General features: G+C 35.2%; 2 protein-coding genes across 2 annotated transcripts; one reads left to right on the forward strand and one right to left on the reverse strand.

Annotated features, from left to right (window-relative positions):
- Positions 1 to 27,910: 27,910 nt before the first annotated feature.
- LOC139867784 (uncharacterized) lies at positions 27,911 to 29,071 on the reverse strand. The gene has a single exon (XM_071856138.1). It carries the CDS (start codon positions 29,069 to 29,071, stop codon positions 27,911 to 27,913), a length of 1,161 nt encoding a protein of 386 aa, XP_071712239.1.
- A 2,502-nt stretch (positions 29,072 to 31,573) lies between these two features.
- Positions 31,574 to 36,471, forward strand: LOC139867528 (uncharacterized). Its single transcript, XM_071855892.1, has 8 exons — positions 31,574 to 31,848; positions 32,140 to 32,482; positions 32,649 to 32,726; positions 32,899 to 32,973; positions 33,574 to 33,639; positions 34,274 to 34,339; positions 34,522 to 34,590; positions 36,115 to 36,471. The coding sequence occupies exons 1-8, from the start codon at positions 31,598 to 31,600 to the stop codon at positions 36,244 to 36,246; spliced, it is 1,080 nt and encodes a 359-aa protein (XP_071711993.1). The 5' UTR covers positions 31,574 to 31,597; the 3' UTR covers positions 36,247 to 36,471.
- Positions 36,472 to 72,089: the final 35,618 nt, after the last annotated feature.

The following is a 72,089-nucleotide window of genomic DNA, read 5'->3' on the forward strand; positions in this document are numbered from 1 at the left end:
CTCCCGAACAAGCTCTCGAACGGATGATAGCTACCGCCGTAGATGCGGCCATGGCCGGTCACTCATCCAACAACAATAATAATAACATCCACAACAACAACAACAACAACAACAACAATGGAGCCGGAAACTCAAACGAGTGATGCTCCTATAAAGCTTTCATGGGGTGCAAACCTCACACTTTTGATGGAACCGGGGGACCGGTCGTGCTCACCCGATGGTTTGAGCAAACGGAAGCCGTCTTTAGCATAAGCGGTTGTCGGGACCAAGACAAGGTCAAATACTCCACTCACACTTTCTCCGGAATTGCTCTAACATGGTGGAACACCTATGTTCAATCGGTGGGTACCGATGAAGCTCATGCCCTCTCTTGGGCCGATCTAAAGGAAAAGATGATTGTTGAATATTTTCCGCGCGAAGAAACCCGAAAGCTTGAGGAAGAACTAAGAGCTTTGAAAGCGGTCGGAAACGACCTTAAAGCTTATAATCAACGCTTCGCCGAACTATCCTTGATGTGTCCTAATCTTGTTAACCCCGAATCTCAAAGGATTGAGCTCTACATGCTCGGTCTTCCAAAAAGCATCAAACAAGGGGTGATGTCATCCAAACCCACTACTCATCAAGCCGCTATGAACATGGCTCGCCAACTAATCGAAACGGTTGACGAAATCGTAGTTCTGGCACCTAAAGCCGAGGATAAATCGAGCGGCAACAAAAGAAAGTGGGAACCCTCCCAATCAAGCAACAACAACTTTGCTAAGAAGCCTTACACCTCCGACGGCAAGAAAGGTTATGCCGGGAACCTACCTCTTTGCAACAAATGCAACAAACATCACTTTGGCGAATGTAGTAAGATAATTTGCCACCGGTGCCAAGGAGTTGGTCATAAGGCCAACGATTGTAAAAGTGCCACTCCCGCCGCTCGAAAGTGGCCCAATGCACCAAAGACGGGCACTTGTTACGAATGTGGCCAAACGGGTCATTATAGAAATGCATGCCCGAAAAGGAAAGATAACACCAATACGCGCGGCCGAGCTTTCAACATCAACACCGAGGAAGCCCGGGATGACACTGAACTAGTCACGGGTACGTTTCTTCTCAACAATTCTTATGTCTCTTGCTTATTCGATTCGGGTGCCGATAAATGCTTTGTATCCAAGACTTTGACTCATTCTTTTAGCACTCCACCTCTTCCATTAGATACCACTTATACCATTGAAGTAGCTAACGGAAAACTATTAAGTGCCGACACATATTACCGGGGGTGTACGTTAAACATTTTGGGTAAGGAATTTGAAATTGACTTGATACCCATGGAACTAGGAAGCTTTGATGTAATAATCGGTATGAATTGGTTAGTCAAAACGAAATCTCACATTCTTTGTGATCTTAACGCAATCCGAATTCCTATCGAGAATGGTGAACCTTTGATTGTTTACGGCGATAAGAGTTGCACCAGACTCAACCTCGTTTCGTGCCTTAAAGTTAGAAAACTACTCCGTAAGGGTTGTTTTGCGATCCTTGCCCACGTTAAGAAAGTCGAGTCCGATGAGAAGCACATCGATGATGTGCCAATTGTTAGTGACTATTCCGATGTATTTCCCGATGAATTGCCGGGTCTTCCGCCTCATCGACCGGTTGAATTCCAAATCGATCTTATTCCGGGAGCCGCACCCGTAGCGCGTGCACCATATAGACTCGCTCCATCTGAAATGCAAGAATTGCAAAGTCAAATCCAAGAACTACTTGATCGTGGTTTTATCCAACCTAGCCATTCACCTTGGGGCGCTCCGATTTTGTTTGTTAAAAAGAAAGACGGATCCCTACGAATGTGCATTGATTATCGCGAACTAAATAAATTGACGGTTAAGAACCGATATCCTCTTCCTCGCATCGATGACCTCTTTGATCAACTACAAGGGTCTTGTGTATATTCGAAAATCGATCTCCGCTCGGGTTATCACCAATTGAGGGTTAAGGGGGAAGATGTCTCCAAAACCGCTTTCCGAACTCGTTATGGTAGTTATGAATTCCTTGTCATGCCATTTGGTCTCACTAACGCACCGGCGGTGTTCATGGATCTTATGAACCGCGTGTGCAAACCGTATCTCGATAAATTCGTTATTGTGTTCATCGATGACATATTGATCTATTCTAAAAATGAAGAAGAGCACGAACAACATCTCCGACTTGTGCTTGAACTTTTAAGACAAGAACAACTCTATGCCAAATTCTCCAAGTGTGAATTTTGGTTAAAGGAGGTTCAATTTCTTGGTCATGTTGTAAGTGACCAAGGTATTAAAGTCGATCCATCGAAAATCGAAGCCATTAGCAAATGGGAGACTCCTACTACTCCTACTCACATTCGTCAATTTTTGGGTCTCGCCGGGTACTATCGTAGATTCATCGAAAATTTCTCTTTGGTTGCACGTCCTCTAACCGCCTTGACTCACAAGGGAAAGAAATTCATTTGGGCGACCGAACATGAATCCGCATTCCAAATCTTGAAAACGAAGCTAACCACCGCTCCTATCTTGTCACTTCCCGAAGGCAATGATGACTTTGTTGTATATTGCGATGCCTCAAAACATGGTTTTGGGTGTGTATTGATGCAACGAACGAAAGTCATTGCTTATGCTTCTCGACAACTTAAAATTCATGAACGAAACTATACGACACATGATCTCGAACTCGGAGCCGTTGTCTTTGCACTTAAAATGTGGAGACACTATCTTTATGGAACCAAGAGTACTATCTTTACCGACCACAAAAGTCTCCAACACATTTTCGATCAAAAGCAACTAAACATGAGACAACGACGGTGGATTGAAACTTTGAACGATTACGATTGCGAGCTTCGTTACCATCCCGGGAAGGCAAATGTAGTAGCCGATGCCTTAAGTCGAAAAGAAAGAGTGGTGCCTCTCCGTGTCCGAGCTTTAAACATCACCATCCACACAAACCTTAATAGCCAAATTCGGGTAGCCCAAGATGAGGCTCTCAAGGATGAAAACATCTCTCTCGAACACTTGAACGTCCTCACCTCTCGATTCGAAGTTAAAGAAACCGGACTCCGGTATTTCGCCGGAAGAATTTGGGTGCCTAGTTATGGGGACCTACGAAGCCTTATTTTAGATGAAGCCCATAAGTCACGATACTCGATTCACCCCGGTGCCAATAAGATGTACCACGACCTTAAACAGCTATATTGGTGGCCGAATATCAAAAGGGAAGTAGCTACTTATGTTTCCAAGTGTTTGACATGTTCCAAAGTCAAAGCCGAACACCAAAGACCGTCCGGACTACTTCGACAACCCGAGATCCCGCAATGGAAGTGGGAAGGGATAACGATGGATTTTATCACCAAACTACCAAAAACGACGGGCGGTTATGATACCATTTGGGTTATTGTTGACCGTCTCACCAAATCCGCACACTTCCTTGCCATGAAAGAAACGGACAAAATGGAGAAACTTGCACAACTTTACATTAAGGAGATCGTAGCCCGACACGGTGTACCTTTATCGATTATCTCCGACCGAGATGGCCGTTTCGTTTCTAGATTTTGGCGTACATTGCAAGAAGCGTTGGGAACGCGTTTAGACATGAGCACCGCATATCATCCTCAAACCGATGGACAAAGCGAACGTACAATTCAAACCTTAGAGGACATGTTACGAGCTTGCGTGGTTGACTTCGGAAAAGCTTGGGACAAGCACTTACCTCTCGCCGAGTTCTCTTACAACAATAGTTATCACGCGAGTATTAAAGCCGCACCTTTTGAAGCGCTATATGGCCGCAAATGTCGTTCACCTCTTTGTTGGGCCGAGGTAGGCGACGTGCAAATCACCGGACCCGAACTCATTCACGAAACCACCGAGAAAATCGTTCAAATCCGAGATAGGCTTAGGACGGCCCGAAGTCGTCAAAAGAGCTATACCGATAAACGACGCAACGATCTTGAATTTCAAGTCGGTGACCGAGTAATGTTAAAAGTCGCACCTTGGAAGGGTGTAATCCGTTTTGGGAAACGCGGGAAGCTAAATCCGCGGTATATTGGTCCTTTCGAAATCTTGGAGCGTATTGGAACCGTTGCTTATCGTTTGGATCTTCCGCCTCAATTGAGCTCCGTTCATCCTACTTTCCATGTATCTAACTTGAAAAAGTGTCTTGCCGAACCCGATATCGTCATTCCTCTCGAGGAGCTTACCATTGATGACAAACTTCATTTTGTGGAGGAACCGGTTGAAATTGTGGACACCTCCGTCAAGACATTGAAACAAAGCCGAATCCCGATTGTTAAAGTTCGTTGGAATGCCAAAAGAGGACCCGAGTTCACTTGGGAAAGACAAGATCAAATGCAAAGGAAGTATCCTCACCTATTCGTGAATTCGGAAACGCGAGATCTCGAGGAAGAAACAACGACTACTACGCCTACTTAAATTTCGGGACGAAATTTCTTTTAAGGAGTAGGTAATGTAACATCCCGCCTTTTTCCGTTTACTTTTCCGTTTAACTATTTTAAACTCCGTTATATGTTTTTAACATCTCCCGTTAATACGCGTTTTAAATTATCATGTCTAGGTAATTTAACGCACCCGCAACCGAACTCGAGGGACTAGTTCCGCCACAAAGCCAAAGAGGTGACTAGCTTTTGACTAGTCAACCCCCTTATCCTCCCCATTTTCATTTTCTTTCTTCTTTTCTTTTCATACTTCTCCATTTTTCTCAAATTCTCCAAAAAGCAAATCATCATCTAAAATCATTCAAGAAGGATTCATTCCAAACCGTTTACATATTTGAACTCCTCGTGATCTCCTCTTCGATTCCATACCAACCTCATCAAATTTGGGTAACTTTCTAAAATCACTAATCTTTGTGTTCTTGAGATTTTTAAGTTATAAGTTTGTTAATTAGTGTCTATGGCTCAAGTTTAGTTTGTTTATGTGATTTGTATGCTTGATTTCGATATTTTGAAGTAACTAGTTCATATGGAAAGTTAACATGTTTAATCTTGAATTTTAAGTGTTCATATGTTGTTAGATGCTAAGACTTCATGTTTTAATCTTGTTCCTAGTGTTACTAGCTTCATTATGATGTAAAGATTGACCAAGGAAACCCCTTAAACTTGATTATGAAATTTGGTGATTTTTGGTTGGGGTTTCATGAACTAAGAATGAATCTTTGATGCATTAAATGACATGAATGTTAATTGTAAGTGTTAGGTTGTGTTGTATGCTTAATCACCTACGAAACGGCATATCGTTCATGTAATTTGGTTACCGAATCATTAAATTTCAATATTGACTTGAATGCATTGATTATGGAACATTAAATGCGATTTTTGGTTGTTATAAGTGCAAGTTTGATTGATGATATGTGTTTAGTTGCTTTCCTCGTCAAATTACCTTTCCAACGATGTATGATAGGCGTTATAAGTGTTTGCGGGTCAAGAATTGTGTTAGAATTGGTTTTGGTTCGTGCATAATTAAAAAGCAGAAAAATAGCTGAAGCAGCAGGGTGGCGCGGCGCGCCATACCCCCCGCGCGGCGCGCCGATTGGGTCTGTCCAATTTGGTCAATTTTCGAATAATGTTTGGCATGCTACGCACCTCCGATTAACATGTAACTTGGCCAACATGCTCATATATGATTTCTAAGATTAGAAAAATAGTTCGGAACCCGACCCGAACGTGTTGACTTTCGTTGACTTTGACCGACCAAAGTTTGACTTTTTGTCAAACTTAACCAAATGATTATGCAACCTTCCTAACTTATTTATATACTTGTATCTTGCATGAAACTTGGCAATTTGATTTCACATGCTAAATAATCGAGTCGTAACGAGCCATAGGACTAATTGAACATCTTTGACCTATCGTGTTTACCGTTATTGATACAACCTATTGTTTAGGTCAAGACTAGCATTGTTCTTTGCACACGTTTACTTGTTGAAGTACTTTACTACTCTTGCACTCAAGGTGAGATAATAGTCCCACTTTTACTCTTTTTGAACTTATATTTGGGATGAGAAAACATAAACGATTCTTTTGAACTAAGTGAACACAAGTACAGGAAAACAAACATTCTACATACGAGTTTAGAACAAAATCCTCAATTCGATTATCATTAGTTACACTTGCCGGGTGTAAGCGAGAACTTATGTTGTATGGATCCATATGGGTTTGACAAACCCTCATTCAAACGGTTCGCTACCGTTTACGAATGAAATATATTTTCGAGAAACAGTGTATGTTCTAGCACTAAGTGACGGGGTTCAATGGAAGGAAACGTTAAGCATTGATAATTGGGTGCTCGTGAAACAAACTTTTGGAATGTATTACTATTATTTCATTGATGCAAAATCTTGTGGTTCACTTGTACTTATTTACTTAAACCTATGATTTCACCAACGTTTTCGTTGACAGATTTCTATGTTTTTCTCAGGTCCTTGAACGATACATGATACATGCTTCCGCTCATTATTTTGATACTTGCATTGGATGTCGAGTATACATGCATACATGGAGTGTCTTTTGGATACTTTTAAATTGTGTCGCATAAGTTTCATTTGTACTTAAACTTGGTATCGTAACTTGTGGTGGAACTATTCTTGTAAAACTTGAACAACCTTTACATTTGAAATGAATGCGACATATCTTTTGGTCAACGTTGTTTTAAAGACTTATGACCACGTAACGGGACCTAAGTAGACGGCGCCGTCAATGACGATTTGGTCGGGTCGCTACAGTCAGGGCCTCATACAACGTCTAAAAGTTGGGGTTCAGAAAAGGCTAGTTACAGTTTACCAAATCAGTTTCAGCATGCGCATCAGTTTTAGAACATCTCTCATTTAATATTGAAAATAGCTTTTGACAAACAGACAATTGGAAATGACTCAAAACACTCCAAAGTTTTAGTGATAAAATAATCAAAGACATTCATTTTGATAATTTGTACAGATTAGCCAATCTTTACAGACCCTTCAGTTTTAATCAACAAACAGACATATCATTTGGTCAAGCTTATAACTCATGGCAAATTACGTTTTTAGAAGTTAACATGAAAATGAAATACATCAAGGAACATATAAAATAAAATATTCCAGAAGAACAAAGCCTTAATCAATTTCTACTTCACTCTAGGTCGTTTCGTTTAACTTTGAAAACAGATTCAGCACACTACAAAGCGCGAATCTTCGTTTTGACATACCTAGAACATTACAAAATCTTTTGACGCAAATCTTAAGTCTAACATGCATGATTTTTCACAAAGATTACAATGGTACATATTTCAATATCTAAATCACAAAGTACACAACTCAGAAAATTCGGATATCATGTGAAACCCTAACGAAACTTCGATTAAGCATAACTTGAGCATACGATAACGAAATCAAGCGAAATCAAAGTCCAAACTTATTAATTTTTCGACACCTATTCATCTAGATAACATAAAAGATCAGTATATAAAACAATTTTATCAGATCCATGGCATACAAATTCGTGATACATGCAAACGATAACAATCGAGCAATTAAACGATAAACGACAACTCTAATCGCATTTAATTGAGCACCAGACTTGATTACACTATGAAATTGAAAGAAAAACTGATCTATAAAAATTAGGGTTGTAAATATACTAGAATCAAGATCGATTCCAAAATCGATTCCAAAAAAGTCCGGCCAGAGCCTCATACGACGTCTAAAAGTCGGGGTTCAGAAAAGGTCTAGTTATAGTTTACCAAATCAGTTTCAGCATGCGCATCAGTTTTAGAACATCTCTCATTTAATATTGAAAATAGCTTTTGATGAATGGACAATTGGAGATGACTCAAAACACTCCAAAGTTTAGTCATAAAATAATCAAAGACATTCATTTAGCTAATTTGTACAGATTAGCAATTCTTTACAGACCCTTCAGTTTTAGTCAACAAACAGATATATCATTTGGTCAAGCTTATAACTCATGGCAAATCACATTTTTAGAAGTTAACATGCAAATGAAATACATCAAGGAACATATAAACTAACATATTCCAGAAGATCAAAGCCTCAATCAATTTCTACTTCACTCTAGGTCATTTCATTTAACTTTGAAAACAGATTCAACACACTATAAGGAGTAAATCTTCGTTTTGACATACCGAGAGCATTACAAAAGCTTTTGACGCAAATCTTAAGTCTAACATGCATGATTTTTCACAAAGATTACAATGGTACATATTTAAATAGCTAAATCACAAAGTACAAACTCAGAAAATTCGGATATCATGTGAAACCCTAACGAAACTTCGATTAAGCATAACTTGAGCATACGATAGCGAAATCAAAGTCCAAACTTAATAATTTTTTGACACCTATTCATTTAGATAACATACAAGATCAGTATATAAACCAATTTGATCAGATCCATGGCATACAAATTTGTGATACATGCAAACGATAACAATCGAGCAATTAAACGATAAACGACAACTCTAATCGCATTTAATTGAGCACCAGAATTGATTACACTATGAAATTGAAAGAAAAACTGATCTAGAAAAATTAGGGTTTTCAAATATACCTCAAAAATAAATTAATCGATACTAGTGCGTGTAGAACGATCAAAACAACAACTTTTATCTTCAAGACTTGTTCCAATTTTGGGTTGTGATGAGGGTTGTGTGGTGGTGATGTCGACGGCCAAAGGGAGTAAGGGGGAGAGCAAAAAGTTGACTAGAATAATTGGGGGAATGGGGGTTTCAAGTCTAATGTTAAGGGGTCTATGGGGTGGGTTCGGCAGAATGGCCCTACAAGGGGTGTTCTGGGCTCGTTTTTTCTACTAGCTCGTGCGCGCGTGGTCCGTTTCGAGTGCCGTTAACCGTACTGGGTCTCCGGAACGTTAAATAGTCGTTGAAACGAAATCACCGGGTTAATTTACTAGATAAATAATAAATTAAATAAGTTTTTCTTAAGTCAATAATTATTAAAAATAATTATTCTATCGATCTTCTGAGTTCTGTAAACTGAAAAACTTTCTAGGCGATTAACTTAATCGTATCATTTTCTAGTTATTTCGTTATCCGAAACAAGTTCATAAATTAATATAACATATTAATTCAAGTAATCCAATAGGATCAAGTATGCATTTAAATCCCATTAAACACACAAAGTTCTAAGTGAACACCGTTAAATATTTAACGAACAAGTAACGATAGTAACGGAAAAAGTCGGGTTGTTACAATATCCGATTATAACCATATAAATTCTACATCCGGGCAAAAGATTTGGCAAGCCTTAAGGTGGATTTATGGATACACACTTTGGAAATTAAGAAACTTAAAACTCTTTGGCAACCATACTTGGAACCCATCATAAATCATCAAGGAAATACAACTTAATTCCTTTCAATGGATTTCGAGACATTTCAAGAAAATAACTATTGCTTGGCATCAATGGCTCATTAATCTAGAGCATTACATTCTTCCTTCTTCCATCAGATTGGGCTTCGGCTAATTATACCTTGCCATGGCTTCACCATTCAACCGCATACTTGTACTACTGTAGTCCGTATTTGATTTTCATCAACACCCCCACTATGTAATCTTCGTTGCAGCTCAGGTGTGTATGCTGCTACACCTGCCATACTTGTACAGTTTACAATCCTGTTATTAATAAGTGCAACTGTGTAACACCCCGTTTTTCTAAACTTGATGTTTGTGACGTCATACGGAGTCAAAGAATAGATAATTGATCCCTTGGACATATTCACTTGACCACATTTGACTTAGGGTGTTTTAAAAGTGGAAAATAGGTACCATCAGGTCATCTGTCGCGTTTAAAGGAGGTATATCGTGAGTTGGTATGTCGCGGTACGCGACAGAATATAATGGGACGCGATGGCCTGAAAAACCTGCCTCCTATCCCCTTTATCGCATTTTTTTTGGTATTATCGCATCTGAGTTGTCTCGAAACGCGACCTGGTGTCTCGAAACGCGACAGACATGCTGAAGTGACAAAAATAACCCGTTTTTAAAGGGATCTTTGAGGGTGTTTTGGTAATTTCGCATTGTGGACGGGTTTTATACCCCAAATCAGTTCCAAACATTATCTTATCTTCATTTTCACACACAAACACTCCCATCTTCAAACCCTAGAGAGAGATTGAGTTTTAGAGAGAGAGAGAACTCCATTTGGAGAAGAAGGAGGGTGTTTCGGGTCAAACCTCAAGTGTTAAAGTTGTCCTACTCGTCAACGGCATCATTTTGGTTGTATTGGTAAGTTCTAACTCCGAGTTTCATTGTTTGATTTGAGATTCAATGTTAGGGTTTTGAGCTTGATAGATGTAAAACCCGTTTAAATGATGAAGTGGGTTTATGGAAACTTGTTATTTTTGATACATGGCGGGTTTTGGGTTGGTTGATGATTTAACCATGTTTAAGGCTTGTAAGTGGTGTATAATCACTAGTGTTAGTGATTATAGAAGTGTTGGGACCACTTTGGGTGTATTTGGATTGACTAAATTTGAAATGGGTCAAAATTATAGTTTATGTGTCAATTTGGGCGAGATAAGTGTTTAACACTTATAATTGGGTTTGATTGGTGTATTAGGACCATTCTCACTTGTGTTAGTGATTATTGGTTAGTTTGGGCGCGGTTTATACTTGGAAGTGCTTTTGGGTCGAATTTGCACTAGTTGTCAATATGGGTTGGTTTGTAATCCACCCTAATTGTGTTGTTTGTTATGTGATAATGGAATAGGTACGTTCGATTAGTGATTGCGGATTTTGGTTTGGCATCCATCAAGATTTCAAGGTGAGTGTTAATATACTATGTGCATATGTATGTGTAGGATGGGTGCGGGTTGAGTGAAGTGATTCTCGGCTATAGAGCTCACTTCACATATAGGTGATGTGCGTAGAGGTGTATACGAAATAGTTATATTTTTACTACAAAATACTATTAAATACGATACAATTTTACAAAAGTTATTTATTTATTCATAGAGTGGATATACCTAAACCTTGCTACAACACTTATAGGCAGTGTACCTAATCGTACAATAGTGTAGTTTTTAGTAAGTCTGGTTCGTTCCACAGGGAGCTAGCCAAGTTTAACGCTATATTTTTAAAACTATATTTGCATAAATATAAATATAAATATAAGTAGTATTATTATTATAAAAGGGGGTTTTTACAGTTTAATGACCGGTTTGTCGATTTTAAAACTTTAGTCGCAGTTAAAACCTAATGTAAAATATTAAAAATATAAAAGACTTAATTTAAAGCGTAAAGTAAATGACAATAATTAAAGTGCGATAAATAAAAGTGCGATAAATAAAATGACAATAAATAAAATTGCGATAATTAAAAGTGCAATTAAATATGAAATAAAGGAGTTATGCTTATTTAAACTTCTGTAATCATGATGTTTGACGTGTTGATTTTAGTTTATTACAATGGGTTAATTGTCCTTTGTCATGGATTATTCAATATGTCCATCTGGTTTTTGTCCATAACAGTCCATCAGTCATAAATATAAAGTGCGAGTGTCCTCGTCAAATTATTCTTATATCCGAAGTCAAATATTCCAACTAATTGGGGACTTAAACTATAATTATACCAATTTTCCTTGTATATAATTCACCCTTGTTTTAATAAGTCCATAGACTATTAATCCATTCCCGTGTCCGGTTAAATGAACGATTATTAGTACTTATAAATATCCCGCCCATCGTGTCCGATCGAGTGTATATGGTTATTTATAGGTACGTCCAATTGTAAATCTTTATATAAAATTAACAAACTATCATTTAATTAAATAAATATAAAGCCCATTAATAGCCCATAGTCTAGTTTCCACAAGTGTCGTTCTTTTGTCCAAACTCCAATTATGGTACAAAACCCAATTACCCCGTCTTAATATTTTAGCCCAACATCATGATTACTTCAATTTAAATAAGCATAATAATAACTTAGCTACGAGACATTAATTTAAAAAGGTTGAACATAACTTACAATGATTAATAATAGCGTTACGTTACACGGACAAAATTTCGACTTACACCCTTACAGCATTCGCTAACATACTCTTATTATTATTAAAATTAAAATTAAAATTAAAATTAAAATTATAATATATATATATATATATATATATATATATATATATATATATATATATATATATATATATATTACGTTGAGATAGAGAGATAGAGAAAAGATGTGTTTAGTTCGACCAAAAAATGCGAAATTTATAGGATGTAGCCACCAACTTCTTTCCATGCGATCGCATGGAAATTGTTCTTCCTGGCCATGCGATCGCATGGCCCTCTTTTACAGCTCAGGAACCTTTGTTTTCTTGTTTGCTGACGGTTTTATATATAATATATATATATATATATATATATATATATATATATATATATATATATAATTTTTTTTTGAAAGGCAAGAAGTTTTATTAAAAAATAAAAGGTACATGAAACAACATCTAGCAAGAAGCTAGAAAAGACTCAAGACCACACACAACAATTATACGCACGAATAAAATAGAGACTCGAACAATGGAAACCACTAGCACAAATACACAACAAACAACGATTCGCGACTATCTAAATAAAACTACGATTCCGAATCCGAAGACGCGCAGGAGGAGCAACATGAGCAGCAAACATCGTCCTCTTCCGAGTCTTTCATCACATTCTCGATAAAAAATCTTTCGTGCCATCGAAAATTATCACGACGTCGGTTACGTTTCATATTTTTCCGACCCTAAACATGTTTAATGAAGTGACTTTTAATCAGAGGATGGACTTGTTTTTCTTTTGCACTAAAACGAGCAACCGCGGTATGGATTAAATTAGAGGCCACTTCGCAATCATTTTCAGATGGGCTAGGATCAATCTCGTCACAATATTCCAGGCCCGACTCAATTGAAGAAAGGCTATCCTTTTCAGAAGTAACTGAACACTCTGGCCAAATTGTTTGATCCGGCCCAACATGAATTTGAAAATGCAATGGAACTTGCAAGGGACAAGAAATAGAATCATGCGTGCCCTTGGAGTCCTCGGAACCATCATAGCCCACCTTGGGAGTTGTACCCTGATTACTCGACTTTTGGGCTTCATCCGACCTCTGATCGGAGACCACTTCCGGTAAGGATATCGGAACCAGAGGATTGCAGGACAAAGATCTATCATCGTTAGTTTCACACGGCCTGATCTCACCTTCTTCGACCTCGTCGTAACCCTCTGCAGGTACCCAGTTACTTTGTTCATCCAGTGGGGTTTCTTTGTTTTCCTCAACAGTGAATCGATTAAACTCATCCTTGTATACTGATTCTGATTTCTCACTTGTCGATTTTTTCCCTCACCCGAAAGTTTGTTATTACCCACGGATTTATCAATGGCCGGTTCCGATTGGAAACCTCCATCAGCGATGTCAACTTTAAGCTTGTTAACTTCAACCAGAGTCCAAGATAGCCGGTCCTTGTTGAAGCTAAAAACAAGGTTATGATTGCTTATCGAATCAGGTAAGTCGAAAACAATCCATTTACCTCCGACTTTTATCTCAATGTGATTAGGGTTAGTAATCTGCAAAACTTTGGGGGAATGGTTAGAACTTGCAAGTTGATCAATCCTTAATTAGCGATGTTACTTAATTACGGATTGAGTGCAATAAGATTATAATAGAGGATGGAATGTTTGATGATTATTTTGGGCCCCGATGATCGTCTTTCACTTTAACTATCAAGTGATCAACCACCCCGACCCGGTCTTGATTGTTAATTAGCATATTTCACCTTTACGTGGTGTAATAATCCCTTGGGCAAGATCACAAGTGGAAATTACAAAGGCTTGGGCAAAATGACAGAGAATCAACAACCTATAAATGAGAGACCAAGCTCCCTATTTATAGGATTCGAAATATCCGCGGTCTGCGAGTTACTTAACTATCCGCGAAAACTCAGCGGATTAAACCGCGGTCTTGTATTATTGCAAAAACATAACCGCTGTGCTTATTTTCAGCGAATATTGCATAGCTTTGCCTTATAATTCGCGTAGTTCTGCCTTTGGCTTTTTAGCAAATAAAATATACATATACAATGCCATGTATATGATCAAGTCCCCCCAGTTTATTATGATGCATTTTCGCGAAGTTAATGCATCAAGATAAACTCTAAAAATAAAGAAATGCTTCTTAAAATAGTTCGCAAACAATATTTTATATTTTTTACCGCCCATTTATTACCGTTGTTTTTATTAAGCTCAACGCGTAATTACAACAGTAACTTTCGCCAATCTGTCAAATCAGCACGCTGTAACGGCTAGAAAATTACCGTTTACACGTTGCGGTAATTTCAACCATTTAAATGCAATGATTATCTTTTCAACTTGCTCGCCCTAATTCCAATTATAAATAGCTGGTTATTCCGCATAAAAACTTTACGCCTTTCTCTCCCAATTTCGCATTCAATCGTATTCTGCCAATCACAATCTTACTTTGCAATTAGCCAATCCAACCTTCCATTTCATCAATTCAACCTCCGATTTAGCTTTTCTTATCATCAATGGATTCCTCTTCATCTATGCACACTCCGGGGGGTTATGTTTCCTATATGACGGAAACAAAACTCCAAACCTTACAAGAGTGGTATCCGCCACTTGCACAATTTGTACCCACCGTACCTTTACCAGAAGAGCGAGCTGACACTCCCCCTAAGGGGACGATCACTGTATACGAGGCTGCCATCTCTCAAGGCAACCTTCGATTTCCTCTTACCACATTTTTTCGTAGTGTCTGCGAACACTATAAGATTGCCATGGCGCAGCTCCATCCGAATGCAATTAATAAAATTGTGCTGTTCGAGATGTACTGCAATGCCATCAACATACAACCGTTGTTAAACGTGTTTCGCACGTGTAACAGTCTGATTTTATATGATGTGGGGTGGTTTTCATTCCGCAGCAAGTTGGGCACGATGGTTTCGCCTAAAGACTCAATAGGCAACTGGCGCGGTTCGTTCTTTTACATCAGCGACACCGCCTACGTGGACAGCGACATGTCAAAAACATGGTGTACAGAACTTGATCCCGATCTCAATGAGAAACCTGTACTTGATGATCTTGAGCATGATATTCTCAAGACACTCAAAAATGCAGGCCTAATTTTGTGGGCCTATTAGAATGTACCACTGTACATTGGCCGAGTTTTAATTCAATGGCCTTGGAGCGACTATGACGCGCTTTTGGTTGACCAGGCAAACAATGGTATTTCGCTTAAACTTATCGCATAATACTTTCTATAGTTTTCGCAGTATATTTTTGCTTCACATAACACTGTATGTGTATATTTTCGCAGTGGTTGCTCTTGACCTTATCATGAGGTTTGCCGATATCAGCAGGATTTGCCCTGCTCGTCGCCTAAAGAATGGCGACGGGGAGATTACTCTTATTGATGAGCCCATCATCAACACGCTTTATATTACCGGTGGCGAGGACCGCGGCAAGCGAAAAGTTGTGGAAGGGGCCCCCACTCCACGCAAAAGACGACTACGGTCTCTTTCTGAACAAGAAACAAGTAAGCGATTGTTAAGTTCGCAGTATTCGTTCATTATGTGCTTTGTTATTTTCGCATAGATTCACTACATTTGTTTGTCTGATTATAGTTGTTCTTTCAGTGTCATCCGCTGAAACCACACCGCTCTACAACATTAGGGGGAGCATCCCCACAGATGTTCTTGAAGAACCCGAGCGTGAAGATTTATCTCTTCCATCTGACGCATAAGCGTCTAATCAAGAAGGAGAAGGAGAAGCTGATGCAGAAGAAACTGCGGCCGCAGAACAGGCCAACAAATTATACCGCAGACTCTATAAATTTCTCCCCAAGGATACAAAGGATAAATATCGCAGTTTATCATACCCTGAAGCTGCAAGACAGCGATTGTACAATTGTTATAATGCTCTTTGTCTTACTGTTGACAGCATGGAGCGATTCACCGAAATGTCGAATGAATATGATGAGGCGGTGAAGGCTGCCAACGCCCAGGAGAAAAGAGCACAAAGAGCTGAAGCACAACTTAAAAAGGCTAAGGAAGAGATCGCCAGGCTTAATAGAAAGGCGAACACTGCAGAACATGAGTTCGCTCAGTTAGTCAAGTATTTACCCAAGTTCGCGGACAAAGTAATGGATTCAAAACCTGTTACTGAGAAATTTCAGGCGTATGCCCAAGCCGCAAAACTTGCAACACGCTGTGAATGGCATGATCTTTTATGCAAGCTTGGCGACCTTTCTCAACCTCTGCCTTCTGACATGGCGAATGAAATATGCGCCACAGACGATGCTCGCGAAGCACTTGAGATGGCGAAAAAGGAGGTTGAGAAGGTGAGCATTCCTGCCTTGGAGGAGCTCAGTCAGCGTGAAGGCGTTTCGTTCGCAGATATTGAAGCATTAGAGCTTTAAGTTTATTCTAGCTATTTTTTGATATATGCTCGCAATCTTAAATTGCGTTTTAATGTAATTATTCGCGACGCGTTCGCTCTTAATATCAATCACTTATTTACAATTCACAGTTGCAACTTCTTTTATTTATATAGCGCTTTACTTTAACATTTATCCATAATTCAGACTTGTCCATTGCAATTTCCGCATTCACTATTGTGCACATAACAAAGCGTACTTTATGCGAAACAATCTTTTAACATTATGAATCTTCTAAGTCCGACACATCGATCCTTAGGCAAATTTTAGCATTGCGAAGCATCTAAGTGGTGGCAAGATCAAACACTTAGGAAATTTTATCCTTTCGCAATTATTTTAAAATTAACACAAGTGGGCAATTTCATCACTTGGTTTTTAGCAAACTATTTCGCAATGCATTTTTGCATTTTCATAACACTTAAGCAGGCTATGCTTAGCGAAAATCATGCCACCTTACTTAAAGCATCCGCAGAGTAAACATTAACTTAGTATTGTAAAACACAAGTAATTGCATTATGCGAAATAAGCACTACGCGTGGCCACACACAGTGTTTTCGCTTTGTAAAGAAACAATTATTAACACTGAAATTAACTTTGCTTTATTCATTATTATTTCGCATTACAAGATTCAAAACATAAACACAACATATCACGCATTAATGAAATTTGCCATAATATCTCATTACAACTTTTTACTGCAAATTTTCGCACTATGCAGGGTGAATTGAATACCCCTCAATACCCATATTTGCACTTGCCATAACCATAGCGCAGAAAGGCTCCACTTCCGCAGAAATTAGCGTACCAATGCCCTTGTTGGCAGAAAATTTTAGCATACCATGTATGGTTGATGGTATAGCGCCAAACATGCGCAAAGCTGTGCGCCCAAGTATCATATTGAATTGCGATTGATTTCACATTATGTACAAATTCAATAAAGCTTGGCACCTTAACAACTCATCGCTTTCATCAACTAACTCCATTTGTAATTCCAACTGGCCAACGGGCCAGGATGACTCTCCTGAGAACCCGGCAAGTGAAACCGCAGTAGGTTTCATCAAAGCTTGAATGTTCGCGGGTAGCTTGCTAAAGCATTGTTCGTACATGACGTCGACACTGCTACCAGTGTCCACGTGTGCCTTCATTATCATTATACCAGTATTCACAATGCGACACGAAACCACTACATGTTTATCAACATCCGCGGTCAAGCTTGCAGGTGGAAATGTAATAGAGGGACATTTCCAACTAACAATCTGTTCTGAAATTTGCAGTACCGACATTTCACCCTGTACTTCTACCACGTTGATCACCTGGATTCCGCGCTGAGTTTCTTTTTTGCTCACCATTTTTACCCCCAGATTTTTTACTGCGGGAGCCTTTCGCTCAACCGCGTTTGACGCATTCGAGGTGTTAGCTTCTGTAGGCATTATAATCGCATTCGCGGTGTTTTGTGCGATTAAATGGTCCAGCTTGCCTTGCTCGTATGCTTCTGCAATGAATTCCGCCAAATCTCTGCAACGATTGGTGTCATGACCGTAATCATCATGGAAAACACAAAATTTTGATCCATCACGCCTGCTATTTTCTCCCAAAGGCTGCGGATCAGGAAAAGACTTAGCAACTCTCTCTTGCAACAAAATTTCCTTGGGCGTTTTTGTTAGCGACTGAATGATATTGAATGATTCATTGCTCCACTTTCGCGTAGAATAGCGATCACGGCGGCTATAACCATGGTTATCATTTTGGCCTTGAAACCTGTCATTTCGCGGGTATCCACCGCCGCCATTTCTCCGCGGAAAACCTGATCTGCGGTAATTATCACTGTTACCATCGCGAAAAGAGTCATTGTTATCTCGCCAACTTTTGTCTCTACCCCATCCACACGCATGGGTTATATTGCTATCCTCTCCACCGCGGAGATAATCATATGTTTCTTGTTGAACTTTTGCAAAAGTCAGCGGGACATCTCTTCGCAACCTCCGCACAAGAGTAGGATGTCGTTGTGGGTTAATAGCATGCAAAAAACCAGAAATTTTCTGATCTTCATTCAATCGTGGAATTTTTTGGCACTCGTAAATGTACCGCGTAAATAGTGCACTTAGAGTCTCCTTGTTGCCTTGCTTAATATCGTGACATTCTATGTGTGTTTTTTTCTGCGGTAATAGATTTTGAAACTGCAGCAAAAAATTTTCGCGCAAATCTACAAAGCCAATGATACTGCGAGATTGCAAACTATGAAACCATTCCCTTGCTGACCCTTGCAAGGCCATGGGGAACACTCTACACGCGACTGGTTCATCCCAGTTGTAAGTGCTTACTACGCCTTCGAAGCGTTGTAGAAAATCCAAAGGATCGGTTAGACCCGAATAGACTCCCAGAGTTGCCGGCACGATCGGTGGAGAAACAATTGGATAGTCAGAAATATGCTGGGAAAACTTGTCCGCAGCAGTAGTGATTTATGTTGCCTTCTTTGTGCGAGTATCTGCATTCTCCACACAAAACTTGGTAAGCATGTCTTGCAAAAAATTTGGCTGATCAAACTTATGTTGCATTGATTTTGGCGCAATGCTTCTGAAAGCATCCGCCAAAAAATTTTGGGCATTTTCTCTGCGAGCAGCATCAGATGCTTCACCCTCTTCCCCATAACGAGGGAAAGGTGTTGGTGGTCGCTCTCGATTAATATGTGAATTTTTAACAAACTCTTCCACGCTGTCCGAATCATCAGAAAATTCGCTCTCTTCTCTTGGTGTTTTTGCCATTTTTGATTTGTACGCAGAGTTCAAATGAATGCGATCTTCTGCATTATCACTATCGCTATCATTATGCTCAAGAACTAGACGATCAACTTGTGATCCTGAATCATTCAATGGCCATAAGTAAGTGCGCGGTATGCGAGATTCGCAATTACGCTTAGCATCTCTCTTAGCTTGCTCGATTGCAGTACTAACAATTTTGTCAGTTCGCAGACTAGATTTTCCAGATAAAGCTTTTGGTCGCTTCCCATCAACGATTGTTTCATTGCGATTTTGTAGCAAAGTTCTTCGCGCAATCATTTTTTCAGCAGTAACTTCTGGCTGCGAGTCACTAGTATTGTTTTCAGCAGATGTTTTAGCGATCGGTTCTTGAACCGATTTTTCCGCGTTATACTAGCATTTGTTTGTAACGGAAATATCACAACATTCTGCGAATCACCAGGCAATGCATCAGCATTCACAGAAATGCCAGTTTGCTTTGTATTTGTCATCATGATTGTCGAGTAGATCGACTGATTGCGTATTACAAAAGCACATGTAAATCATCACAATAAAAACGCGATTGGAATTAAACCAGAGAATTAATCGTTTGATAGCACGAAACAAAAAATTTCGGTTTAATTTGTAAAACGCGTCCCACGGATGGCGCCAATTGATTAATCCTTAATTAGCGATGTTACTTAATTACGGATTGAGTGCAATAAGATTATAATAGAGGATGGAATGTTTGATGATTATTTTGGGCCCCGATGATCGTCTTTCACTTTAACTATCAAGTGATCAACCACCCTGACCCGGTCTTGATTGTTAATTAGCATATTTCACCTTTGCGCGGTGTAAAAATCCCTTGGGCAAGATCACAAGTGGAAATTACAAAGGCTTGGGCAAAATGGCAGAGAATCAACAACCTATAAATGAGAGGCCAAGCTCCCTATTTATAGGATTCGAAATATCCGCGGTCTGCGAGTTACTTAACTATCCGCGGAAACTCAGCGGATTAAACCGCGGTCTTGTATTATTGCGAAAACATAACCGCTGTGCTTATTTTCAGCGAATATTGCATAGTTTTGCCTTATAATTCGCGTAGTTCTGCCTTTGGCTTTTTAGCAAATAAAATATACATATACAATGCCATGTATATGATCACAAGTGATTGTGCAAAGCTCTTCCCATCACATCTTGATATTTTCGAAGATCCCAGATTCCAGGGGGGCGGAGGGAAGTCTTCAAAACCGTCGATATTTAATTTGGAATCTTGAGTTTTACTCGATGAATGCTTAACATCATTCCTCTCCAACGCTTTGTAAGCACGAATCCATCTACCATTGACTTGAATAGTGTTTAACACTCTTGCAAAAGAATCAATATCCGAAATTTCAAAACGAACATACCCGAATCGTTGACCACTCGACAATCTCTTACGTGCAAAGTACACGTCTTTAAGTGTCCCGTATTTCTCGAAAATTCTCCGGCAATCATGACGAGACCATGTCTCCGAAAATTGAAGATCAAGAACGAAGTAACACGAATATCACTCAACTTTGAGAATGAAAAGCCGTTTGGCTTCGACATGGAGATTACATCATCGACCACCAGAAAATAGGGCGGAGGAGATGGGTGGTGAGTGGGTGTTGAAGGTGGTGGTTGAAGATAGAAATTAGAGCTAGTTTAAAATTTAAACAGAACGTTTATAATTGAACGAAATTAAATCGGGATTAGTGGCAGTGAACCGAAAGTATGATTCAGATTTGAAAAAATGTTTGTTGAGATTTCAGATCTAGAAAATAACAACCGGAGTTAAGACGCCATTAACTGCCGATTACAAATTTGCTCCGGCGACACCGTAGATCTGAACGACTTTATGAGAATATAATACTTCTAATCGAACGATTACTATTTTAAAAGTGATACGCATTCGAGTGGAGAACAGATCTGATTATACAAAACAAAGTAAATCACATAGATGCGAAGTGTATGTTTGAACCTGAGATATTGATTGAACGGTTGGATGGTTGATCGGAATTCAAAAATTTATGGTGTTCGGGTGTTTTATTCAGTAACTTTTATAAATTTTTGTTGATTGCTAGTCAATTAACTAAAACGATGCATGTGTGACATGCATGAACAAGACAAATTATTTGTTTTGTTCCTTTATCGATTGGTTTCGAGTGGTTAGGTACGCATTCAAAATATATATATAATTTTAAGAATTAATTATATATTATATTATATTCATGTGCATAGTTGACTTGTAATTTTTAGTCCGTTGCGTCGAGCGTTGAGAGTTGACTCTGGTCCTGGTTCCGGATTTTCGAACGTCCTTGCGTACTATTTAATATCTTGTACTTTGCGTTTTGCGACTCGTACTCTTGTAACTTTTAGACGTTTCTCATCAATAATTTGAACCACTTTGATTGTACTTTGTACTTTTTAGCTTTTTGGCCGTTTGCGTCTTCAAATCGTCGAATCTGTCTTTTGTCTTCACCTTTTATTATTTAAACGAATATCACTTGTAAATAGAAAAATTGCAACTAAAATCTTGTCTTTCTTGAGGGATAATGCTATGAAATATATGTTCGTTTTTAGCATTATCAATAGGTGGAATTGATGGACTTGTGTATAGGTCCAATGGGCACGGTTGTGCGTTTTGGTTGTCCACCTTTGGCGAGGTGCACACTTGGTGTGTACGTTATCACATGGACTTGTGATGTGGAGTTATATAAACTCGATGGGATTGGTATTGAGTTGCGGTTGTGTAACCCCGATGATGTGAGTTTTGATTTGAGTAGTGAATCACGTGTGGATGCGGATTCACGATGACGCGTGTAGTTTCGGTCATCTTATTGAGGTAGTGGTCTCGTGTGGTGCGGATTCACTAAGGCTCGTGTAGTTCGGCCAACCTCGATGCGTTGTTGGTGATGAAGATAGTAGTCATGTGTGGATGCGGATTTACTAAGGCTCGTGTAGTTCGGCAAATCTTCATTTTGGTATTTGAATTTTGGTATTGGGTTAAGGGGTTAACCTTGGGTGGTTTACGCTTTGTTATATGTATATATTGATGTATTGTGGTGATGTAGCTAACCCTCCGGGTGTAGCTTATTGGCGTTGTACACGTCGTCGTTGGTGTACTTATATTGTTGATGTTATTAGTTTGTTGTATAGCGATCGTACGGTATGCTTAGTTTAGCTTGCCTTTATGCTTGGATGCTCCGGTATGTGCTATTTGATTATTTGTGTGGCGTGTCCATTTTATGCATATATATATATATGTAGTATACTTTCATTCACTAAGCGTTAGCTTACCCTCTCGTTGTTTACATTTTTTTTTATAGATTCGCGTGGAGATGGTGGTTCAGGTAAGCGCGGGAACTAGTGGACTTGCGTAGGTTGCTTTAGAAGACGTGCTTTTAGAATTAGTAGGATTGGGTAGCGTATCCTCAATCGTCATGCTCTGTTTTGTTGGGAATTAAAATAGTCGGGTCGTGTATGCCCGTTCGGATATTTAACTCATGTATTAAATGTTTTAAAGTTTATTAAACTTAATATTGTATTAAAGATGTTTTTGAAAACATAATTGAGACCTAAATGTTAATGAAATTAATGTATTATAAAAAAAAATTATGGGCCGGTTTAAATACGGGTTGGGTTGTTTCAAACTGGCCCGAAAAAGTAACATAATTTACATGATTTGTCAATAAAGGTAATATGATTTTTGCTGATGTCCGAAAAGAATTACGTGTTTCAATTTTTGCCCAAAAAAGATTATAATTTGAAAAATGTGCAATTGAGGGTAATATCGACAAATTCATTAACCACCGTTAGTCAAATTTCGTTAAGTGCTCACAGCCTCACAGGTGTTTGGCATGTGAGGAACAAAATTACACGGTTGATCCCTAAACCTTATAAAAATAATAATAAATAATAAATAATAAAAACAAATAAGATAATATCTTCCCTCACATACCAAACACATATGAGCACTTAAACGAAATTTGACTAACGATCATTAATGAATTTGATGATATTAACCTCAATTGCACATATTTTCAAACCATAATCCTTTTTGAAAAAAATTGAAAAACGTAATCTTTTTCGGGAATCAATAAAACCCATATTATCTTTATTGTCATATCGTGTTATGTTATCTTTTCGGGCCATTTGCCCTATTAATAAAGGTTATTTTGCTTTCAAAAGAAAAAAAAAAAAATACTCAACGGTGTTTTGGTGTCAAAAAACTTGTGTCCTGTAATATAGCAGTGTGGAAGTTCGGCGTGACCCATATAGTTTATCCGAGTATCAAAAGGAGTAGGTTATTATCGGCTAATCGAAGTTGTTCTGGGTGCGTTTGAGCAACAATGACAGTTGAGGCGATTGTTGATTTTCGATTTCGATAAGGTGAGGTTGAAGAACTCTTTATCAAAATTCTGCCAGGTCAGTGGGTTGGAGTGTGTCCCAAGTGGTCTTGACATAGTTGGAATGGAGATCGATGTTCGTGTTTGTTTAAAATATTCTAGTGGGAGATTGTTGAGCTGGAGAGTTTAAACAAAAGGAAAGTCTGGAGCAGACATCACTTTGTGGATCGCGAAGGTGATCTCGTAGATCGAGAGGCTAAGTTGAACAACGAGCAGATTGATTGGAACGCGTATATACTCTCTTATATATCGTAATCTTAGTATCTTGTAACATTGTTCAAGAAACTGGTTTGTGACTGCATACCAAACCCTTCTCCATGCAATTGGAGTTGAGATATAACTATGTTGTGTCGTTTACATTTATTTATCGTTACGATTTAATTATACGTTTGTTGTTGTGGGTTAGTGGTTGTAATCAATCACTTATTTTATTTGGGGTTCGTAATTCCTAACATTTTATGTACATCATAATCGAAAACATTCTATATCTATCAATATATTATCTGTATATAAATGGATGATTGGCGTGTTTTTCTTTATCATATAACATAAATATAATTATAATCTATGCACAAAAGATAATAATAAAGTTATCATCTATAGTATTTTAGTTTTATAAAAGAACATGTCTCTTTTTCTCTATTCTTTTATGTACCTCTTTTGATCTTTTATATTTTGATAAATAAAGCTTGATAGCGATTTTCTCAATTCTTTTTTGGGAGGCCAAGTTTATGCACAATGATCAACACAATACACTTTTCACCATTATCTTATAATATAAAAAAATCAAGTATCATATTAAATTTTTATAAATTACGATTTTTTTCCTTTTAAACGGTATATTAAAAATCAATTATTATTTTATATTTATATATTAATTTGGTTATTTCTTATTAATATTAATGAATGTTGTTCATATCTATAGAAGCATGTTGTATCTAATCTTCTATATATCTATATATTTATATAACCCTCTGAAATATTGATGTTATCATTTCACTAGTTACCTCTTAATTTACTATCAAAATAATGTCATTAATATTGATATATTAATTAAATAATTCTAATTGAAAAAAAAAATAAAAAAATAAAAAACTGTTTATAGATAAGTCTCCTAGTGCTTCTAATCACGAGTAACAAAATATCTTTATCTTTAATATAAATATAAAAATAATAAAGGTCTTATATATTTACGAGTAACAAAATATATATTTACGAGATTAATTACGTTACATATGTATGCCAGATACATGTATCAATAAAAGGTTGTAGTGTATGCTTTTATGGCAAAGAAAATAGTATTTGTGACGAAAACTGAAAGAGAATTGTGGGAGAATAAATGTAGTTCATTTATTCTGACCAAGTTATGTACATCAATATGTTTGTAAAAACGACAAGTTTCTTAGTTCGAATAAGTGGTTTCACGTGTAATTAAACTAAACGACTTTAGTGTTTACATTCACTTGATACCTACGGAGTAAAACATATCAATTAAATTGTTTCGTTTAAACAAATCCGTGATTTCACGGGTAATTTCACTAGTTTATCATATTTTGCTTGTTTAAAATTGATTTGGTTTGGTTATGTTTGATGCCATTCCATCTCGTTGTATTTAACATATATCGGTGGTTTAATAAAGGTCATTTTGCTTTTTTTTTTAAGAAAATTTTTAATAATACTAGTGAAATGACCCGTGGAATCACAGGTTTATTTAAACAAAATAATTTAATGACATGTTTTAGATATTAATTGAATGTAAATGCTAAAGTCATTTATTTTAATGACCGTTTGACTAAGAAACTTGTCGTTGTTTTTACAAATATATAGAGACATGTATTTTCGCATACATATGTAACGTAATTAATTTCGTAAAAGAATCCATATTTGAATATTAATAATATAATAATTATAATTATAATTATTATATTAAAAGTAAATAATAGTAATAAAGTTCGCTCAAAGTTTAGTATTTATATTTTTAATAATAATAATAATTATTAGTAATAATAAATGCCTTTTAATTTTTTTTAGAAAATTTAGATACAATTATTATATAAAGGAGAGATTAGTATTTCCTTGTATAAAAGATTTTGAATTTTTTGAATTAAATTAATATAAAATTATGAAATCATCATTATCATTATCATTATAAAAATTAAAGGATAATTAGTTTAATGATTACAAGGAATACTTAATTTTACATACACTAACGTTGCGAATACTGTAATACTTTCCAAATTTTCCGAGAAGCTTTATTTTTAAACTTAATTATGAATTATGATAAGCTTTATTATTTTTCTATATATATCGAGGATGTTGGAAAAAAGTAGCTGAGAATAGCCCAACTTTTTATAAAATAAAAATAGCTAGGCCCAACATTGCTTTTATGATAAATAGTTATAAAAGAAATCGACAATTTACTGTTCTCGTAATATATTATGATAACAAATTAGAGAAACCTATATATTGTATGTATTTTTGATATTGTTTTGATCTTGGCCGGATTCTGCTTTTTGATGCCGGATTTCTCTTGCTCCGGTCCGTTATGCTTGGGAGCCACGCGTCGAGTTCTTTCTTGGAACTATGTTTCTTTATTATTATTATTATTATTTTTTTTTTTTGCAGTTGTTAGAATATATTTGGAGCTTTAAGGTAAGATGTCATGTTTTGTTGGCGCTTTAGGTGGTGGTCGTCAGATTTATTTTCTTCCGGGTGGTGATTTTTTTCATTGGTTCCTGTTGAATCTTCCCTGGTCTCGCATATTTTGTCATGATCTTTTGCGACGGTCTCTCGCTTAGATTTATGGCACTGTGATCATTGTTGGTTACCAGATTTTTTTTTTTTTTAGCTGTTTGAATTGGTAGGTGCTCAGTCGTCGATCAACAGTTTGTCTCATGTGTTGTTTGGTTGTAACTGGTGGATTGTTTGTTTTAGGTTTCGATGTGTAGTCGTTTTATGCCTAAGTTGGATTTCTTATTGTTTTGTTTTTACTTGTTGATTCTCCAATCTGTTATATGTTATTATGTTTTTTTTTTCCAGAAAAATATAGTATATCTTTTATTGTCATTATCTTTATTTCTTTATATCTTATAAATAATCAGAAAACTTAACATTGAGTTTTAGCTCAACTGGTAGTGGATTGTCTCTTTAAGCGAGGAGTTAGAAGTTCGACTCCGATGAGCTGCAACATTGCACTCAATGTTATCCCTGAACTGAAGTATCCACACATGTCGCATTCTCTTATTGCAGGGGCAGCGGGGAGGGGTGGTTTTACCGGCCATGCCTCTGATTGGTCTGGGTTTCCTCAAGGACAGTAGTCAGTGTTGTAAATCTCGTTAATTCTCTCCGAAATCTCCCCGAGATCTCGTTTTTGGAAGGTAGCCGAGACGAGGTGTCAATCTCCCGAGATTTCTCGGTCAACAGGGTCAAACTTGGTCTAAGCCAAGATTTCTCAGTTTTTCTCGCTCGTTTTTTGGATTTTCTCGTTAAATCTCGAATTTTCTCACTCTTTTTTTCGGATTTTCTTGTAAAATCTCGTAAAACTGTATATAAATATACATTTATTTATTATATTTTTATATATTTTTATTAAAAAAATAAAAAATCAATGTAAGTCAACGTCCGAGATCTCCCCGGCATTTTTCCGAGATGGCGAGATCTCCCCGAGATTCGAGTTCTCCAACCTTAACAGTATAGTTGAAGGCGGGTTATGCAACTACGGGAGATGAACGTGTGAATGATTTAGTCTTCTTGAATGATCTCAAACTGATGTATAAAAAAATAATTAGAAAACTTTATTACGTAATTATTTTTAAAAGAATCCTATATGACAAAATCATACTCCTTAAATGATTTTTTCTTACTTATTTTTTATGAGCTGTGGCTCCACTATGTCACTTGGTTAGTAATTCTCTAAAAACAAATGGATATGTTAATATTTGTCTTTCTTATCACATATTCACATTCAACAACTATAAAAATAACCTTGATTATGTAAAATATGTAGCCACAATAAAACCAAATATGAGTATAATTCCAAATTAATATATTGAAATAATCAAATTCTTTTTTTTTTTTTTTTTTTTTGAAAAGCACAATTTTTATTAAAGGAAAAGGGATACATGAAACAGCATACAGCAAGATGCATGAGAGCATGCACTGCTTGAAAACCGGAGCCAACTAGGAAGGAAATAACAGGACAAATACATCAAAACATATACAACATGAATTAAAAAACTAGCCGAAAAATCAGGAGATCTTCACAATCCTTCGATTAACCGTGATCGTCGTACACCTTCGGGTTGAGAAGCCATTGGTTCCAGTCAAGAGCTAGCTTTTTTGACCGAGAGGATATCCATAGGAAGCTTTTTATTTGGATCTCGTTTATCACCATAGGGATGTTCCACTCTTTATTTTCGAAAGTCTTCAAATTGCGATTTTTCCAGATTAAATATCCGGTTATCCATTCAATGGCTTGCAACAATTTTGAGGGAGAGTTGTCATTTGAAGATCTTTTTCCTAGAAACATTTCACCTAGAACCGAACATGATAAGTTACCCATATTACACCATCGAAAAATACGATTCCAAAGGTCTTTAACCTTTGGGCATGATAGGATCATATGCTCAACCGTTTCTATGTCATTGTTGCAAGTAGGACAACGGACCGAGTCTAGATCTATGCCACGCTTATCTAATTCTACCCGGACCGGTAATCTTCCAAGTTTCGTACGCCACACAAAAATACCAATTTTTTGAGGTACAAAGTTGTTGCGCATTGTATCGAATGGAAGTGCAGCATTCTGTAACATACAGTCATTTAACAAACATGTGAGCATTTTTGAACTAAACTGACCACTTGGGTGCATAGCCCATGACCACGAGTCTCTTGGGTTATTAGCGAATGAAAATGATGCCAAACAATTAAGAAGTTGCCTCAACTCATCTTCCGTTCTGCCTGTAGGTTCTCTAGACCAATCCCAATTAGCTGACCATGAACTTTCTGTTTTTAGGATACGATCCGCAACGCTAGCATTTTGATTCGTCTCTAACCTGAACAACCTATCAAACTTTTTGCACAAACAAAAATTACCGAGCCAAGAGTCTTTCCAAAATAATGTATCTTCCCCATTACCAATTGTTTTAACTATTGAAGTTGGAAGGTTTAGATTCCATTTATCCAGACTTGAAACTGCTTTTAGAATATTATGCCATGTTGACTTTTTGAAAGCCATCCCGGGAGCATTAATCGAAGTTATACCCCCATCCCGACCATATATACTCTTAATTATTTTTACCCAAAAAGCATTATTTTCCAAACGAAAACGCCACAACCATTTCCCTAGTAGTGCTAGGTTTTTGGCTTTTAACGACCCGATATTGTAACCCCCCTTTTCATAAGAAGAAAGTAAAGTGTCCCAATTTACCCAAGACATCTTTGAATTATCCCCCGACCCGCCCCAAAAAAAATTACGACGCATACCTTCCAACACGTTGACGACGCCCGAAGGAGCACGGAATAGGGAGAAAGCATACCAAATCTAAAAGCGTACCAAATTCTATATTCTATAAATTTGGTAACACTTTGAAATTTTTGAGAGTTAAATATAAAAAGCGTACCAAATCTAATCTCTGCACTTTTATATTTCAATATTTAACCAATCCAAATCGTTACCTTATAATCTATTTTTATTTATGTAAAATGTTAAACGTAGCTCTAAGATTCCGTTTAAACATTTATTTTACTTAAATTTAGATGGTCAATTTATTCATAAAATGTATAACTTTATTGGCACAAATGGCTCGTAAATCCTCTCTCGTTTGATGATAATGGCTGAATAATCTTCCCTTGTTTTTGTAAGGGTTAAAGCCAAAAATAGGCTACAAACTTACACAAATGTACCGATGTCGACCACAAACTCATTTCCGTCCTACTGTCGCCTACAAACTTATAAAAAATGTGCTCATGTTAACATTTCGTTACCGGTTACCTGCTCAACCGGTAAAGTTAATTATTTAACTTTTTTTATTCATTTTATATGTCCCGATGTCGCCCATATACTTTCAGTTGTGTCCCGATGTCGCCCATATACTTTCAGTTCTGTTTCGATGTATCACCGACGTGTCATGACTACTTAGAAGCCACGTAATCAATCATTTTGGTTAACGGTTAAAAAAAGTATTTTGTTTATATTAGCACATTTTTTTTATAAGTTTGTAGGCGACAATAGGACGAAAATGAGTTTGTGGGCGACATCGGTACATTTGTGTAAGTTTGTAGTCTATTTTTGGCTTTAACCCTTTTTGTAACCGTCTAATCTTCGATTTCTTTGTTGTATTTCTTTGTTGTAGGCCTTCTTTGTTTTGCTTTCCGTTTTTGTTTGTAAGGTATGCTATCGCATACTCATGATGTAACCTCATTTTATTAATAAACTTACTTGCTTGACTTAAAAAAAACATGTATAGCTTTATATCAGAAAATATTACTTTTGCAACGTACATTCCATGTTTAACCATAATAATTATCATTTTTCTTTTATTTTTTATATCACAGTTTTTAAAATAGAATTGAGATTAAGCTATTGTTAGCATCTTCTTTTTTCCTTGTACAAACAAACACCTAGATCGAACCGCTGTTAGAATAACATTAATGAAATCAACAAATTATAATGTTGACACTTTTGGTAATTCCGAAATTTTATTTTATTTTATTTTATACGAGAAGAAGCAGCTAAAAAAATCACTTGGGCATAGTACAGTGGTCATGACCAAGTTTCTTGTGAAGCAGGAGACACAGTTTCAAATCTTGGTAACGCCCAAGATCGAATTAAAATTGGCTCTTAGCCGTAGGGGTGCCAATGTGCGTAATACCCCTAGTTACGGGTCTCGTTGTTCGGGAGGCTCGTCACCCAGGAGTTTTACTCGCTAGTAGCACCCGACGTGATTATCGTTAGGGAGATTTCCTCTGTGAACTCAAAAAATAGAACTCGAAAAATAGAAGAAGCAGTTAAAAAACCCAGGATATGATATCCCTAAACAGGTTACAACCAATGATTTTTACTCGGTAATAGTATATATAAAGTTTTTTAGTTGATTAAACTTGAGCCTCCAACTTCGCTTTTAGTTGTAACTTGTAAATTAAACTATAACAATATATTAAACTATAACAATATAACAGCTGATCAAAATTTCATTAACTACAAGTAGTGTATACACTACTGGTATATACAAGTATTGTATATACCAGTTCTGTCAGAAGTCAATTTAGTGTTTGGAAAGCTCAAATTATTATGGGAAAGAATAGCATGCTAGTTGTAGTTCAATCTAGCATATTTCAATTTAGAGAGTAACCCTAACCCTAATAATAGTTTGAAAAAACCTCCTAGCTATATATAGTTTAGACACCCCCAAATCAAGGAACACTCCAAAATGACATTTGTTTTGTGCCTAAAACCATTGCCCACCACCTTTTCTTGTGCCCCACTTTTTTTTGTAATACAGCTAAAAGCTAAAGAACAAAAATATATTTAATACAGAAAACAAATATAAGTTATTACAAACTAAAGAAAATATGGAGAATTGGTATAGAAGTTTACAACCCCACAACTTCAAAGTTCACTTTATTGACATAGACATTTAAGAGGTGGGGTCAAGTAGTGATCAATTTAATCTCATCTAATCTAATATGTATGATGACTAGAAAGCAAAACACACAAAACCCTTAGAGACTAGCTTCTCCAAAGGCTTATTTTTTTATAATAATCAAACAAAGAAATTATTAAAGATATTTTATGACAAAAGTTTATTTCTTTAAAGCAAAAGAGAGAGCCTAGCTTAAAGAAGTTTTGTTTTTTTGTTTTTTTCAAACAAAGCATGAGTTGAGTCTGTTATAGTCATTCATTTGTAATTATTGAGATAAAAAAAAACAGACATAAAAAGCCAAGAGAATTAGTGTTTTGGAGATGATGGGAGAAAACCCTAATTACTGGTGGAGCTTGAATGGGAAGCTGCAACCACCACCCTCACAACAAACTAATTACTCTACTAATTTCTTATCAAATCCGCCGTTGCCGCTACAAGTACCGCCGTTGAATCCTCCATGTCTATTTGGATCATCTCTATTAGTCCCTTCAGCTTCAAACTCTAATGTTTTGGCTGACCATCATCATCATGAAAATCAAGATTTTCCAGTCTCATGGAGCCAATTACTTTTGTAATTAATTAATTATCACAACTTTCTAGCTTTTTTTCATCTTTAGTTTCACTTATGCATGCTCTCCAATCAAATTTATTTTCACAATACTATTACTATACTTCTTTTATAGAACATGATTTTCAATATATCCGTATGCAACTTTTTTTCTCTAGCTTCTTGTTAGTTTTTAATATAACTACGCACTTGAATAATGAAAAATAAAATTGACCAATAATATTTATTTTATTGAAGTGTATCCATATAATCATGCATGATATTAATTAATGACATATATGTATATGCATCCAGGAATGGAATGGCTAATGATCAAGAACAAAACTTGGGAGGTGGACATGTTGGTGATCAAGTTATAAAACATGGATATTTGGATGAACGAAGTCGACAGCTTTATTATAGTAATAAAACTGATCATCATAATCATAATCAGGATGGTAACAATAACACTAACAGTAACAATAACGATGATGATTTACAAGCATGTAGTTCTTCTTGGTCATCTCAACTCAATCCAGTTCCGTCTGTTAGTTCATCTTCAACCATGAATTTAAACACTAGTACTACTATGTTCGATTTCTCAAGTAAGATCAACAATCAATACGAACATATGAGTATTAACCAGTATTCTTCTCAGGTAATCAACTAAATTTAATCTAGCTAGTAATAATATTCTTATTGTAATTAAATTAAAATTCCCCACTTAACTTTAATATATCTGGAAATTAAGTGTATGCGGATGTTATGATTTTGATTTTTCTTTCTTTATTTGTGACTCTTTTCTTGTTTTATACATATAAAAGTATGACGATACATCTACAAGTGGAGCATCTAAAAAGCCCAGATTTCAGTCTTCTTCAAGTACTCAAGCTTCTCCTATGGTAAGCATATGTAATATACATATATACACCTCTAACTAATTGTAACTTGTAAATTTTTTCACTAGGCACCCTATAATTGGTTTTTATTATCTTGATTTGTGGTTATTACTATAATAACTTTATAATAACAAAACTAATTCATTGTTAAATGTGATTGTTGTGATGAAAGCAGTGTAGTGACACATTTACTAGTGGAACTTCCAAAAGGGCTAGGACTCAACACTCTTCAACACAAACTCCTCTAAAGGTGACAAATAGCTAGCTCTCTATAATTTCACATTTATACAAGTTTTAAAATGAGACTTGAACTCACAAACCTCTTTACTGATTAATTAATTTATTGGATTCTTTTTGTACATACCAATAGCTACACCAATTAAAATCGAACCGCAATTTTTTTTTTTTTTACTTACTCAAAGTAGCTAGGAAACGCTAAACGTAGATAAGAAGTGTGGTCCATATAATCTGGCCTGGCACGATGTTTTATTAGATACAAGTGTATCCAAATGCTACCTTCATATTAAACATTAGTTATTGTTTTTCAACTATTGAGTTCTTAATTATATTATATATAACCAACATATAACCAAATGGCCTATGGCCAGTGGCACATATGTGAGGTGCATGTTAAAAAAAGTTGCGAGTTGGCCAGTGGTATATATGTGAGGTGTTAAAAAAGGTTGCGAGTTCAAGCCTCATCAGAGAGACATCATGAATATACAATGTATATGTGGACTAAGTTAAATGTAAATTTGTCTTTGAAATAACATTAACATCTATTGTAATTGTATATTGTAGATTGTGCATACAATGTAAATAGATAACGAAATTTGATATAAATAAACAGGTGAGAAAGGAGAAATTGGGTGACAGAATATCAGCTTTGCACCAGCTAGTTTCGCCTTTCGGAAAGGTATAGTAATTTAACTCCTCGACATCGCCCATATTTAAAACAACGAAATACTAAATTCGAATATGATCGTCTTGAATCTTACTTTGATATAGATTTCTAGTTCCATTTGGGACCTCACAACACTTTAATTATCAATAGCATAATAAATCATTCAAACATCATGATCTAGAGTTAAAATCTAGGATCATTAAGCGTAAGAAAATACTAAGGTGTCATTTGTTCTCGGTCTACAGACTTTATTATGTTTTATGTCTACGCGCTCGTAGACGTCTTTACTGCACACTGTTTATTTTTCTAAAAATATAAGATTTAATAATGTTTTATTCTGTCTGTAATCTCGCAGAGTTAATTCCGTTTGAATACACATTTATTTATAAGTATATAATAAATGTATTGCCGACCAACGATTATTTTACATTCAAACACTTCTCTAATTATTTGAAGTTGATGTTGATCAAATTTTCTGTTACTTTGTAATAACTTATATAAATTGTTTAACTAATTTAGTGGATTAATTAAAATGAAACCGACTTATCTTACAAGTATACTCTCATACTATATAGATTGAATTAAACCTGAAAAAGTGATATTATTCGTATATATGATAAATGTGTTTAATTGGGACTTTTTGCAGACTGACACAGCTTCTGTGTTGTTAGAGGCCACAGCTCAAATCAGATTCCTTGAGGGTCAAATTGAGGTGACATATTGTTTCTTTATAACTAACTTTAATGTAAATTATTCTGTAGTACTTACAGACACCATTTTAGAGATGCATGAGCGTGCACTTAAAAAAAAATTAAAGTTGTTACTTTTTTCAACATTCATTCTTCTTCAACTCTGATTTTTTAACATTATACATATAACATATGCTGCATGCAGGCACTTACCTCACCGTACATGAATTTACCCAATAATGTTTCAGGAGCCACGAGACACCAACATTCTCTTGTAAGTTACTGCCCATGCTAGCTTTTACATACATATATACATACGTACGTACGAACCATCCGGGCATAGCCTGGGTGGCCAGGGTGACCCGCAAACGTCCAGTTGACCAAGTCAAATGGCTGTTCATCTCAAATAAGGCGAAGGTTCGATTCTTGAATCGGCCACCATTTGTGCTTGGCGCTGGAACAGGGGTTGGTTCCGACCACACTTGCCTGGGACTGCACACGACCCGGTAGGCAGTTGGCATCCAAAGGGTGCACGGGGTTAAAGGTTCCCCGCCGATCTAACCTTTTTCATCTCAAATACATACGTACGTACGTATACATAATTCCAAAGTCCCGACCGATTAATCCCCAAATAACGAATTTTGCAACCTTTCCCACATCATCATCTTTACTTTTTACTCGTATTACATATGTATTACGGAATAACATAAAAGATATTATTATTAGTAGAAGTTCCACTACAAGTAAAAAAAGGTTTTAGTGACATATGTTATTGGTCACTAATAACAATCACTAAGTCAAGTTAGTAATCAAAATAGGTTGATCATTTCTCGTTACTATAAGATATCAAAATACTAAAATTAGTCACTATATAGTGACCATTTGTTTGATCATTAATATTATTTAGTGATTAAAATGTAGTGACGACTTTTTTTAATGATAACTAAATATCACAATTAGTGACCAAATAATAAATCGTCACTAATAGGTTCGTCACAAATGATCATTTTTCTTATTAGTGTTAGCTGAGAAGCAATTTATAAACGTACATATGTGTAACTGTATATAAACGTATACACAATCCATTATGATTACTCTCTAACTATTAGCAACCCTTATCTATCTTCTGATGGTTATATGTGTAACTATATGTGTACATGTTTGCTACTTTAAAAAGATTACAAAAGAAATTATAAACTAATAAAAAGTAGAAGAAAGCAGCTATGTGTGCATATATATATTTTTTATATTTACTTTATTGGATCCATCACTTATTAGCTCATCTTAAACAATTATTCAACATAAAGTAGGAGACATGATTCTCAACTTTAATTCAATGATATAATTTAATTAATCAATTGAGAGGTTTACATAATTAAGCACCTCGGGATTGCTACAAAAAAGTTCTTAATTATTTGACATGTCTAATTATTTCTTAATGAATTTAATTGTCAACTTTGTTATTCTTTAACCTTTACTCTTATGATCATTACATGAAAAAAGGGAGCCTCTAAGCACCAATTATAGCCTCGGTTACTTTTCGTGCAACCTTTTATCTTGTAACCTTGTTAGGTATAAAAAACAATAAACTGATACACCTAACACGAATTTATACATTTCTCTACAAAGATATTCACATGTCCAATTTGAACTTATAATCTCATTATTGAAAAGTCACCTTGATACCACATTACCACTGGGCCAATGATCTCCCTTTGGTCTTTTAATTCATAATTAGTTGCGCGTTTTATGTGACTAACCTATAAGTTAAATAATTTGAAACGTGTTCTTACTATAGGACACGCAGAGGGATCTTGCGAGTAGAGGGTTATGCTTGGTACCAGTGACATGTATGGATCATATCGACACTACGAATATGACAAGCAATGGTGCCGAGTTTTGGACGCCTGCACTTGGTGGTGGATTGTAATAACTTGGCATTTCTTGGAGTCAAACACTTTGTCAACATTCGTTGGGTAGATTCATATGTTGATCTTGTGTTGCTTCTATATGTTGATGCACCCGAAAAGGAAAGAAAAAGAAATGAAATCCTCAGTGTTGCTAAAGAGTCGTACGTACATGTTATGTTAATGATACTTTGCTATTTTAGTTTCTATTTCTTTTGTTTTCGGGCAGGCATTTGTGAAGAAATAGTTAAGACTATATCTAGTACATGGATGCTAGCTTGATTATGATATATATTTCTACAATTTGTGAAATATGTGATGTTTAATCAACTGAAATCAACACATCCTTATTTGTTTTAGGTGTTTCATCAGGGCCGGCCCAAAGGTAGTGCGAACATTTGCACAGGGCTCAAGTTTGGGCCCCCCAAATCTGTTCACCGAATTAAATCACGTTTAACATTATGGATCACAAATGCCCATTTCATTAGAATGACGATTAACATTTGCACTAGGTAGTGCAACCTGAACGTGCGAACATTTACACAGGGCCCAAGTTTGGACCCCCAAATCTGTTCACCGAATTAAATCACGTTTAACATTATGGATCACAAATGCCCATTTCATTAGAATGACGATTAACATTTGCACTAGGTAGTGCAACCTGAACATTTGCACAGGGCCCAAGTTTGAGCCCCCAAATCTGTTCACCAAATTAAATCACCTAATGACGATTGGATTTCATAAGGCCGGCCCAGAGGTAGTGCAACCTGAACATTTGCACAGGGCCCCCAAATCTGTGATTTAAACCTGAACATTTGCACAGGGCCCAAGGGGGGCCCAAGTTTGAGCCCCCAAATCTGTTCACCGAATTAAATCACCTAATGACGATTGGATTTCATCAGGGCCGGCCCAGAGGTAGTGCAACCTGAACATTTGCACAGGGCCCCCCAAATCTGTTCACCGAATTAAATCACGTTTAACATTATGGATTTCAAAGGTTCACCGAATTAAATCACCTAATGACGATTGGATTTCATCAGGGCCGGCCCAGAGGTAGTGCAACCTGAACATTTGCACAGGGCCCCCCAAATCTGTTCACCGAATTAAATCACGTTTAACATTTCAAATCTGTTCACCGAATTAAATCACGTTTAACGTTATGGATCACAAATGCTGACGATTGGATTTCAAAGGCCCATCTAAATTAGATTGGATTACAAAAGTCCAAGATGTAACATAACATATGTTCATAATGTGGTTTGGTAACTAGGATTAAATACTAGTGAAAAGTTTGGTTGCTAATCGATGTGGGATGGAATGTAAATAGAAGTCTACATTTAAAAAATACACACAATGTTGAACCACATTACACGCAACTCCTTACATACTCCTAACTACATACTCGTTACGTTTAATAAACCAATAACATATCTATATAAAAATTTTGTACTCCATCAATCGCTCCAGTTGAGTTTGTTACTATTATCTAACTATTCAATATACATGTAATTGTTTAATTATATACTGTAACTTATACCAATGTAGCACGATACAAAGCTTATAATTCATTTAAGTTGATCAATCTATGCTATTTTTCAATCACGACAATATAACGATTTTAGTCATATGAGGAGTATATTATATGTTTATATTATTGATATTGATATTGATATGACGTTAGTTGTCGTTTTTTTAAATAACATATATAATTCGTTAAGGTCTAAGGCCCTTTTTACCTCGTTTTAGATACTTAAATTCTCAGGACCGCCCCCCTGTGTACGTTTAAATAGCTTATATTATTCGTTTGTCGCCTCGGTAATTTTCATTGTATTCTTAGGGGCCTTTTTTTACCTCCTCGATCAGGGCACTAAAAAACTCAGGACCGGCCCTGTGTTTCATAGTCATAAAAATATCTTTTAAGGTGTTTTAAGTCTATTTAATCATGTTTAAGTCTTTATAATCACGTTTATAGTCTTTTTATTCATTTTTTTATCAACTAAGTAACCTAAGTTATTTAGAACCGTTATCAAAACTAACTAGTGAAATGACCCGTGGAACCACGGGTTCGTTTAAGCGAAACAGTTTAATGATGTGGAATTACGGGTTTGTTTAAGCGAAATAGTTTAATGATATATTTTAGGTATTAAGTGAATTTAAACGCTAAAGTCATTTAATTTAATGACCCGGCGGATTCCGACTAAGAAACTTCTCGTTGTTTTTACAGACACATTGATGTACTTAACTTGATCGGAATAAATGAAATACATATATTCTCTCACCATCATCTTCCAATTTTCATCACAATTACCTTGTCATAAAAGCATACACAGAACATTTTATTGAGACGTGTATTTCGCATACATATATAACGTAATTAATGAACTCATATTTGAATTTGAATAATAATAAAATAATAAATAACAATCAAGTTAAAATAATAAATAGTCCCCGAGTTCATTATAATCAAGTTAAAGTGCTTTATTGTTTAACTTTCTCTGCTGGTATGCAACTGCACGGTTGCAGGAATGCAACCGTACGGTTAGACAGGCAACCGCACGGTTACCAGGTGCAACCACACGGTTGCAACGTGCTGTGTGTATTTAATGGGCATTAAGGGTTCATTGTTAGGGTTACGAATTCTAACCTATCCTACACGTAAAATTCGATTCCCAGGTGTTCTAGCATTCAATATAGTCGATCTTTAACATATCTAAGTCGATTTTGTCATTAAGATCAAAGGTTTACATTGGATTTAGAGTATAAAACCCAATAACGAGATTTTCCGCACTCGTTATTGAATCTAAGATCGTTTAATCCTGTTTACACGATCCTACAAGTGGTATCAGGGCTTGTGTGATAGATTAAACGCTCGGTTTTTGTCTAAATCGTTTTATAAATTGTGTTTTTAGTGTTTTTGGCAAAAATCCACTTAAAATCATATTTTTTTGCGTGTTGATTCGTGTTTTTGTTAAGTAAAAGTGTTAATCTGGTCAATAACTATATTTTGGACGTAAAACAATCAGTTATTTTGTTCCAGATTGAGTGCTAGATCGACCAAAACCTTAAACCCTAGTTTCTGTGCAGTTTTCTGCCCAGATTTGACCAAGCATACAACCGCACGGTTACACTCTGTAACCGCATGGATACATCAACCGAATATCACAACCGCACGGATACTCATTGCATCGGTGTAATCTACATCCACTTAAACCACAACCGTATAAATTTACAACCGTACGGGCATACTATGCATCCGTCCGGTTATACCTTACACCCGTATTACTTTATCCGGTTACACATTGCAACCGTGTAACTTACATCCGTGTCAAATTTTTCATCCGTGTAATTCAACCGTATAAACTTCTGCAACCGTATAGTGCAACCGTACGGTTACAATGTCAGACGTGTTTGAATCTTCTGAAATGAAATCAACTATTGTAGGTGCTTCGTCGTCAGGTCTACATCACTTATTGAAGACAGAAAATGAGATTGGTAGTTCTTATCGAGTACCTAGGCTTGAATCTTTGGATGATTTTGCAGAATGGAAACCTAGGTTTTTGATTTCGTTAAGCGGAATTGACTCTAAGTTGTATAACTTCGTGAAGGTAGAATATGTTTTTCCGACTAAGGATCATGGGGAAACAAAGACACCCATGGAATTGTCTCCAGGTGAGCGTGAAGATTATAATCTTGAGTGCAAAGCATACAGCCATCTTACTCAAGCATTGTCTAAAGAAATATTTCATCAGTTTGAAATACATTTAACAACTTATGCTTTGTGGAATGATCTAGAAAGTGGAAATTAAGGGACAGCTGAGTATAGAAAAACAAAAGGTAAAGTTCTGAAGAAAAAGTGGAAGAATTTTGCTGTTCAGCCCGATGAATCTTTAAAAGATGTTGTTGCTAGATATCGTCACCTGTTGACCGAACTTAAATGTGTTGATATTGTTTTTCCAACCAAGAAGCTAGTACAGTGCTTTCGTGAGGGACTACCGATTAAGTGGGATCCAATGATTGTTGAAATTGAGAGGTCCTTTGCTATCATGGATAATTCTTTGAGTGCGTTTGTTACTAAGATACAGGCAAAGGAGCTCGAGTTTCAAGAGAGATTGAAGAGGTTAGAGACTTTTCAGAATCCTGTGAAGTATAAAGCACCAGAAATTGGTTCAGCTGAGAAGAAGCACGCCCAACCACAAACAGCCTTTACTTCAAATACAGAGAAAATAACGTCAAGTTATGTCACTCCAGCACCTCAAAGTGTTCTTTATCAGACAACTTCAAACAAGGAGGCAAGTACTGAGGTTTTGAGAACAGAGAATATTCGCTTGCGTACCATTGAGGGAGTTGAGGAGGATATGGTGTTAGTCTCTATGGTAGTGAATTCTTACAACGATTTACTACATGGTAGAATCGGTAATAGTCATTTGGAACAAGAAGACTACGATCAGATAGATGAAAACGAGATGGAGAAAATGGACATTCTATGGGCTATGGTGTAGTGACCCGAACTTTTCCATGTTTATATATATATTAAATGAAATTGTTATTTACATGATTAAGTGTTTCCAACATGTTAAGCAATCAAACTTGTTAAGACTTGATTAATTGAAATAGGTTTCATATAGACAATTGACCACTCAAGTTGACCGGTGATTCACGAACGTTAAAACTTGTAAAAACTATACGATGACATATATATGGTTATATATATAGTTAACATGATTTTATTATAAGTATGTATCTCATTAGGTATTTTAACAATGAGTTATATACATAAAAATGAGACTATTAATTTAAGAAACTCGAAAACGATATATATAACGATTATCGTTATAACAACATCTTACTAGGTACATATGAATCATATTAAGATATTGATACAATTAGTTAATTATGTTAAATGATAAGTAAATATATTATTAAGTGTATTAACAATGAAATACATATGTAAAAATAAGACTACTAACTTAATGATTTCGAAACGAGACATATATGTAACGATTATCGTTGTAACGACATTTAACTGTATATATATCATACTAAGATATATTATATATCATAATATCATGATAATATAACAATTTAACATCTCATTTGTTATAATAAACAATGGGTTAACAACATTCAACAAGATCGTTAACCTAAAGGTTTCAAAACAACATTTACATGTAACGACTAACGATGACTTAACGACTCAGTTAAAATGTATATACATGTAGTGTTTTAATATGTATTCATACACTTTTGAAAGACTTCAAGACACTTATCAAAATATTTCTACTTAACAAAAATGCTTACAATTACATCCTCGTTCAGTTTCATCAACAATTCTACTCGTATGCACCCGTATTCGTACTCGTACAATACACAGCTTTTAGATGTATGTACTATTGGTATATACACTCCAATGATCAGCTCTTAGCAGCCCATGTGAGTCACCTAACACATGTGGGAACCATCATTTGGCAACTAGCATGAAATATCTCATAAAATTACAAAAATATGAGTAATCATTCATGACTTATTTACATGAAAACAAAATTACATATCCTTTATATCTAATCCATACACCAATGACCAAAAACACCTACAAACACTTTAATTCTTCAATTTTCTTCATCTAATTGATCTCTCTCAAGTTCTATCTTCAAGTTCTAAGTGTTTTTCATAAATTCCAAAAGTTCTAGTTTCATAAAATCAAGAATACTTCTAAGATTGCAAGTTTACTTCCAAGTTTTCTAAATCCATTCCAAGTAATCATCCAAGATCAAGAAACCTTTGTTACTTACAGTAGGTTATCTTTCTAATATAAGGTAATAATCATATTCAAACTTTAATTAAATTTCTATAGCTATAACAATCTTATTTCGAGTGAAAATCTTACTTGAACTGTTTTCGTGTCATGATTCTGCTTCAAGAACTTTCAAGCCATCCAAGGATCCTTTGAAGCTAGATCCATTTTTCTCATTTCCAGTAGCTTTATCCAGAAAACTTGAGGTAGTAATGATGTTCATAACATCATTCGATTCATACATATAAAGCTATCTTATTCGAAGGTTTAAACTTGTAATCACTAGAACATAGTTTAGTTAATTCTAAACTTGTTCGCAAACAAAAGTTAATCCTTCTAACTTGACTTTTAAAATCAACTAAACACATGTTCTATATCTATATGATATGCTAACTTAATGATTTAAAACCTGGAAACACGAAAAACACCATAAAATCGGATTTACGCCGTCGTAGTAACACCGCGGGCTGTTTTGGGTTAGTTAATTAAAAACTATGATAAACTTTGATTTAAAAGTTATTCTTTTGGGAAAATGATTTTTCTTATGAACATGAAACTATATCCAAAAATCATGGTTAAACTCAAAGTGGAAGTATGTTTTCTAAAATGGTCATCTAGACGTCGTTCTTTCGACTGAAATGACTACCTTTACAAAAACGACTTGTAACTTATATTTCTGACTATAAACCTATACTTTTTCTGTTTAGATTCATAAAATAGAGTTCAATATGAAACCATAGCAATTTGATTCACTCAAAACGGATTTAAAATGAAGAAGTTATGGGTAAAACAAGATTGGATAATTTTTCTTGTTGTAGCAACGTGAAAATTGGTAACAAATCTATATTAATCATATCCTAGCTAACTTATATTGTATTATACATGTATTCTAATATATTATGTAATCTTGGGATACCATAGACACGTATGCAAATGTTTTGACATATCATATCGACCCATGTGTATATATTATTTGGAACAACCATAGACACTCTATATGCAGTAATGTGGGAGTTAGCTATACAGGGTTGAGGTTGATTCCAAAAATATATATACTTTGAGTTGTGATCTAGCCTGAGACGTGTATACACTGGGTCGTGGATTGATTCAAGATAATATATATCAATTTTTTTTCTGTACATCTAACGTTGGACAACTAGTTGTAGGTTACTAACGAGGACAGCTGACTTAATAAACTTAAAACATCAAAATGTATTAAAAGTGTTGTAAATATATTTTGAATATACTTTGATATATATGTACATAGTTGTTATAGGTTCGTGAATCGACCAGTGGCCAAGTCTTACTTCCCGACGAAGTAAAAATCTGTGAAAGTGAGTTATAGTCCCACTTTTAAAATCTAATATTTTTGGGATGAGAATACATGCAGGTTTTATAAATGATTTACAAAATAGACACAAGTACGTGAAACTACATTCTATGGTTGAATTATCGAAATCGAATATGCCCCTTTTTATTAAGTCTGGTAATCTAAGAATTATGGAACAGACACCCTAATTGACGCGAATCCTAAAGATATATCTATTGGGCCTAACAAACCCCATCCAAAGTACCGGATGCTTTAGTACTTCGAAATTTATATCATATCCGAAGGGTGTCCCGGAATGATGGGGATATTCTTATATATGCATATTGTTAATGTCGATTACCAGGTGTTCACCATATGAATGATTTTTATCTCTATGTATGGGATGTATATTGAAATATGAAATCTTGTGGTCTATTGTTACGATTTGATATATATAGGTTAAACCTATAACTCACCAACATTTTTGTTGACGTTTAAAGCATGTTTATTCTCAGGTGAATATTAAGAGCTTCCGCTGTTGCATACTAAAATAAGGACAAGATTTGAAGTCCATGTTTGTATGATATTATGTAAAAACTGCATTCAAGAAACATATGTCGATGTAATATATTTCTATTGTAAACCATTATGTAATGGTCGTGTGTAAACAGTATATTTTAGATTATCATTATTTGATAATCTACGTAATGCTTTTGAAACCTTTATTGATAAAATAAAGGTTATGGTTGTTTTAAAAATGAATGCAGTCTTTGAAAAACGTCTCATATAGAGGTCAAAACCTCGCAACGAAATCAATTAATATGGAACGTTTATAATCAATATGAACGGGACATTTCAGTTGGTATCCGAGCGTTGGTCTTAGAGAACCAGAAATTTGCATTAGTGTGTCTTACCGAGTTTGTTAGGATGCATTAGTGAGTCTGGACTTCGATCGTGTTTTCTTTAAAAATGATTGCTTAACATTTTTGTTGGAAACTATATATTATTAACATGTATATATTATGTGATATATTAATCTCTTAACATGTTTGATATTGTGTGATAGATGTCTACCTCTAGCACAAATCCCATTGACTCACCTAATAATAACGAAGAGTCGAATATATATTGGACTGATTCACAAGTTCCCGAAGAAGAACCGGAAGAAGAGTCGGAACCGGAAGAAGAATCGGAATCGGAAGAAGAATCGGAACCGGAAGAAGAAATAGAACCAGTGGGGGAAATAATAAAACGGTTAAGTAGAAGAAAATCCTCACCCAACCGACCAAAGTTAATTATGGTCAATGGTGTTTCCGCCAAGGAAGCAAAGTATTGGGAGGATTACCAATTCTCCGATGAATCGGATCCCGACAAGGATTCCGATGATGTTATAGAAATTAAACCAACACAATTTAATAAGACAAAAGAGAACAATAAGGGAAAGGGCATAAAAATAGAGAAATTTGATTCCAAACCCGATGAACTTTATATGTATCATCAACACCCGTATTTTTTAAGTTGTGACAATAACCCGGGAACCTCTAAACCACCAGGTTTTTCTAAACCAATGTGGAAAACGACGGCTCGTATTAGGGGAACATCATATATCCCTAGAAACTTGGCAAAACGAACCAAAACCGAAGAAGAAGAAACGAGCGAGTTGAAATAAGATAGTTGTATTCGCGTGGTGTAATATATGTAATATAGTGTGCTTATTCTTTATGATATATGTAAAAATTGCTTGTATTAATAACTATTTTTTTATGAATCTAACTCTTGTCTATTTTACAGTATAAAAACACAAAATGGATAGACAACCCAATATTTTAAGAGACCTACCCGGAGACATGATTGATGAAATCTTGTCTAGAGTCGGTCAGAATTCCTCGGCACAACTATTTAAGGCGAGATCAGTTTGTAAGACATTCGAAGAACGTTCCAAGAATGCCTTGATTTATAAAAAGCTTTCGTTCGAAAGATGGGGGATATCACATTGGGAAATCCATAAGTTACGATGTGTTTACTTTGACGCATATATTGCGGGGAACCCAAATGCTATTTTACGCAACGGGTTAAGAAATTATTTTGACTCAATATATCCGAATATAGGACTTCGTGATTTAGAAAAAGCGGCTAACGTGCAACATAAAGAAGCATGTTATACTTACGGGTTAGTAATGTTCGCTTCTCACCAAAGTGAGAACAAGAACATCGGGCTACAACTATAAAACAAAACGTTCTCACAAGTGACGGAGTCGGTAATTGGGGTAAGAAATGAGGTTTTTAGGTTATTACGAGACTATTGGTCATTACGTAACCTTCATCCTTTTGACGACGTTACAACACATTGTCTTACTATCGGTCACAATGGTTATGTTCCACAAAACCAAGGATGGGAAGTGGTATTAGTAAAACCAGAATGCATGACATGTTTCTGGACGTATGAATTACGTGTCTTTATTGCCTTTGCTGAACGCCTTATTTATTAACTAGAATTATCTTCGCAACTACTTTGTATCAAAGTTTTATGTGCTATATTTCATGCTATATGTAAAAAAAACGGTATTGTAAGTTTGCAAGTTATTGTATAAAGGTTTGAATATGATATTTTTTTTTTTTTTGTGATTAGTTTTTCATATAGAATTGTAGTAGTTGAAATGGTATGTTAGCTACTAAGTATGAACTTAACGGGTAGGTACTACCCGAATTAAAGAGTATAAAATGCTAATATGAAGAAAGAGCTTTTATAAATAAGTTCATATTACGCTACGAAATACTATTGACTACTCTTGATATTCTATATGATTAACTCGTTTCATTTGACTATTTTGAAGGAAATGGCACCGACTACTCGACACACCTTGAATATGAGCGAAGAGGAATTTCGTGCCTTTCTTGCTTCAAACATAGCCGCAGTACAGGTTGCGCTACATACCAACAATAACCTTGGATCTAGCAGTACAGGAAATCGTGTAGGATGCACCTACAAAGAATTCACTGCCTGCAAACCTTTGGAATTTGATGGAACCGAAGGACCGATCGGATTGAAACGGTGGACCGAGAAGTTCGAATCGGTGTTTGCCATAAGTAAGTGTACTGAAGAGGACAAAGTTAAGTACGCTACGCATACCTTCACAGGTTCTGCGTTAACATGGTAGAATACCTATCTAGAGTAAGTGGGACAAGATGATGCGTACGCACTACCGTGGTCAACATTCAAGCACTTGATGAACGAGAAGTACCGTCCCAGAACCGAGGTCAATAAGCTCAAGACAGAACTTAGAGGGTTACGAACCCAAGGATTTGATATTACCACGTACGAAAGACGATTCACAAAATTGTGCCTATTGTGTCCGGGAGCATTCGAAGATGAGAAAGAGAAGATCGACGCGTTTGTGAAAGGATTACCGGAAAGAATCCAAGAAGATATAAGTTCACACGAGCCCGCCTCCATACAACAGGAATGTAGAATGGCTCACAAACTAGTGAACCAGATTGAGGAAAGAATTAAAGAACAGATGGCTGAAGAGGCCAATGTGAAGCAAGTCAAAAGAAAGTGGGAGAAAAACGGTGATAAGAATCACCAATACAACAACAACAGCAATTACAATAATAATCGCAACAATTATCCCAACAATCGCAAAATCAATCGCAACTACAACAAATGGCCCAACAACAACAACAACAACAGCAACTACAACAATCATCCCAACAACAATAACAACCGCAACAACAACAACAACAATCAGAAGCAGCTATGCCAAAGGTGTGAAAAGTATCACTCGGGGTTCTGCACCAAATTTTGTAACAAGTGTAAAAGAAATGGTCATAGCGCGGCGAAGTGTGAGGTCTACGGACCAGGGGTTAACAGAACGAAAGGAACAAATGGTGTCGGAACGAGTAATGGCGGAGCAAGTAGTGTCAGAGCAAGTTATGCCAATGTAGTTTGTTATAAATGTGGAAAACCGGGCCACATTATTAGAAATTGCCTGAACCAGGAGAACACGAATGGACAAGGCCGCGAAAGAGTTTTCAATATTAATGCGGCAGAGGCACAGGAAGACCCGGAGCTTGTTACGGGTACGTTTCTTATTGACAATAAATCTGCTTACGTTTTATTTGATTCGGGTGCGGATAGAAGCTATATGAGTAGAGATTTTTGTGCTAAATTAAGTTGTCCATTGACGCCGTTGGATAGTAAATTTTTACCCAAATTAACAAACGGTAAATTAATTTCAGCAGATAATATATGCCGGAATCGAGAAATTAAACTGGGTAGCGAAATATTTAAGATTGATTTGATACCAGTAGAGTTAGGGAGTTTTGATGTAATAGTTGGCATGGACTGGCTGAAGAAGGTGAAAGCAGAGATCGTATGTTATAAAAATGCAATTTGCATTATATGAGAAGAAGGAGAACCCTTAATGGTGTACGGAGAAAAGGGCAACATGAAGCTACATCTTATTAGTAATTTGAAGGCACAAAAACTAATAAGAAAAGGTTGCTATGTTGTTCTAGCACACGTCGAGAAAGTACAAACTGAAGAAAAGAGCATCAATGATGTTCCCGTCGCAAAAGAATTTCCCGATGTATTTCCGAAAGAATTACCGGGACTACCTCCACATCGATCTGTTGAATTTCAAATAGATCTTGTACCAGGAGCTGCACCAATAGCTCGTGCTCCTTATAGACTCGCACCCAGCGAGATGAAAAAACTGCAAAGCCAACTGCAAGAACTATTAGAACGTGGTTTCATTCGACCAAGCACATCACCATGGGGAGCTCCTGTTTTGTTTGTCAAGAAGAAGGATGGTACATTTAGGTTGTGTATTGACTACAGAGAGTTGAACAAACTTACCATCAAAAACCGTTATCCACTACCGAGAATTGACGACTTATTTGATCTTCTACAAGGCTCGTCGGTTTATTCGAAGATCATTTTACGTTCTGGATATCATCAAATGCGAGTAAAGGAGGATGATATTCCAAAAACTGTTTTTAGGACGCGTTATGGTCATTACGAGTTTATGGTTATGCCGTTTGGATTGACTAACGCACTAGCTGTGTTCATGGACCTTATGAACCGAGTGTGTGGGCCATATCTTGACAAGTTTGTCATTGTTTTCATCGATGACATACTTATTTACTCAAAGAATGATCAAGAGCACGAAGAACATTTGAGAAAAGTGCTAGAAGTATTGAGGAAAGAAAAACTGTACGCTAAGTTTTCAAAGTGTGCATTTTGGTTGGAAGAAGTTCAATTCCTCGGTCACATAGTGAACAAAGAAGGTATCCAGGTGGACCCGGCAAAGATCGAAACCGTTGAAAAGTGGGAAACCCCAAAAACTCCAAAGCATATACGTCAATTTTTAGGATTGGCTGGTTACTAAAGAAGATTCATCCAAGATTTCTCCAAAATAGCAAAACCCTTGACTGCATTAACGCATAAAGGGAAGAAATTTGAATGGAAGGATGAACAAGAGAAGGCGTTTCTATTATTGAAGAAAAAGCTAACTACGGCACCTATATTGTCATTGCCTGAAGGGAATGATGATTTTGTGATTTATTGTGACGCATCAAAGCAAGGTCTCGGTTGTGTATTAATGCAACGGACGAAGGTGATTGCTTATGTGTCTAGACAATTGAAGATTCACGAGCAAAATTATACGACGCATGATTTGGAATTAGGCGCGGTTGTTTTTGCATTAAAGACTTGGAGGCACTACTTATATGGGGTCAAAAGTATTATATATACCGACCACAAAAGTCTTCAACACATATTTAATCAGAAACAACTGAATATGAGGCAGCGTAGGTGGATTGAATTGTTGAATGATTACAACTTTGAGATTCGTTACCACCCGGGGAAGGCAAATGTGGTAGCCGACGCCTTGAGCAGAAAGGACAGAGAACCCATTCGAGTAAAATCTATGAATATAATGATTCACACTAACCTTACTACTCAAATAAAGGAGGTGCAACAAGGAGTTTTAAAAGAGGAAAATTTAAAGGATGAAATACCCAAAGGATCGGAGAAGCATCTTAATATTCGGGAAGACGGAACCTAGTATAGGGCTGAAAGAATTTGGGTACCAAAATTTGGAGATATGAGAGAAATGGTACTTAGAGAAGCTCATAAAACCAGATACTCAATACATCCAGGAACGGGGAAGATGTACAAGGATCTTAAGAAACATTTTTGGTGGCCAGGTATGAAAGCCGATATTGCTAAATATGTAGGAGAATGTTTGACGTGTTCTAAGGTCAAAGCTGAACATCAGAAACCATCAGGTCTACTACAACAACCTGAAATCCTGGAATGGAAATGGGAAAACATTACCATGGATTTCATTACTAAATTGCCAAGAACTGCAAGTGGTTATGATACTATTTGGGTAATAGTTGATTGTCTCACCAAGTCAGCACACTTTCTGCCAATAAGAGAAGATGACAAGATGGAGAAGTTAGCACGACTGTATTTGAAGGAAGTCATCTCCAGACATGGAATACCAATCTCTATTATCTCTGATAGGGATGGCAGATTTATTTCAAGATTCTGGCAGACATTACAGCAAGCATTGGGAACTCGTCTAGACATGAGTACTACCTATCATCCACAAACTGATGGGCAGAGTGAAAGGACGATACAAATGCTTGAAGACATGCTACGAGCTTGTGTTATTGATTTCGGAAACAGTTGGGATCGACATCTACCGTTAGCAGAATTTTTCTACAACAACAGCTACCATTCAAGCATTGAGATGGCGCCGTTTGAAGCACTTTATGGTAGAAAGTGCAGGTCTCTGATTTGTTGGAGTGAAGTGGGGGATAGACAGATTACGGGTCCAGAGATAATACAAGAAACTACCGAGAAAATCATCCAAATTCAACAAAGATTTAAAACCGCCCAGAGTTGACAAAAGAGCTACGCGGACAGTAAAAGAAAAGATATAGAGTTTGAAATTGGAGAAATGGTCATGCTTAAGGTTTCACCTTGGAAAGGCGTTGTTCGATTTGGTAAACGGGGGAAACTAAATCCAAGGTACATTGGACCATTCAAGATTATAGATCGTGTCGGACCAGTAGCTTACCAACTGGAGCTACCTCAACAACTCGCGGCTGTACATAACACTTTCCACGTCTCAAATTTGAAGAAATGTTTTGCTAAAGAAGATCTCACTATTCCGTTGGACGAAATCCTAATCAATGAAAAACTTCAATTCATTGAAGAACCCGTCGAAATAATGGATCGTGAGGTTAAGAGACTTAAACAAAATAAGATACCGATTGTTAAGGTTCGATGGAATGCTCGTAGAGGACCCGAGTTCACCTGGGAGCGTGAAGATCAGATGAAGAAGAAATACCCGCATTTATTTCCAGAAGATACGTCAACATCTCCAACTGCTTAAAATTTCGGGACGAAATTTATTTAACGGGTAGGTACTGTAGTGACGCGAACTTTTCCATGTTTATATATATATTAAATGAAATTGTTATTTACATGATTAAGTGTTTTCAACATGTAAAGCAATCAAACTTGTTAAGACTTGATTAATTGAAATAGGTTTCATATAGACAATTGACCACCCAAGTTGACCGGTGATTCACGAATGTTAAAACTTGTAAAAACTATACGATGACATATATATGGTTATATATATAGTTAACATGATTTTATTATAAGTATGTATCTCATTAGGTATTTTAACAATGATTTATATACATAAAAATGAGACTATTAATTTAAGAAACTCGAAAACGATATATATAACGATTATCGTTATAACAACGTCTTACTAGGTACATATGAATCATATTAAGATATTGATACACTTGGTTAATTATGTTAAATGATAAGTAAATATATTATTAAGTGTATTAACAATGAAATACATATGTAATAATAAGACTACTAACTTAATGATTTCAAAACGAGACATATATGTAACGATTATCGTTGTACTTCTAATTAACAAAAATGCTTACAATTACATCCTCGTTCAGTTTCATCAACAATTCTACTCGTATGCACCCGTATTCGTACTCGTACAATACACAGCTTTTAGATGTATGTACTATTAGTATATACACTCCAATGATCAGCTCTTAGCAGCCCATGTGAGTCACCTAACACATGTGGGAACCATCATTTGGCAACTAGCATGAAATATCTCATAAAATTACAAAAATATGAGTAATCATTCATGACTTATTTACATGAAAACAAAATTACATATCCTTTATATCTAATCCATACACCAACACCAAAAACACCTACAAACACTTTCATTCTTCAATTTTCTTCATCTAATTGATCTCTCTCAAGTTCTATCTTCAAGTTCTAAGTGTTCTTCATAAATTCCAAAAGTTCTAGTTTCATAAAATCAAGAATACTTCCAAGATTGCAAGTTTACTTCCAAGTTTTCTAAATCCATTCCAAGTAATCATCCAAGATCAAGAAACCTTTGTTAATTACAGTAGGTTATCTTTCTAATACAAGGTAATAATCATACTCAAACTTTAATTCAATTTCTATAACTATAACAATCTTATTTCGAGTGGAAATCTTACTTGAACTGTTTTCGTGTCATGATTCTGCTTCAAGAACTTTCAAGCCATCCAAGGATCCTTTGATGCTAGATCCATTTTTCTCATTTCCAGTAGCTTTATCCAGAAAACTTGAGGTAGTAATGATGTTCATAACATCATTCGATTCATACATATAAAGCTATCTTATTCGAAGGTTTAAACTTGTAATCACTAGAACATAGTTTAGTTAATTCTAAACTTGTTCGCAAACAAAAGTTAATCCTTATAACTTGACTTTTAAAATCAACTAAACACATGTTCTATATCTATATGATATGCTAACTTAATGATTTAAAACCTGGAAACACGAAAAACACCATAAAATCGGATTTACGCCGTCGTAGTAACACCGCGGGCTGTTTTGGGTTAGTTAATTAAAAACTATGATAAACTTTGATTTAAAAGTTGTTCTTCTGGGAAAATGATTTTTCTTATGAACATGAAACTATATCCAAAAATCATGGTTAAACTCAAAGTGGAAGTATGTTTTCTAAAATGGTCATATAGACGTCGTTCTTTCGACTGAAATGACTACCTTTATAAAAACGACTTGTAACTTATATTTCCGACAATAAACCTATACTTTTTCTGTTTAGATTCATAAAATAGAGTTCAATATGAAACCATAGCAATTTGATTCACTCAAAATGGATTTAAAATGAAGAAGTTATGGGTAAAACAAGATTGGATAATTTTTCTTGTTGTAGCAACGTGAAAATTGGTAACAAATCTATATTAATCATATCCTAGCTAACTTATATTATATTATACATGTATTCTAATATATTATGTAATCTTGGGATACCATAGACACGTATGCAAATGTTTTGACATATCATATCGACCCATGTGTATATATTATTTGGAACAACCATAGACACTCTATATGCAGTAATGTGGGAGTTAGCTATACAGGGTTGAGGTTGATTCCAAAAATATATATACTTTGAGTTGTGATCTAGCCTGAGACATGTATACACTAGGTCGTGGATTGATTCAAGATAATATATATCAATTTTTTTTACTGTACATCTAACGTTGGACAACTAGTTGTAGGTTACTAACGAGGACAGCTGACTTAATAAACTTAAAACATCAAAATGTATTAAAAGTGTTGTAAATATATTTTGAATATACTTTGATATATATGTACATAGTTGTTATAGGTTCGTGAATCGACCAGTGGCCAAGTCTTACTTCCCGACGAAGTAAAAATCTGTGAAAGTGAGTTATAGTCCCACTTTTAAAATCTAATATTTTTGGGATGAGAAGAGGTTTTGTAAATGATTTACAAAATAGACACAAGTACGTGAAACTACATTCTATGTTTGAATTATCGAAATCGAATATGCCCCTTTTTATTAAGTCTGGTAATCTAAGAATTAGGGAACAGACAACCTAATTGACGCGAATCCTAAAGATATATCTATTGGGCCTAACAAACCCCATCCAAAGTACCGGATGCTTTAGTACTTCGAAATTTATATCATATCCGAAGGGTGTCCCGGAATGATGGGGATATTCTTATATATGCATCTTGTTAATGTCGATTACCAGGTGTTCACCATATGAATGATTTTTATCTCTATGTATGGGATGTATATTGAAATATGAAATCTTGTGGTCTATTGTTACGATTTGATATATATAGGTTAAACCTATAACTCACCAACATTTTTGTTGACGTTTAAAGCATGTTTATTCTCAGGTGAATATTAAGAGCTTCCGCTGTTGCATACTAAAATAAGGACAAGATTTGAAGTTCATGTTTGTATGATATTATGTAAAAACTGCATTCAAGAAACATATGTCGATGTAATATATTTCTATTGTAAACCATTATGTAATGGTCGTGTGTAAACAGTATATTTTAGATTATCATTATTTGATAATCTACGTAATGCTTTTGAAACCTTTATTGATAAAATAAAGGTTATGGTTGTTTTAAAAATGAATGCAGTCTTTGAAAAACGTCTCATATAGAGGTCAAAACCTCGCAACGAAATCAATTAATATGGAACATTTATAATCAATATGAATGGGACATTTCATATGGGAAGTGTAATTCGCAGGGCAAAGAAATACATTGAAAAGACTGGTGAGAAAAACTTGGGTGTGAGCAAGAATAGCAAGTTTGGCTTTGACATGAACAAAGTAAAGTGTCACAATTGTCACGAGTTGGGTCATTTCAAGCGAAACTGCACTAAACCAAAGCAGCAAGGATTCCATAACCCATTTCATAATCAGAAGCGTGAATCAAAAAATACTGTCAATGTTCCTATTATGGATGAGTCATCAAAGGCTTTAGTAGTTACATATGATGATGAGTCCTATGACTGGTTTATCGATGTAACTGATGCTTTCGATCGTCATGCAAATGTTGTGAGGATTCAAATGTCTGAGGAAGAGGCAGCAAAAGAAAAGGCAATGCAAATGTAAATGCCTAGGATGCAGAATGGAAGATAGGATTGACATAGCATGGTACTGGGCGAATTACTTGCGTCGAGGGTATGTAAATAAGAGGGTGCAAGAGAAGTTTAAGTGGTCCATTCACAGTGATGGTGACATTTGGACAGACAGTGAGTCATCCTCTTCAGACGACGACTCTAAGAAATCTTGTGTGTATGTTGGTCAGTCTTCTGTGTGCAACTCAGCAACTGTTAGGACGAAGACATTGAATGAGGAAAGGTTGGTCAAGTTGGATCTTGGTTCGGATAGCTCTAGTTCAGAGTCGGAATCAGAATCCGAATCAGAGTCTGATGAGTTAAAGAGAAGGCTCCTCACCTCTATGGGTTTATGGCAGACTCCTCAAACAACTCTAAGGTAACCCCTGAAACTAATACTGTTTATAATAATTGTGTTAGCTTAGACTTGCAACTGCATGAACTTAGGGAGTCAGTAAAGACGTGTAGTAGATGTGCGACTTTAGAGGATCATTTTAAAAGATTGTCTGACATTTTCCTAAACTATAATAACTGTACGGCCTTAGAACAGGAAATTGATGTGCTTCGAAAGGGAAATCAACTTCTTAAGAAGCAGTATGAGGATAATATGTACCTTAAATCTAGGGAAAATGAGTTTAAGGAAATAATCAAAACCATAGACGATCAGGTGACTGATTTGAAGTCGAATGTGCTATTAAATACTCAGACCATTATGAGACAGATCACTGAGATGAGCTTAAGCGAGATAAAGAATCCTTTAGGATTAGTTATGAAACTGAAAGAGATAAGGCTTATATCTATAAGAGGTCTGCTTTCGTGCTAGAATATTGTCAAAATGTAGGAGGAATAAAAACTAGTGATGATTATAAACAGTGTCCTCCTCCATTTGAGCATGACTATAGTTTCTCACCTCCTGAGAAACAGTTCGGTGAAGATTATGTTCTCATTCAATCGACCAAACAAGATACTTGATGTGCGCAGAGGTGTATATAAAATAGCTTTATTTTTACAACGAAAAAACTATTAAATATGATACAATTTTACACAAGATATTTATTTATTTATAGATTGGATATACTTAAACCTTGCTACAACACTTATAGGCAGTGTACCTAATCGTACAGTAGTGTAGTTTTTAGTAAGTCCGGTTCGTTCCACAGGGAAAAATCTTTAAACAAAGCTTAACGCTATATTAGTTTTAATTTATAAAAATACAAATATATATATAAGTAATATTATTATTATAAAAAGGGGGTTTTTACCGTTTAATGACCGGTTTGTCGATTTTAAAACTTTAGTCGCAGTTAAAACCTAATGTAATAAATAAAAGACTTAATTTAAAGTGTAAAATAAATAACGATAATGAAATTGCGATAAATAAAAGTGCGATAAAATAAAATTGCGATAATTAAAAAGTACGATAATTAAAAGTGCAATTAAATACAATGACAATAAATAAAAGTACGATAATTAAAAGTGCAATTAAATATAAAATAAAGGAAATTAAATATGAAATAAAATAATTATGCTTATTTAAGCTTCCGTAATCATGATGTTTGACGTGTTGATTTTAGTTTTATGCCCATGGGTTAATTGTCCTTTGTCCTGGATTATTTAATATGTCCATCTGGTTTTTGTCCATAACAGTGCATCAGTCATAAATATAAAGTGCGAGTATCCTCGTCAAATTATCCTTATACCCGAAGTTAAATATTCCAACTAATTGAGGACTTAAACTGTAACAAGGTTTTAATACTTTGTTTAAAAATTACACCAGGTTATCGACTGTGTGTAACCCAAGATTTTAATACTTTGTTATCAATTATGCCAAGTGTCCTTGTACATAATTTCACCCCTGTTTTAATAATTCCATAGACTATTAATCCATTCCCGTGTCTGGTTAAATGAACGATTATTCGTACATATAAATACCCCGCCCATCGTGTCCGATCGAGTGTATATGGTTATTTATAGGGACGTCCAATTGTAAATCTTTATATTAAAATTAACAAACTATCATTTAGTTAAACAAATATAAAGCCCATTAATAGCCCATAGTCTAATTTCCACAAGTGTCGTTCTTTTGTCCAAACCCCAATTATGGTACAAAGCCCAATTACCCAGTTTTAATATTTAGCCCAACATCATGATTACTTCGTTTTAAATAAGCATAATAATAACTTAGCTACGAGACATTAAATTAAAAAGGTTGAACATAACTTACAATGATTAAAAATAGCGTAGCGTTACACGGACAGAATTTCGACTTACACCCTTACAATATTCGCTAACATACCCTTATTATTAGAAATTAAATTTAAAATATAATATATATATATATATATATATATATATATATATATATATATATATATATATATATATATATATATATATATATATACGTTTAGATAGAGAGATTAAAGGATATTTTTTACGATCAAAATGCATTGACTTTTATAGGCAGTTTCAGAATTTGGGGCTCCGCGAGTCGCGGTCAATTTCCCCTTCAAACTCCGCGACTCGCGGAGTTTGCTTTTACAGCTCATCCCTTTTTGGATCTTCTTTGCCGACGGTTTTAATATATAAATAATATATATATATATATATATATATATATATATATATATATATATATATATATATATATATATATATATATATATATATATATATATATATATATATATATATATATATATAATTTATATAATTAATTATATATTATATTATATTTATATACATAGTTAACTTGTAATTTTTAGTCCGTTGCGTCGAGCGTTGAGAGTTGACTCTGGTCCCGGTTCCGGATTTTCGAACGTCCTTGCGTACAATTTAATATCTTGTACTTTGCGTTTTGAATCTTGTAATCTTGTAATTCTGAGACGTTTCTTATCAATAATTGGAACCACTTTGATTGTACTTTGTACTTTTGAGCTTTTTAGTCGTTTGCGTCTTCAATTTGTCGAATCTGTCCGTTGTATTCACCTTTTATTATTTAAACGAATATCACTTGTAAATAGAACAATTGCAACTAAAAGCTTGTCTTTCTTGAGGGATAATTCTATGAAATATATGTTCATTTTTAGCATTATCAAATATTCTCACACTTGAGCGTTGCTTGTCCTCAAGCAATATAGTCTTGAAATACAAACATACTTGAATCACTTCTTTATTCTTCACACTTTGTACATCAGTGATTTCTTTACGGCGGTATAAACAATGGTAGTAACGATGTGGTTTACAGTCCCACATGACTATAAAAATTTAGATCCATTAAGAAAATTGGATCTTTATGAAAACATTTGATCTTTTTGAAAATTCAATCTAGTTTTTTACCCTAGATAAGTTTTCCGGAATAACCCTTCACCGGTGTTTGCAAATTGTTTTTGTGGGTTTGGTGGGTTTCATATTTGAAATTTTTAGCTCAAAACTTGTGGTTTTGTGTCACCCACTTGCTAACCTTGTATTAGGAAAGCAACACGTCCAGTATACTTGCTCCGTATATTACCTTTCGGTAAACTACCGTCCGATTGTAAAGGAAAGCGTTGAACAAGCAACTGTTAAGGCAATGTCCCCTGACATGCTTTTAATTATGGTCTATAACATGTCGGATGCAATTACTATCCTTTGTAGGAGCAATAGTAAAGCTCACCCTTATAATTTTTTGGTCTGGCACAAGGTCCTGTCTTCGACCATGCTATGCAACCACCGTTCTTACGGTTGACACCTGAATTGGTTCAGGTGACCTAATGAATTCCAGGTAAATTCCTAGGATTTTACGTTCAAAGGTAATGAACGCATTGAAAATGGGTTTTCAGAAAACAAATCGGTTTGTAATTTTGATCAAAATATTTTCTCGTTCAAGCTCGAGTTTAGATATCATTGAATTCCATGAGTTTGAATTCTCAATCTTTAAGGTCAATCTCAAGGATTGAGTAATATCAGTCTTAAAAGCTGATTTTTGATCTTTTAAGGAGATTATCCTTTCTGGGGATCTGATTCATTAGTCTTATCAAGCTAATTTGCACGGCGTCCTCCCCATTTTACAAGACAGATCCTCTCATGGTTAGGATAAGTCTGACCACTTGGCGACCCTGTTTTATGCTGAGGTCCGTGGATTTTCTGCTGATTTTAGTGATGACTTTTCTAGATTTTTTATCAACCTACAGCTGGTCTGGACGACAACTTCATGACCTAAATCAAGAAGCGCGTGTCTTTTTCGAAAGACTTTACTTCCTTTTAATGATGGAATTGATTCATCGTGTAGATCCATCTTTCTTACAGTAAATCGGGTAAAACTGTTTAGTTTAGTCCAAAGTAAAAGTATCTTTAATTATTTGTTACAGAAATATGTGACATATGTTTAAAATAACTTGGTAAATTTTCCCACACTTGGCTTTTATTTTCCTTTTTATTGTCCTCTATTCCATTTTAAATGAATTTTAACATTTTGGTTTGTTTCTCAATTTATGTCCTTTCCAAGGTAACAATAATTTCGATGTTAACACCTAGTTTTATCGTTCATAAATATGTATAAACATGATTTTGAGTTCATTAAATTAAAAATTTTGAAAAATTTTACTAGAATTGGGTAGTCAGTATATAAGACTAGGGCCGTTCTTTATTATCAGAGAGCACTAGATTCTAATACAACTACTGCGTTACTAGTATTTTTAATGGTAACCAAGTGTTTAAGTTAAAAAATTTTAAAAATCCGAAAGAATTTAACCCCTTCCCACACTTAAGATCTTGCAATGCCCTCATTTGCAAGAAATCAGTAACAATTTAAATTATTGAGGGTGATTAGCGTAGAAAAATGATTAAATTTTACCAAAGTTTCCAAACATATTGTTGTTTGTGTTGAATGATAAATGGTGCATATCATTTGTTCATTCCGTCTTGTTGTTACATCACATTTATTTTTCATCTTTTCGTCAAAATTAATTGCTTTTGCTGAACTTAATGTCAGTCTTTGAAAATGCGTTGTTTTACCCTGTTGTGTACATAAGATAAACTGCAAACATATATACATATTTTTGAAGTTTGGTATATTACCCCACATTCAAAAATTATTAAAATCTAATAATAAAAGTTAGAAAATTATAAAAACTATTACAATATCAACATAAGTGTTAAATGTAGTAACATTACAAAAATAAAATAAATAAAACTAAATAAACTAGGGTTGATACTGATACCAGTAGGGGTTCCATGCATAACTGTATGTGTTATAGAATGCTTCAGCTGGGTTATAAGTCGGATACGGTGGTTGAATCTCTATAGACCAGGGAGGAAATACGGGCTTTGGAGTAGGAATATAGTTTCTACCTATATGTTGGCAATGAGCTATGATGTGGTTTTGATGAACTTGCCAATCTTCAAATGCTCGATGTCTAGCATTTTCATATTCTTGTGAAGCTATAAACCTTTGCATTTCTGTCATTTCATTTCCCCCTACCACATTACCTGGCTGTTGATTTCTTTCAACTTGTGGATGTCTTCCATTATATTGTACTGCGGCGTTATTTCGCCTCTTCAAAACCTTAGCACCATGATATACATTTAAACCAATTGTATCGTGGGGTTCTGGTTCTTCGATTAATAATCCTCCCCGACTTATATCCACATCGAGATACTCAGCAATTAATGTAATAAATATACCACCTCCTATTATACTGTGCGGTCTCATCCCCCTAACCATAGCCGATAAATAATAACCCACACAATAAGGTATACTTACAGCGCTTTGTGGGTCTCCAATACACATGTGGTAAAATAAATCTTTCTCATTTACCTTTTCCTTATTTTTACCTCGCTGTGTAATCGAGTTCGCTAGAAACCTATGGATTACTTTTAATTCAGCTCTATCAATATCAAGATAAGAGTAATTTCCCCCTTTAAATCGGTGATGGCTAGTCATTTGACTCCATACACCATGCGTATCAAAATTTTCATCAATCTTCCTACCATTTAATATCAACCCTCGACAATCGGCAGATGCTAGCTCCTCAGGCGTATATATACGTAAGGCCTGAGCCATGTCTAGTAGAGACATGTGGCACATCGAATCTCCTAACAAAAATCTAATAAAAGTTCGATCGGTAAAACTAGCTACCCGATCATTTATTTCTATACTACACAATAATTCTTCACACCATACTTTATATACAGGTCTACGCATGTTGAATAATCGTACCCAATCATTAAAAGTAGAATTACCATACCTCTGTGTAAGTAATTCTCTAATTGGCCCGGCCAATTGCACTACCTCTAATGGTTCCCATTCTATTACCCTAGGTACTTCAACAGCTTTAGAATGAAGAGTGTGAAAGCCCCTTTGGTATTTTGGATAATCTATCCAACGTCTGTCTAATCTCAAGTTCGGGTGCAAATCTTCCACGTGCATATCTGAAAATGTCATAACTGGATGAGGTATATCTTGTTTGTAATAGTTATCAACATCCTGTTGTTTCGCATTCTCATGAGGAGCAATGCGAGCTTGGGATGAAGATTCACCCCTTTCAGTCTGCAAAACACATCAAACACAATTTTTGTGCATCCAAATATGCATTAGTGTCAGCAAAATCATCAATCAAAATAATTACAATGACATGTTCAATTTATATCAAACTTATGCTCATTTTCATATTTTTATCAAATCTACACTTTTTCAAATAAGCATATACGAAAATGTTCGCCAAGTTCATAAGCATTCAATGTCAAAATAATCATTATTAGCAATTAAACAAGTTTCAAATGGCATTATCTCTCAAAAATCAAGTTCATGAATTTTAGACTTGAAAAAGTCCACTTTAATTCTCAAAAATCATGTTTAGGCTCAAAGTTTGGATCATTTAACTACCTAAACATGTTACACTACTTAATTTAGCAATAATTCATGACAAAAATCGGCCATAACCTGTTTATATCAAAAAGCCCCAAATTGCTCAAGAACACAAACCCTAGATTACTCAAAATTTGAAGTTTAAGGCTTCTAATCATGTTAAATAGCATCAATATAGGTTATACAAGCATAATACATAAACAATTTAAGTATAATTACACTAAAAAGCATCAAAATCGAATTGGGTATAAATTTGTTCAAGAACACTAATTTTCAGATTAAATGGTGTTTAGGTGTAGAAATTTACCGTTTTCTTTGAGTAATTCCTTGATAGCATCCTTCTCAACATGATTTTGTGAAAGATTTGATGAAAAATGGTGAAAAAATTCGATTTTGTGTGTGTTTTTCGTGTTTGTTTTCGCAGTTTTGTGGTGTGGTTGTGTGCAACTGATCTGATCTTTGCGTTTTATTTTTTTTATGGATTTTGCAAACTCCGCGAGTTGCGGTGTTTACCCATTACAAACTCCGCGAGTCGCGGTGTTTGTATTTTTTTTTTTTTATAAAAACCTTAACTTATAAAATAATTAATTAATTAATTCTAAAATTTTGTTTCCCTTGTTATTTAGGACGAGGTCGTTTCGGAACGATGTCCTAGTCCGTCCCTCGACAAAATTTTAAAATTTGTCAATTTAAAGCGCGGTTTTAAAAGTAAAGATTTTTGGGTTTTTTAATTTTTTTTGCATACTTTAATTCAATAAGATTAAAAATAATGATAATAAAAGTTCTCGTCCCTCCCTCGGGTAAAGCAATTTCGGTTCAAAGACCTAGTCTTCAACTCACGACGAATTTTAAAAATCATATTTTTAACTTAGCGAAATAAAGTAATTTTTTGTTTTTTAAATTCACACCAAACTTAAATTTAAAATGCATAAAATTAAAAATTCATATTTTAAAAATTCACACCAAACTTAAATTATATTTTTGTTTTTATACATACAAACTTATATTAAAAATATTAATTTTTCAAATATTTAAAATTTTAAATAAGTTTACAATATTAAATTAATATTTATATATTAATTTTAAAAAAAATATGGTAAAAATAAAATTAAAAATCTTTTTGGTTTTTTTATCCCACTTTAATCAATCAAATATTATCAAAAATATACGCTCCTCTTTTCGGTAAAGTAATTTCGGTTCATTGACCTAATTTAACTCATGACGAATTTTTGAAATATTTTAGGTTGATTGATTAAAGATATTTATACCTTAAGAATAAACGGTAAATTTCGCAGTGATGTAATAAATTTTTGAATGATATCAATAATTTCGGTCGCAAGACCTAATTTCATCGAATACCAATTTAATACTTTATAACGAACAAATTAGCGTTTATTATCAAAAGGTTAAAAATAAAAATTGTACAGACTTACCTGTGAGATAGTATTCTTAGTGATATGCTCTAGCCCACTCATAAGATATTCGGACTAATTGATTTTCCATGGCAACATAGGCATAACCTCAAGCATTTAATGTTTTTTCTTCTAAACATATGAACGATCCATCTCTGCATAAAGTAACAAATTCGGTGTTTGAATAGGTTTGATTATTTGAACATTTACCTTCGTGTGACCATTTTCCGCATTTGTGACATTTTTCAAGGTGTCGTGCTCTTCTTTTCGCTGTGGATTTTGATTTTCCTTTACCAAATTGTAACTTATTATCTTCGCATCTGGATTCTTTTCTTACTCCGTCCAATTTTTCTCTGATTACTGATACCAGTTCACTCGGTAGTGTGTCATTATTACGTTTAGTAATCAAAGCGTGTAGCATTAGACCATGGTTTAGTTCACAGGAAGTCTTCATTTCGTAAAAACCTAAAAAAAATAAAAATTCAGAATGGGGGGAGAAGACTAGTTCTTTAGGGTCTGCTAGGGAAAGACCATTCGGGTTCCATTTTCGAGAACTACACGAAAACAGAAAATCTAACTCTAACAGAAATACATATTATCCTTTAAAGACTTGATTCTCCCCACACTTAGTTAGCTGTGGTATAGAAATTGTGATTAACTTCGTTGTCAACTTCCATCGGACTATCTATGTAGTGTTAAACTCTGTGACCATTAACCTTAAATTCAATCCCATTTGAATTTATTAATTCTATCATTCCGTATGGGAAAACTCTTTTGACTATGAATGGTCCAGACCATCTTGATTTCAATTTTTCAGGAAATAGCTTGAATCGTGAATTGAAAAGAAGAACTCTGTCTCCTTCTTTAAATTCTTTTGAACTTCTTATTCTTTTATCGTGCCATTTCTTCGTTCTTTCTTTATAGATTAACGAATTTTCGTATGCTTCATGTCTTAATTCTTCTAATTCGTTTAATTGATTTAACCGTAGACGTCCAGCTTCATGTAAATCAAGATTACATGTCTTCAAAGCCCAAAATGCTTTGTGTTCAATTTCTACTGGAAGATGACATTTTTTTTCCGTAAACGAGTTTAAAAGGTGTGGTTCCAATTGGAGTTTTGTAGGCTGTTCTAAAAGCCCAGAGTGCATCCTCCAATTTAATGGACCATTTCTTCATATTTGATCCTAAGGTTTTCTCTAGAATACGTTTTAAAGCTCGGTTGGTATTTTCAACTTGTCCACTTGTTTGTGGATGATATGCGGTGGAGATTTTATGAGTTACTCCATATCTTTTAAGAACTTTCTCAAGTTGATTATTACAAAAATGAGTACCCCGATCACTTATTAAAGCTTTCGGTGTTCCAAACCTTGCAAAAAGACGTTTTAAAAAGTTGACTACAACTCGTGCATCGTTAGTTGGGAGAGCTTGTGCTTCCTCCCATTTAGATACATAATCAATGGCTACGAGAATATATAGATTATTATGAGATTTTGGAAATGGACCCATAAAGTCAATACCCAAAATGTCAAATACTTCACATACTTGAATGACATTTTGTGGCATTTCATCACGTTGACTTATTTTTCCGGCCCTTTGACAAGCATCACAGGATTTACAAAGAAGGTGTGCGTCTTTGTAAATTGTAGGCCAATAGAATCCAGCATCATAAACTTTTCTTGCTGTAAGTTGAGGCCCATAATGCCCTCCTGTTGGTCCTGTGTGACAATGGTTTAAGATTTGATTGGCTTCATCTCCGAATACACATCGGCGTATTATTCCATCGGGACAACTTTTAAACAGATGTGGATCTTCCCAAAAATAGTGTTTTATATCACTGAAGAATTTCTTTCGTTTTTGGTACGATAATCCTTTTTCAAGGAATCCACAAACTAAGTAGTTTACATAGTCTGCAAACCATGGAATTTCTTTATAATCTATCTTCAATAGATATTCATCAGGAAAGTTGTCTTGTATGGCCGATTCATTTAGAACTTCTAATTCGGGATTTTCAAGACGAGAAAGATGATCGGCTGCGAGATTTTCTGCTCCTTTTTTATCTCGGATTTCAATATCGAACTCTTGTAAGAGTAAGATCCAACGGATTAATCATGGTTTAGCATCTTGTTTCGAAAATAGGTATCTAAGAGCAGAATGGTCGGTATAGACCACCGTTTTTGCTAGAACGAGATATGAACGAAATTTATCAAAAGCAAAGACAATAGCAAGGAGTTCTTTTTTAGTAGTTGTGTAGTTCATTTGTGCTCCTTGTAACGTCTTACTAGCATAATAAATAGGTTGAAATCGTTTTTCAATCCTTTGTCCTAAAACGGCTCCCATTGCAAAATCACTTGCATCGCACATTAGTTCAAACGGTAGATTCCAATTTGGTGTTATCATGATCGGTGCATTAGTGAGTTTCTCTTTAAGAATATTAAAAGATTTAATGCATTCATCTGAAAAGATGAATGGAGCATCCTTTTCTAGGAGTTTATTCATAGGAGTGGCAATTTTAGAAAAATCTTTTATGAAACGTCGGTAAAAACCGGCATGCCCTAGAAAACTCCTAACTCCTCTAACATTGGTGGGATGTAGAAGTTTAGCAATTACATCTACTTTAGCTCTATCCACTTCAATTCCTTCCTTTGAGATTTTATGACCAAGAACGATGCCTTCTTTAACCATGAAATGGTATTTCTCCCAATTAAGAACTAGATTTGATTGTTCACATCTAATAAGCATTCGTTCAAGATTAGCTAGACATGTTTCAAATGTATCACCGAAGACTGAAAAGTCATCCATGAAAACTTCCATGCATTCTTCTATCATGTCGTGAAAAATAGCCATCATGCACCTTTGAAAGGTTGCAGGGGCGTTGCAAAGTCCAAATGGCATGCGTTTGTAAGCAAAAGTACCATAAGGGCACGTGAACGTGGTTTTCTCTTGGTCCTCGAGTGCTATTGGAATTTAAAAATATCCAGAAAATCCATCAAGAAAACAATAGTAACTATTTCCGGCTAATCTTTCCAACATTTGATCAATGAAAGGTAAGGGAAAGTGATCTTTTCTGGTGGCGTCATTTAATTTTCTATAATCAATACATACACGCCATCCTGTTACAGTCCTAGTCGGAATAAGCTCATTTTTCTCATTTGTAATGACAGTCATGCCACCCTTCTTAGGCACGCATTGAACTGGGCTTACCCATGGACTATCAGAAATTGGATAAATTAAACCTGCATCAAGTAGTTTAATAATTTCTTTTTTAACTACATCTTGCATATTAGGATTTAGTCTTCGTTGGCGTTGTACATACGTTTTATGACCTTCTTCCATAAGGATTTTATGTGTGCAATACGAAGGACTTATTCCTTTAATATCATGAATTTTCCATGCAATAGCTGGTTTATGAGCTTTCAACACAGAAATGAGTTGTGATTTCTCATTTTCAGTAAGAGAAGACGATATTATTACAGGTAATTCAGATTCACCATGTAAATAAGCATATTCCAAATGGTTTGAAAGTGGCTTTAACTCTAATATCGGTGGTTCTTCTATCGATGATTTATATCGATATCTGTCTTCTTCTTTTAGCATTTGAATTTCTTCTGTTGTTGGTTCATATCCATTAGCTATTAGTGTAGCTAACATTTCAGTTTCATCAATTGGTTCAGTTCCTTCTCCTAAAGAACATTCTCCTGTTCCTTGTAATTCTGGAAATTCTTCTAACAATTCTGCATGTGAATCTATAGTTTGAATATAATAACATGTATCATCTGCAGATTGCGGTTGTTGCATAGCTCTATCAACTGAAAAGGTAACACTCTCGTCCTCTATACTTAGGGTCAGTTTCTTACCAAACATGTCTATCATTGCTTTAGCCGTGTTTAAGAATGGTTTTCCTAATATGAGAGGAACTTGAGAATATTCTTCCATGTCCAGAACAACAAAATCTACTGGAAATACTAAAGTACCAACTTTAACTAGCATGTTTTCCATTATCCCTCTAGGATATTTTATTGATCTATCGGCTAGTTGTATACTTATTCGTGTTGGTTTCAATTCTCCAAGGTCTAGTTTAGCGTATAGTGAATACGGCATTAAATTTATACTAGCACCTAAGTCTGCCAATGCTTCTATTGAACTAAGACTACCTAGAAAACATGGAATTGTGAAACTTCCTGGATCGGATAGTTTTTCTGGTATCTTATTCAACAGCACTGCTGAACAATTAGCATTCATAGTAACAGCCGAGAGTTCTTCCATTTTCTTTCTATTCGAGATTAGATCTTTCAGAAATTTAGCATATCTAGGCATTCCTGAAATCACATCAATGAAAGGAAGATTTACATTTATCTGTTTAAACATATCCAAGAATTTGGATTGCTCGGCTTCAAGTTTCTCTTTTTTCATTTTACTCGGGTAAGGAAGTGGTGGCTGGTATGGTTTAACATAAGGTTTAGCCTTAACTGTGTTATCTTCATTAACCTTTTCAACTACCGGTTCTGTTTCCTTATCTTGCTCATATTGTGGTTCTTGTAGAGTAGGAATAGCTTCATCAGAAATTACAGGTATTTCAGGTGGTTTAAGTGTTGTACCACTTCTTGTGGTAATGGCTTTAGCTGTTTCATTCTGGGGGTTAGCATTTGTTTCACTAGGTAAACTTCCCGGTTTTCTTTCACCTATTAACCTTGCTAGGTTACTTACTTCTTGTTCCAAATTTTGAATAGAAGCTTGTTGATTTCTAAATGCTTGAGCATTTTGTTCATTGGTTTGTTTCTGAGATGTGAAAAACTGTGTTTGAGTTTCAACTAGCTTCGTCATCATATCTTCTAAATTTGGCTTTTTATCATCGGGTTGTGGTGGTTTGTTTTGAAAATTAGGTCTTTGCTGATTGTAAGTATTATTGGATACTTGTTGATTACTAGGACCTTGTTGGTTGTTGTATGGAACATTTCGGTTATAATTCTGGTTTTGATTGTAAATCGGTCTTGGCGGTTGATAATTATTCTGATAATTATTTCCAGGCCTTTGGTTTATGTATGAAATATTCAATCTTTGTTCCATTGTTAGTTCAATACTGAGACAATCGTTTGTCAAATGTGGTCCTCCACACTGCTCACAACTAATTCGTATTGAGTGAATATCCTTAGTCATCTTTTCCATTCGTCTCTCGACAGCATCTATCTTTGCTGAAATGGAATCTAAGTCATGGCTAGAATCGGCTCTAGATGCTTTAGATGATCTAACGATATCTTTTTCTTGGTGCCACTCATGTGAGTGGGAAGCAGTGTTATCAATAATTTTGTAAGCATCGGTTTCTGTTTTCTTCATAATAGAACCACCAGCTGCTATATCGATGTCTTTCCTTGTAGTGATGTCGCATCCTTGGTAGAATATTTGTACTATTTGACAAGTGTCTAAACCATGTTGCGGACATCCTCTTAATAACTTTCCAAATCTTGGCCACGCCTCATATAGAGTTTCATTTGGTTTCTGTGTGAACGTAACAATTTCTCCTTGAAGTCTTACGGCTTTAGATTCCGGAAAGAATTGTTTAAGAAATTTTTCAACTAAAACGTCCCATGTATCAATCGCCCCTTCAGGTAACGATTCCAACCAATCTTTGGCTTCTCCCTTTAAAGTCCAGGGAAATAACATGAGATATATCTGTTCATCCTCAACTTCTCGGATTTTAAATAGTGTGCAGATCCTATTAAAGGTACGAAGATGTTCATTTGGATCTTCCTTCGGCGCACCACTAAATTGGCATTGATTAGTCACCATGTGTAGAATTCGTCCTTTGATTTCATAATCTGGTGCATTAATGTCTGGATGAGTAATTGCGTGACCTTGGCCAGTGCGTTTAGCTCTCATTCGGTCTTCCATACTTAAAGGTTCCAGATTCTCCATGATTGAATTTGTTGAATCTGAATCACTAGAGGATTCTGATTTAATGGTTCGTTCCTCAACAATCTCTGTTTGAATGATTGGTGGTTCCGGAGGAAAAATTAATGGTTTAGGATCTATGAATTGTCCCTGAATATTTTCTGGATTCTCAATTGTGAGGTCGGGTTCAAAAAATGGATTATCGAAAATTTGAATTGGAGTACTTGGTCGACTGGATGACGATTCTAAAGAAAAATCAACGGCGGTAATATTAGCTAGATGTCTTGATCTAGTTACAGGTGGTGAACGTACAAAAGGTGGTGAACGTCTTGCTAGGTGCATTCACTGAATATCCTATTAGTTTTTAAAAAGAAAGAAAAATTATATAAGTTATCCAATTAATAGACTTTTCTGATTTTGCCCACGTTTTGAATAGCCAAAAGATGCAGCAGAGGGGCAGGATTCGTTTGGTCTCAATATAATTGAGTACTGTTTGGCTCCAATAACCCGGTCCACGTACAAATCCAACTATTACTACGAACCAGAAAATTTTGATGTCTATCAATTTAACCACTTAAAATAAATTTTCGTAATTTAAAAATTTTAGATAAGAAGTAGAATAAAAATCTATGTCCTAAAAACTAGGATGGCGAGAAATAAGAAAGAAAAAGAGCGCGTCGAAAAAGGTCGAAAAAGAAAAGGGTTGAAAAATAAAAGGCGTCGAAAAATAAGAAAGAAAAAAAAAAGAGTGCCTATAAAACTTTAAAACACTCGACTAACCCAACCTTATTATTATCACTAACTTAAAATTAAAATTGCAAATTGAGATTACTAATTGGAGTGATAATTGATACATAGGTAAAAGGCGTCGAAAAATAAAAATAAGAAAGTAGCGCGTCGAAACTTAAAAAGGAACTAAAAACTAAGAATTAAAGGTTGCGTCTAAAAATATTAAAGCTTAAAAGAAATACTATATCCCAAATGGCAATATCTTAAAAGGGTACTAAAACTTAAAAAAAACGTCGCAAAATTCTAAAGCACCTAAATCTTAGTCTAAAGAAAAAGCACCTAAATCTTAGTCTAAAAAAAAAGCACCTAAATCTTAGTCTAAAGAAAAGGCAATGCAAATGCAAATGCCTAGGATGCAGAATGGAAGATAGGATTGACATAGCATGGTACTGGGCGAATTACTTGCGTCGAGGGTATGTAAATAAGAGGGTGCAAGAGAAGTTTAAGTGGGCCATTCACAGTGATGGTGACATTTGGACAGACAGTGAGTCATCCTCTTCAGACGACGACTCTAAGAAATCTTGTGTGTATGTTGGTCAGTCTTCTGTGTGCAACTCAGCAACTGTTAGGACGAAGACATTGAATGAGGAAAGGTTGGTCAAGTTAGATCTTGATTCGGATAGCTCTAGTTCAGAGTCGGAATCAGAATCCGAATCAGAGTCTGATGAAGTTAAAGAGAAGGCTCCTCACCTCTATGCGTTTATGGCAGACTCCTCAAACAACTCTAAGATAACCCCTGAAACTAATACTGTTTATAATAATTGTGTTAGCTTAGACTTGCAACTGCATGAACTTAGGGAGTCAGTAAAGACGTGTAGTAGATGTGCGACTTTAGAGGATCATTTTAAAAGATTGTCTGACATTTGCCTAAACTGTAATAACTGTACGGCCTTAGAACAGGAAATTGATGTGCTTCGAAAGGGAAATCAACTTCTTAAGAAGCAGTATGAGGATAATATGTACCTTAAATCTAGGGAAAATGAGTTTAAGGAAATAATCAAAACCATAGACGATCAGGTGACTGATTTGAAGTCGAATGTGCTGTTAAATACTCAGACCATTATGAGACAGATCACTGAGATGAGCTTAAGCGAGATAAAGAATCCTTTAGGATTAGTTATGAAACTGAAAGAGATAAGGCTTATATCTATAAGAGGTCTGCTTTCGTGCTAGAATATTGTCAAAATGTAGGAGGAATAAAAACTAGTGGTGATTATAAACAGTGTCCTCCTCCATTTGAGCATGACTATAGTTTCTCACCTCCTGAAAAACAGTTCGGTGAAGATTATGTTCTCATTCAACCGACCGAACAAGATACTTGATGTGCGCAGAGGTATATATAAAATAGCTTTATTTTTACAACGAAAAAACTATTAAATATGATACAATTTTACACAAGATATTTATTTATTTATAGAATGGATATACTTAAACCTTGCTACAACACTTATAGGCAGTGTACCTAATCATACAGTAGTGTAGTTTTTAGTAAGTCCGGTTCGTTCCACAGGGAAAAATCTTTAAACAAAGTTTAACGCTATATTAGTTTTAATTTATAAAAATACAAATATATATATAAGTAATATTATTATTATAAAAAGGGGGTTTTTACCGTTTAATGACCGGTTTATCGATTTTAAAACTTTAGTCGCAGTTAAAACCTAATGTAATAAATAAAAGACTTAATTTAAAGCGTAAAATAAATAATGATAATGAAATTGCGATAAATAAAAGTACGATAAAATAAACTTGCGATAATTAAAAAGTACGATAATTAAAAGTGCAATTAAATACAATGACAATAAATAAAAGTACGATAATTAAAAGTGCAATTAAATATAAAATAAAGGAAATTAAATATGAAATAAAATAATTATGCTTATTTAAACTTCCGTAATCATGATGTTTGACGTGTTGATTTTAGTTTTATGCCCATGGGTTAATTGTCCTTTGTCCTGGATTATTTAATATGTCCGTCTGGTTTTTGTCCATAACAGTCCATCAGTCATAAATATAAAGTGCGAGTATCCTCGTCAAATTATCCTTATACCCGAAGTTAAATATTCCAACTAATTGGGGACTTAAACTGTAACAAGGTTTTAATACTTTGTTTAATAATTACACCAGGTTATCGACTGTCCCAAGGTTTTAATACTTTGTTATCAATTATGCCAAGTGTCCTTGTACATAATTTCACCCCTGTTTTAATAATTCCATAGACTATTAATCTATTCCCTTGTCCGGTTAAATGAACGATTATTCGTACATATAAATACCCCGCCCATCGTGTCCGATCGAGTGTATATGGTTATTTATAGGGACGTTCAATTGTAAATCTTTATATTAAAATTAACAAACTATCATTTAGTTAAACAAATATAAAGCCCATTAATAGCCCATAGTCTAATTTCCTCAAGTGTCGTTCTTTTGTCCAAACTCCAATTATGGTACAAAGCCCAATTACCCAATTTTAATATTTAGCCCAACATCATGATTACTTCGTTTTAAATAAGCATAATAATAACTTAGCTACGAGACATTAAATTAAAAAGGTTGAACATAACTTACAATGATTAAAAATAGCGTAGCGTTACACGGACAGAATTTCGACTTACACCCTTACAACATTCGCTAACATACCCTTATTATTAGAAATTAAAATTAAAATATAAATATATATATATATATATATATATATATATATAAATATATATAAATAAATAAATAAATAAATATATATATATATATATATATATATATATATATATATATATATATATACGTTTAGATAGAGAGATT

This window comes from Rutidosis leptorrhynchoides, chromosome 9, assembly GCF_046630445.1.
Source record: "Rutidosis leptorrhynchoides isolate AG116_Rl617_1_P2 chromosome 9, CSIRO_AGI_Rlap_v1, whole genome shotgun sequence".
Classification (NCBI taxonomy): domain Eukaryota; kingdom Viridiplantae; phylum Streptophyta; class Magnoliopsida; order Asterales; family Asteraceae; genus Rutidosis; species Rutidosis leptorrhynchoides.

What these genes read in the sequence shown, in the direction of transcription:
- LOC139867784 (XM_071856138.1), bottom strand. Translation starts at nt 29,071, where the DNA reads ATGTCTTGGGTAAATTGGGACACTTTACTTTCTTCTTATGAAAAGGGG.
- LOC139867528 (XM_071855892.1), top strand. Translation starts at nt 31,598, where the DNA reads ATGATGGGAGAAAACCCTAATTACTGGTGGAGCTTGAATGGGAAGCTG. An exon ending in TCCTTGAGGGTCAAATTGAG is followed by an intron (nt 34,340 to 34,521) that starts GTGACATATTGT and finishes TGCTGCATGCAG; the next exon opens with GCACTTACCTCACCGTACAT. An exon ending in CGAGACACCAACATTCTCTT is followed by an intron (nt 34,591 to 36,114) that starts GTAAGTTACTGC and finishes TTCTTACTATAG; the next exon opens with GACACGCAGAGGGATCTTGC.